Genomic DNA, 72,089 nt, shown 5'->3' with positions numbered 1-72,089 from the left:
AGGCTCTTATGCTTTAAACACATTTAGGTTCATGATAAGGCTGAGCTGTTCAAAGGACACTTACTTTTGGGGGTATTACAGAGAGTGACACCCCCTCTGCTCTCTGTGCTTATATTAGGATAGCCCAGGACTGTGCACTGGGTACAGATCTCCTGGTCTTGGCCTCTCCCAGTAATATTTTCTGCAAAGAATTACACTTGAAGTGAGTTATGAACTATTTTTCACCAAAAACTTACCATTTTTTGGTATTTACAGGCAAGGCCTATGAGGAGCAAATGAGGCTGGGAGTGAGGGAGCTGGGATTGTTTAGCCTGGAGAAAAGGAGACTCAGGGGTGACCTTATCACTCTCTACAATTGCCTGAAATGTGGTTGTAGTCAAGTGGGGTTTGGTGTCTTCTCCCAGGTGACCAGAGGCAGGACAGGACACAGTCTCAAGCTGCACCAGGCAAGGTTAGGCTACATAGAAAGAGTGGTCCAGCATTGGAATTGGCTGTCCAGAGAGGTAGTTGAGTCATTGTCCCTAGAGGTGTTTAAAAAAAGACTTGGTGAGCTGCTCAGTGCCATGGTTTAGCTGATAAGGTAATGGTAGGTCACAGGTTAGACTCAATGATCTCAAAGGTCTTTTCCTATATCGTTGATTCTGTGATTCTGTGACTGTTTAAAGGTGTCTTGGTTTGGATTGGTTTAAGTCTTCATATTATGTGCCACATTCTGGTGTGAGTTAAATTATAGCAATCCAAAATGACATATATTGCTCCACATATTAGGGTGATTTACTAAGGCTGAGGAAGATTCTGTTACATTGATTTTTTTTTTTCCTTGATTGCCAGTTAACATTCTTAAATGACTGTGAAGCAGAGGCCCTGGAAAATTCAGGGTTCATAGTCAGCAGTAATACTTTTTTCTTCTAATGCATCTAGAAATGCTGGATCAAAGACCCAAAAATGAGTCAGGGAAGGATGTAGCTGGGAGTGATGCTCAGGACAGGCAGCAGCAGTATTTTCCCCACCAAGTGATACAGATGAATCATAAACTGAAGCTATTTGCTTTGAAGACTTTTAACAGCCTTCTTTAGCTCTCAGGTGAACCCTTCTCTAATCATTCAGTTGTCTTCAGTCTAAGATGCTCCAAACTGTGGTGAAACATTTGAACCATAGTCATTTCAGTTAGAAAAGAGGCATCAAGTCCATCATTTGACCGATCACCACCTTGTCAACTAAACTACCGTGCCATGTCCAATTGTTTCTGGACACGTCTAGAGTTGATGACTCCACCGTCTCATTGGGCAGCCTGTTCCATTGCTTAAAATGGACTTCACCATTTTCATGAAGAAATTCTTCCTGAATTCCTTCTCAGCTTGAACCTTCCCTGGCTCAACTTGAGACTGAGCTTGTCCTACCTCTTGATGCCTGGAAGATAAGGGCAACCCCCCACTACCTTTCAGGCTGTTGCAGAGAGTGACAATGTCTTCCCTGGGCCCCCTTCAGGCTCTAAGCACCCCCAGCCCCCGCAGCCGCTCCTCAGATGACTCCCTCTTTAAATGTTTCAGCAGCTCCATTGCCCTTCTCTGGACACACTCTAGCACCTCAATTCCTGAACTGAGGGGCCCAAAGCTGGACACAGAATACTCAAAGTGTATTCTTCGAGCACACCAGTGCTGAGTACAGGGAGCAATCATTGACCTGGTCCTGCTGGACTCTCTATTTTTGATAGAAGCCAGGATACCAATGGCTTTCTTAGACATCTGGGCACATGCTTATGCTCATCTGCTGTCAACCATCAGGTCCTTTTCCACCAGACAGCTTTTTAGCCATTCTGTCCCAAGCCTGTAGCACTGCCTGGGGTTGTTGTGGCCAAAGTGTAGGACTCAACACCTCACCTTGTTGAACCTCATACAATTGTCCTCAGCCCATCAATCCCAAATTCCTCTGCAGAGCCTTCCTATTCTCCTGCAGATCAACACTCCCACCTAATTTAGTGTTGTCTGCAAAGTTACTGGGGTGCACTTGATGTCCTCATCCAGGTCATCAATAAATATACTAAACAGGACTGGCTCAATACTGAGCCCTGCCTAACCCTGCTAGAGACTGGCCACCAACTCTCTGGGCCCAGCCATCCAGCCAGTTTTTAACCCAACTGAGTGCACCTGTCAGTCATAGTCATATGCCAACTAGCTGTTAATTAATATTTGGTTAAAATTTATTGCACTAATTGCCCATGGTACAGGATATGTGTATGACTAGTCCTAGAAAATATTTTATGCCCTATGTCTCTGCCATAGTTTCATGCCTACAAATAGCGTCTTTGCTAAAGCAAAGGCATCACCTTGTCATTTTAGGAGGAAAATGTTCAATGCTTTCATATTCTCTAAAGAATAAGATCTTCCAATAATATTTTGGTTAATTTTTAGTCAATTGCCTTGTATGCTGTTTCCTTCATTTCTGCATCCAAATCAAGTAGTTGATGTTTGCCTATAGAACCTACCTCTTGCTGAATGTGCATTTCTTTTTTTCCTGCATTGCTACATTTTGTCTTCTCAAGGAAAATCAGCGGGACTTGAGCAGTCTCAAAAAAAAGAAGATCATCAGCTGTGGAATGTTTTAGCCTTTGTTTTGACAGACAATGAATCAGGGAACCTTAAAGGGAAGGTATGTCATTTGTTGCAGTCGTCTCTGAACATGACAGTGGGTGGAACAGCATTTTAAAGAATACAGAGCCTATATGATTCATTAAGTTTTGAAAAGTGTGCATCTGCTTAAGGTCCATACATCAAATACATTTTGTTAATAATAAAATGTCTTCTTAGGTAAGAAATTTCTTGAAGGAGTACACTGTGTGCCTTGACTTCCACATGCTTCTAGGACTATGAAACTCTAGCTAAAAATATCCCTAAAAATTACCTAAAAATATCCCCAAATGAACATTGTTTTTGGAGATAAATTTATTGAGGTTAGAAAAATTGCTAAAATAGTTTCCTTACTCCACATAAATTCAAATGAACTAAAATGCAATAAGAAAACTGTTTGTTAACTTTACCTGGGGATCGAGGAAGGGATTCTCTGTAGCTGCTTTGTAATTTTGGATTATTTTCTCCACCATTTATGTAAATGAAGCAATAAATTCTACTTCCCTGTACTAATATGGTAAAGAAAAAATTATTAATTGCCCTGTCAGAGACAATATATCTTCAAGATTCAGATAATATATTTACCTTGTGACTTTTATTGACCTCAAATTTGTTAGAAATCCATGAGCACTTTAAAATTCAGCCTACAGTGAAAACTTTGATCCTACAGGTGTGGTTTTTTGCCCACAAAACATAGCTAAGTATCACTGTCATTTCACCAAAGTAAAAATTGATCTTGTAAGATAATTATTTCAGCTAGCTGGACCTGTGAGCTCTTTCAACTAGGAGTGAAGAAAAATGCTGGTAGAGCCCACACAGAGGTTTATATTTGTACTTTGTTTGCACTAATAAATCCCAGGCAGCACTGAAAATGCCATATGGAAAGCATAGGGAGGAAGGAATAGCTAGTCTTCTGAGATGAATCTTCATGAAATTACATTTCTTGGAAGAATACCAGAGAATGCTGCAAATAAAACACAGCATATGTGTAAAGATGCTGTTGTCTAGACCACTAAGGATTAGGTGTTCCTTCTTCTTTTTTCAAAGCAATGCTGTCTTCTCTAAAAGATGAAGATCAGTTCCCAATATGTAGTTAGTGGCTGTAAAGAAAACAACTTCCTATGGTATCTATTAGTTGAGCTCTGTTTTTAAAAACAAAAAACAGATCTTAATGCTATGAGAGTTGATGCTCATTTCTGTCTGTTTGATTTCCCATGTGCCTCATGTGAATATAACCTAACACCACTCATTTGCAGCACTCTTCATTCTGCTAGCTTGATGAAGGAGTGTTTTTCCTAGTTAATTGTAATTAACTGGACAAAATAAAAATACCTTTGGAGGAAGCTCTTTTATTTTGAAGCAATGAAGGAAATTTGTGTGCTCTCTACACAAATGCACAGGCCTGCCCAATCAAGTCACTGAAGTGCAGGGACTGTATCCAAGTGTCATTCTCAAAATCACAGTCTCTACACAATACTGGTTGAGTGCAGTTTGGTCTTTTTTTTTTTCACAACTCAGATGAATATCATTATTATAGCTATACATAGCTTTGAATCTTTTTGATTCTATTCTCCCCTCTTTTTTCCCCTCCACTGGAAGAGAGTAGAGTTTTGTTGTTTTTTTTTTTACACAAATCTAAATACTGTCTCTCAAGGTGATTAAAATGCCATTGTTCTCAATGGACATGCCTGAGGTTAATCACTATAGCTTTCTTCTGGTATTTTCCTGATTTTCTATAGTAGCACTACTACAACTCACCAATCTTTATCCACAAAACATTAAGTAACTATTCCCAAAATATTCCCATAACAAACAAATTTAAAAAAAACCCTGAAAACATATCATAGGGTCTAGAGCTATTTAATGAAAGTACCTCTGAAAATTGGCATCTCAAAAGACTTGCAAACAAGAAATAACCAATTTCTAACCAAGGCTTGAAATTCTTAACTAAGAATTTTCAATAATTAATGCAGCACAGTAAACATGCTTCCAGCATTCCTTCCCAGAGCCTCCAGCTCATTGCTTTCAGTAAAATGAGTCAATTCCTCTTCTTTCCTACTGTTAACACAGAAATTCAGAACTTTTAATTCTGTCACTGCTTTGCTAAAACAGCAGTTTGTTGAAAGCAGTCATTAGGGCAGACACAAAGTTACTTTATAGCAGAAAATTATTAGTGAATTAAGTCAATCCCCTAATAAATCTCCACAGTGGGGTTTGCAAGATATGCTCTGTTTGGTTGGTGAAGCATCTAAATGCATTCTAGTTAAAAAGTACTGTTGTGCAAAGACTTGGTCTACCAGACTCAGCTTGTGTCTCCAATGTGAACAAAATGATGTTAAGAGCTGGAACAACCTTAATGAGTCAAGACTGAGATCAAATTGAGAACTTGTCACTGTTTTCCTACTAGGCATCCACATATGCAATTATACAAGATTCAGCACTTTAAACAACAGAATAATAAGGAAAAAATGATTGTACAACAGACTTGTAGCTATAGAAAGCTGTGGTTGTAAAACAGATGATTCAGTCTGTGAAATTGCATTAAAAATACTCATATGAAGCATTTTCCTTTGTGCACAGCTCATGATAGCTTCTAATTATTTTGGAGTTGAGACCTAGGTAAATTATCACATCATAAATCTACATGCCATGTTATTATTAACTGTAAATTTTTGTGAAGTACATGGAAATAAGTTGGTTGAAACTTCTAGAAGCTGAATGACACCTTCAGCTTACATGGATATTTAACACCCTGATCTCTACTGTGAGTTGGAACATGAAAGCAGAATTATTAATTTTGTTTTATGGTACTTGAAAGTAACTTACTCAATTAACTTGTAGACTTAACATTTTAAAAATGGCAAATACTCAGCTCATTCTTAGGGAATGCAGAATAGCAAACTGGCTAGATGCTTGGAGACCATGGCTTCTATAACTTTTCTATGCCATATTTTTCCCTCCCTCATGTTAGACATACCTAGACATACATCATTATACATTTTTTTCAAAGCTTCCTTTCACAGTGCATGTACATACTTGTTAGTGGGTCCATTCAACATGGTGAAAGTAAAGTTTCTGAGTAAGAGATTGCTGTGGATTTTTCAGTAGTTGTACACAGCCCCTGATTTCTCCACAATTAAATAGGTGTTCCTAGTTTAGGAATTCTTTTTGGTTTGTTTGTGGGTTTTTTTCCCCCACCTATTTTTTTTTAATGGTCTGACTAGTATCTCCTAGAAATGAACAGGGAGGCACACACATGTGTGACAAGAGATCTGTCAATGATGCTGGTAGAAAAAATTACTTCCAGAGGAGTTAATCTCTCTCCTGACTGCAGGGTAATACTTGAGAACTACCTCTGACAAGTCACCACAACTTTGGGCAGACAAGGCTGTTTAGGTTGATCCCACATGTTAAGTATCTGGTCAGAAGTTGCCCCTTGCAGCAGCCACAAGTAGGCTCTGACTATTGGTGACTTGAACATTTGAACTTCCTTCTTCAGAATATAGTCTTATGGAAATGCCAAAACAGCTCTCTGGAGTAGCAGAGAAACAAAGAGAGAAGTGCATCAGCTGTTGTGAGTACTCAGCAGTGGAAAAGAGAGCAAGGTAAAGAATGTCATCATGCTCCTGTAAGGTTACAGTGCATCCTGAACTTGGTGTGAGGTTTCGGTGCCCTCCTCAAAGTGGGTATGATAGAATGGGGAATGTTGTAATAGGGTCAAAAGGTTGCACAGAGAAACTGTGGAAACTCCACTGCTGGAGGTACTAAAGTGACAACTTGAACCTAACACTGAAGGTGACACTTGAGCAGGATTTTGGACTGAAAGACATCTAAAAGTCATCTGCAACTTGAATTATGCTTGAATTATGATGAAAGGTAAGGGATAGCATCTGTATGAGGACAAAAAGTTAAGATTAGTCTCTTCAACTCTGGCACATTTGGGAGACACTGTGATTTTAAAAACCATGAATAGTTTTATAGAGAGTAGTCCGTCTGTAGGACAGACAACTGTTTCCCTTTTCCATTCTAAAGGGGGGAGATCTGAAACTAAGGGCATGCTGCCCATCTAAAATGAAGAGGATGGGACAGGTTTTCTTCACAGAGCAGACAACAGACCTGTTAACTCTGCTAAATCACACAGTGATTGTGAAAAAGTGACCTCAGATCAAGGGGACACAGAAGACATATTTGGGAGATATATCCATTGACAGTTCTAAATATACATAATTACATTTGGTTAAAGAAGCCAATGATCTGACCCTCACTGGTGGCCTGGAAAATATTAGAGGGAGCTGGCAAATATGGTTGGTTTGTATACTCTTGCTTTCTTGCTGATGGCCATTGTTGGAGAAAGGACTGTGGGCTGAACTACCCTTGGTTTAAAGCAAAACTGTCATTGTGGCATTGTTTTGGACCAAGAGTAAGGAGTCCTTGATTTTTATCCCTTCTTGGCAAAATTACCTTCTCTTATTATGGCTGCCATTAGCCACCCAAATATGTGTTAGTCTTTAGATTCACTACCTCTTGGCTAATTGAAATGGGAATCCAGAGTAGACTTTAGTACTTAAGGGCATAAATACACCCAAAATTCTGTATATAATACATATTTAAGTCAAAAACACTTAATATGTGTAGAACTCATAATAACTCTAACTAATTTTTGTCCTTAGCTTTAGAATCTGTCACTCAGTATCACTCTTAAGTAATAGAAACCACATGAATTTTTGCTAGATTCCTTCTAAAGTAAGAGAAGTCTCAGAATAGTTTATTCACAAGTAAATTCACAATTCAGTATAAGAAAAAAATGTGGATTGATTTCTTAAGTTTTAAGTTATCCAGGGGCATTCCTCATACTTATGTACAGTTGCAGTTTGGACATAGAAGACACATGGATGCCTTTGAATATTCCATGTCTGAATTAGAGGGTTTCCCTGATGTGTCCTTTCTACGTTTTTAATTTTTTTTTTTAATATAGTGATAGAAACATGGCAGATGGTATTCAAAATACTGAGTCTAAGCATTGTAAAACATATTATGTTGATTGTCCTGGCATAAATTTTTTTTCAGGCTTAGGCTAATTCAGGAGGCCAGTTTTTTCTTCTTCATGGGAAACATTTGGGGCTAGGATATATCTTCAAGGTTGCAGCTTTCTGGCACTTCAAAAAAGCTCTGGGGAAAATAATTTTCAAAATAATCAGTCTATTATGTTGTACCTCGATAAATTATTCAAAAGATGCTACTGAAAGAGGAAAGAAATAATGTGTGATATTTTGCTTACACTGATTTAGAAAGTGAGGCAAAATACTGGAATTAATCTCAAAAGCCTTTGGAAGAGTTTGGGAATTTGGCTTTATAATTAGGTTTAACACATGTTCTGAAATGCCCTGTATCACAAGACAAAGTTTAAGGTTTAAATATAGCACTTCATGTTCATGATCCAAACACTGGCAATGGGCTTACTAGGTTAAAAAACACCTGTAGAGGAAAGCAGGTAAGATATGGCACAGAAGAGTTCTCCTGCAGGCCACATCTGGAGGAGGTGACTGTGTGAGACAAGATGATGAGAACACTGAAGAACATATGACATTTTCACCTACATTATGAAAACAACTCTTTGGAACATTGTGGGATTTCTGGACATGATTAGTAGACATCTATCAGAACATTTTGTTCAAATTACTTCTAGTCAGTAATTGTGTTTAGCAGCAGAACAGGAGATTAATGGGTTTGGAATGATCAGACAATAAAACCAAAGTTATGTAACATTTTATTTTGATGAATATTGCCATAAAATCACTCCTCTATCTCCTTGCCATTTATTGTTTTAGTATAAAAGTATTTCCAGGGTAATATATTTTCTAACTTTCATGAAACATATACCTTGGGTTTTCAGAAAATAGAAGTAAAACCATTTAACTGATATAATTCTTATAAAAGCTATAACTTCCTTGCTGTCTCCCAAACATCAGATTTTAATCTAATAAATTCTGTTTAGTTCTTAAAAGAGTGGATGGGAATAAAAGTGTTAAAGAAGCAGGGAGCCAGTCAGACAATCCAACCTCTCCCTCTGGCTCTTGCACAGCCTGTGGACACCATGGGGAAACTGCTGGTTGCTGGGATATGCAGAGAGTGTGCTATTGCTGTTTCTTGGTTCCTTGTACCCACACTGCATCTAAATCTTGCAGTTTCTTTCTGCTTTTCAAAGATATGACTCTTTTATTATCTTTCCTGCCCTCAAATTTAAACTTCATTTCCCACCTAAATTAATACATCATCTTTTTTTTGCCCATCTAGACAGTTAGAATTTTTAATTATTAATGCTGCTCCAGGGCAATTATTGCAAATCCACATTTTCTTAAACCACTGAAAGTTCTCTCTCTGTTTGAATCCCTTTACTGGTTTCTGTTTCTGTAGCTTAAGCATATTCCGTTTTCAGGCCCTTCACAGCCAATCTCCATTTTGGATGTAATTTTTGACACTGTCAAAATAACCTCTTGTCATTTTTGATTCATTGCTGGAATGTTCTATTCCAGCTTCTAACGAGTCTTGGCCATGTCACCTGTTATTTCCAACAGTATGTTAATTCTTCCTGTTTTTTCATGTTACTGCTTTTCTATGGAAGGACCTCCCTAGAAGTCAAATCACTGCTTTCCTGTAAGTTTCTACTTGGGATTCTCCTCTGTGCTAATACCTGCAGAAAATCTGACACCTCCTCAGTCAACAGGGTGATTAATGTAATTTTGTTCTCTTAAGCTCTCTTATATCTAATTCAGCTGTCTTTGCAATGTTAAATATTATTAAATATCTTTCTTTGGCATAGCATTTTTCTTATTCTATTCCTGGTTAACTGGCTATGATCAAGACTAGAATGTTAAAAGTAGAAAGAAATAAGCAATAAAATTAAAAACCAAAAGTAATTAAATAATGAAACACATTCTTTTTTCACATAAGAATTATCAGCATTTCTACAATACTTGGAAGTTTCATTTTGAACAGAGCATTAGAAAATTTCAGTTCTGAGGATATCACCATAAATATCTCCTTTTCAGATTTGAAAAGGAAGATTTGTGAAACTATGATTTAAATTATTTCCATTTGCAAGTACAAATAGTGCCACATCCTATCAAATGGAAGCAGGAAACACGCAAAAAACTAATAATCAAAGCAAAAAAAAAAAAAAAATAGTTCTATGCAGGTGTGAGAATGCCTTCATTTTAATTATATGGTTTTAATTTTTCAATTTCCTTAGCACTGAAGGAGCCAGATAAATCACCATTGTTTTTATTTACTGCTGGCACTTCTGTCATGCCTCATAACCATTTCCCAAAGAGCAGAGGGTGTGGGCAGATCAAATACTAAGCAATGCACCTGAGTGCCCTACTATTCAACTTCATAAGCATAATGTAGTCCAAGTTCCACCATGATGTAATTGATAGCATCATTAGAGAGCCAAAGAAAATAAATATCAGCTGATACTCTTAGGCCAAAATATATTCAGGAAAAATTCTTCAAAGCCAGATCAGTACTGCAAAATGCATTCATTATTAGTAACATGTCAAGTAAGTATTTTCTTTGCATCACTACGCATATTAAAAGTAGATCCACACACTATCAGCTTCCTCTCATTTTTCACTCTCAGTCATGAGATGTTACTTTATGATTACATTAATTTTACTTGGTTTTGCTGTTCCTCTTTAAAAATGATCACCTGGACTAAGTGCAGTCGTGTTTTTTTGATCAAAATGTCCATGGCTACAGCTCCTTGCTCCCAGTCCCCCATCTGTTTCTCTAGATTTCTTTGGGTCCTTGCATATTGGGTGCACAAGGTCACTTTGCCAGTGTGCCATACGTCCTGCCATGGGACAGCTGCGTCCATGCTCAGCCCAGGCAAAGAAGGCATCACTTTTGCACAGGGAAAGCAGCACTAATTGAGGTACTTAAGGAAGATCTGCGAAAAAACGTAGGCATTTGTGGCCTTTAGGCACCTCAGGAAGCTAGAGAGGGTGTTTGTTTCTTTATCTTGGAGTTAAGAACATCAATGATAATTTGTATGCTTACTTTTTTTTTTTTGGATCTTATCCTTGAACACATTACAAAGGCCTGAGATTTGTTTAATCATCTCTTATTCTTTAGTTTCATAATATCTCCAAACAATTTTCCATTACCCTTTTCTGTGAAACTCATCCCAAAAATATTTATCTTGGCTGACAGCAAAATGAAGCAGTGTAGCTGACATCTGTCACAGATTAGTGGATTGAAAAATTACAAGAAACAAATTTGGTTATCTGTACCTAGTACCATTTGAGATGTCTTTTCAGTTTTTTGTGACACCCGCTCACTTGTGTCTAAGGCTTTCCAGCTAACTAGAAACTACCAGGAGCCTTCATATATCTGTAATGTTTTCTAAAATGACCACAAGTCAAATATACAAATCAAATCTATCAACCAGTAATTGTGGAACAAAATTTCTTTCCCTTCTAACCAAAAAATAATTGAATGATACATTAATTATCTTAATTACATGGCAATCCCTGAAGAGGTTAGAGCAACTTGTACTTAGCATTAACAAAAAAACAGACAAAAGCATCCACTCCACAGTAAATGTATGGACATGCAGGGACATGCAGTATGTAAATGCAGGGACATGAATTGTTTATTGATCTCAAGGAGGGTTTGCATATTCCTAAAGACATTCAAATTCATGCCGATGTCTGAATAAGAGAAGATGTATGTACAATATTGAAGAACCCTGGTATGTTCCTTTTCCTCAGCTAGACCTAAGAGAAAAAATGCATTTCAAATTTCTATGTTATTTTTTTTAATTCATGTTTGGCTTATTTTAATTTTTATTTCATAGTTCCTAAAGAAAAAAATATTTAAAAGAACACCTTTCATACTCTCTTTTATTGAAACTCCATGGATTGCTACTGGAAAATTGGTTCAATACTCTTATAGACTTATAAAATCTTTCAGTAATCATTCCCAGAGTGGTAAAACATGTATTTTTCAGTAAAGTAAGCAAATATAATAGGGGACATACATAGGACTCAGAGTTATTGGGTTAGAAGCTAATGGACTGACTTTAACTATGATTTAAGATCCTTGAAGAGAGGAGTAGCTGAAAAGGGGGAAAACATTCAAACATGATTCAACAAGAAAGGACAGTTCAGAATGGAACATATGAAATTAAGGTACTCAGAGAGGGTAGAAGAAGTTAAGACAAAAAATTACAGGGGGAAAAATAAGAACAGCATTAAAAGCCTGAGGTAACATTTGAAAGAAATTGATCTGAGATAGGCAAAGACCTCTGAAATTACTTTGAGAAGTATTTCACTTCAGTTTTGATAAAGAAAAAAATGTGTGTGAACTAAGTATATTGAAACTTTATATAGATCCTGTTTTTATGGATACACTTGCATGATCCTAATTGATGCCAAATGATAGGATTGATTTGGGATGGGATTAGTTGAATGTAATGTTAGCCATTTGAAAAAAAAATCTACCCCAAGCTACTTGTATAGGCTGCCCATACTGTCAGTGCAGCTGACAAGTAACTCCAGCGTATGATTCATGCTGTTCTGATTTTGATGCCTAAAATACGTGAGATCAGTTATCATTTGGAGGTGTCACTCTTTATCTCCTGAATATAAGTAGTATAAGCACTCACTTTTACAGTTAAGTCAGGAGATAAATTTCACTTTCTCAGTCTACATTAACTGACATTAAAATACCTAAGTGAAAGATTTGTGTGGTTGTCAATACCTGTTGAGAATTTGTTATGGTCACAGAGAAAATAGAATGTATTTTAACTTTTATTTGGTGAATAGCTTATTAGCAGCAATAAAAAGGAATGCTGGGAAATTACTCAGCTTTCTAATGAAGTCACAAGCTTAATTAGAAAGAACTTCAACAGTATCTTCAGATCAGTTGAGCAAGTAGGATAAGAATTCAATTTTATATTTTTTTTTATTCACATACATTCTTTGAAAGAATCTTATACAAAGAAAACTATCGCCCATTTTTCCTTGAACACTGAAATACAATTCCCTGTTACATGCTGCACGAGACATTACACCTGTTTTTGTGATATGTTCTGTGAGATAGGACATAAAGCTCCCTTGCTTTCTTCCCTCTGCTTTCTGTTATTTAACATTATTTTCATTTTTTTTTAACACAAAAAATAACAGTGCCAAACATTGCTTGGTGTAGGATTTTCATCCTTATATATATTGGAAGAGAGTAAAACCACACCTACATACTATGCCTTGGCTTTTTAAATGTTTTTCATTTGTTTGCCTTTTTTTAATACCCATGGCATTATATAAAAGAGATTGGTTTAAAAAGAAAATAGCAGTCACAGTTGTGGCTATTGCAAGTGGCTTCCAGGTACTTGTGATGTGTGCAATGGAGTTGAGCCTCTATGGTTTTTAAGGTTCTTAATATTTTTAGACAAAGAAACATCTTTTACTTTAATTATGGTCACAGTGATTTAGGCACTGATGTACCTTGACGGTCTCCCACACCTCCTCAGGTGGCATACCTAGAGTTATAGAGAGAGAGTCAGCCCCTGTAGTTTGTGCAGCAGGAGCAAAGACTTTCAGGTATACAATCTTGGATTTATAACCCATGTCTGGCCTGCAAAATCCCTGAACAACATTGAAACTTGTGATACTGATGGTGTTTGCAGAGACCTGTGACATCAATTATGCTTTCCTAATTCCTTCTTCTGTCCTGTTATAGGATTCCAAGATAGTTGACCTGAATCTGTAACTGCTTTTATATCTAACAATAAATCATAAACACAAACATTGCCTGGAATGTTTTGGAAGAATCATGGGAGGACCACAAGTTGCTCAAAAGCCTGCAATTCATGTAATTTGCAGATGCTGAAAAAACTTTCCAGATATGTGTGGTTAATATTCATCATTATGTGCATTTTTTCCAATATGACTAAAAAGCTTTTAGGCTAGTCTTGCATTCCTGCTTACCTAATTTGAACGATGACCCAGTACAATCAGTCACAGTGAATGAAGTGTGCTTTGTAAGCAGTCAGCACTCTTCTGAGCCCAGTCAATATCTACTTGTCATTCACCTGCTGAGAAACATGGCATTCCTCTTCTTGATTTCTGCTGGCTGTCTCTGTTTTGCAAATCAAATCTCCAAAGTATTCTTTGGCAAACACAGCATTATCTGTGGCACTGTAGTCTGTGATAACTTTTGGGTTGTGTATCTTTGCTTACAGATATATCTATATAAAGATGAATACATAATGCTGTTGCTTTCTTTAGAACAATGGTAATGTACTATTTGATACTGCATAGCAGAATGGTAATGCTTGCAAGGAAAAATGGTCTGAAAACCGCTAGGAAGGGACTGGGCAAGTGCTGGAGCCAAAGCAGAAGCACAGCTGAGTACGAGAGGACAATCAGGGCCAGAGACTTCCCAGGGAAGGTGGGGGCTCCCCATGATGAGAACCTCTGGGGCCAGGCTTAGCAGCCAGAGCCCATCCTATCCCCCAGCCAGGAGCAGGACAGCCAGGGCATTGGTGGCTCCCTGGGAATGCTGATGGGCTGAGGATGGGCCAGGGCAGGGCCTGCGGGTGATGACTGGGATTGGGTTCAGTGAAGGAAAAGAGAGACAGACTGCAGGCTGCTGGAAAACTCAGCATGAGGATGGGAGCCACATCTGAGGCAGCCCCTAGGAAAGGGGGCCAAGCCCTGTTTTCCAGCTCTTCCTTTGCAGCAGAACAAAGGGTAGGGGTGTACTCAGGACAAATCCTGAGAAGGACTCCTTGAACAGCGACTAGCAGTGTCTCTATCAACATGTATGGTATTACTGCTTCTAGAATGCCATAGACACGTGAGGCATTTTCTTGGCAGTGGTCTGTGGCCAAGTTCCATCTGCAAGGTCTTGCCAAGTTGCCACCAAGTGGGCATGGAGGGGAAAAGGTCACCAGCCACATAAAGTTCCTGTGCTCTTGGCTCATCTAAATCTGATACTGATTTGCTGACTTTGTCTTTCTACTGTTAAGACATCATCTTCAGCCAGGCATGAAGGAAAACTGGCATCTCATTCTGAGGGACAGAGGAGCCTGGAGGTAACAAACTCATGCACCTTCCAGTTTCCTAAGTGCTGCCCAAAGCTTCTGGCCCCTGTGCAGTGCTTTGTCCTCAGCTTCTTGCTCCAGCCATTGCTAAAAGCCTTGCAGAATCAGCAACCCACTGGGACAAGGTTTCTGATGCTAAGGAGGAGATGAAAATGCAGATGAAGAAGAAACTAGAGGGACATGTCACCAGTGAAATCATCTGTGTAGAATGCAAAATTTCCTGCCTTGCTGCTGTGTCCAGTGTATAACATGTAAAAGGAAAGAAGTGAAGATATGTTTCTTTGCTCCCTAGGAGCACTCAGAATTCACAGCTCCTGATCCTATCTAATGTCTGTCAAAGTGGCACATCCTACCACATAAGAAGACAAAACCTGAGCTCCCCCAAGGGCACCTACTGCTAGATTACAAGAGTCTATGATTTGGTCAGAAATCAGAAACAGTAATCCAGCTGCTAGGGAAAAGACAGTTTGCCTATGGGTAGCACTGACTACCTCTTCTTGCTGCATTCATACCCAAAGGCAGCTGTCATTCAAGAGCTCTTGCCTACCAACAAATCTTATTTTGCAACTAAGACCAGCAATTGATATACTGAAAAACACTATTCAACCATAAATTGGAGAAGTTACTGCAATCCAGATGTCACTGTAATTTTCACATTACTCAAGTGAAAGCAAAATATCTCTTCCTTCTGCTAAGTAACAGAAACAACACAATTGAGAAAAATAACCTTAACATCCTGCATTTTTAATTACTTACAGCTGATTGACTCAACTGAATGTTTGGAAATTTAATATTTTGGTCACATGGAAGTATTTACAGCATAAAACAAAGCAATAAATGTTTTTTGATCATATGGAAATACTGTACATTTGTAACTACATAAACATGTTTGAAGAGAAATGGCTTCTGAGCAACTATGTTGGAGCTCTGGCTTGGGGCCTTGCACCTTTTTGAGAAGCAGTTGTTTTTAAAGCATCCCTTCTCTCCTCTTCTCCTGATAAGTATGTATATTGAAAATATTTGGTTATCACAATGTAGTTTGTAGTTTGCTTTATAAGTTCTGCAGAACTTAAATTGAACCACTTGAAGACCAAGAGTTAGTTGTTTTCCTAGTGTAAACACATATGTCTGTTAACAACGAGGTAGAAACTAATCCTTTTTATGATATTTCACTATGATACATCCTTGATCCTCTTTGTCCAACATCATAATGAACCATTTAAAATAAAAATTAATTAAATAGGAGCACAAAGGGTAGATCAGTGTTGGAATCCTAGGTGGTAAGCAATCACTGCTCCAAAGCTCAGATGTTCCTTGCTTCCTTTAGAATTCACAAGCTTTCTGGCCAGCAATAAGCTGCTTCTAGGGTTTCTAATTAATAAGTGCTGAGACCACAGGACACAAAGCAATAACCTGGTATGTGTTCATTTTTCTGATTCAAATTAATCAAAAAACTTCCAGTCTGTTAATTTTGTCCTTCCAAGTTTAACATTGAATCAACTGTTTCCTGTCTAAATCATTCAAGCTTTATGCCAACACAAATATCATCTGTCTCCCATAGCTGGCACACTGTTGGCTTAAAAGCATAAAGCTTGCATGCAATCTGTATCCTGTGTCCTGAATACTTGTGCTGAAATTGTGTAGCCAGAATTGATTTTTCATTGGAGATATATGTTTCAAGGAACTAGCAGTACGCAGATCTGGTGTGAGTGATGTGAAAGCCACACATACTTCTGATCTCTGGCTAGCTTTAAGTTCTAACACTTTAAGTTCAAAAGATAAACTGTAGTTTAGTTTATAGATTTAGGTTAACTGTATAGTAAGTTTAACATTGACTTCATGGGTTCACTTTCTTTTATACAAAGAAGCCCTGTGATTAGTGATTACTCTGTGATTCTGCTTGAAGTCTCAGAAACATCTGGCCTTTTACAGTTTCCTGACAGAAGGCAGGAATTTTTGCCTGTTGTACAGTAAAATAACGTGTCATTGTAATGACTTAATTACCCACAAAGCAAAGTGATGGGCTGACACAATAGTCATAAAACATTTCAAGCCCATTTGGGAAAAAAATATGTCTGGGGACAAGATCAAACAGGAGCTTTCATTTCTTTATAAATGCTCATGGTAAATAAGACTGAAAAAACCTTACAGTATGAAAAATCTTAATCTGCTATTTTGATTACTAGGTCTATAAAGTGACTGGGATTAAATTATTATGTCACCAACTGAAATATATCAGAATATATTTCAGTTCAGGAATATATCAGAAATTTTTATGCAATCTGCATATAAAAGCACAAGAAAATGTGTAATAACATCATTGCTATTAGTTAGCAGAAAATGAGAACTGAAGTTCAGGCAGTATTTAACACAATCTACAGTATGATCTAAATTAACACACTTGACCCTGAGGCTTGATAAAGCATACACATTATAGAAAGCAAATGGCAAAAGTGTTCAGTCAGATGCCTTTCATCTTCTTTTTGGTTTTAGCCATTTCTTTTTTTACACTACTGATTAAAAGCAGCAAAGAACACATGATTTGGCTTATGCCTTTTAACTTGGAACATTAGAAGTGCACTATCAACTTTAGAAGTTATTTTGCATTCACATTATGAACATTGTTTGAATTCCTTGCTGTACTAAAATGCATGGCAGCTTGGCAGTTTTATTAACTTTAGCTGGGCCAGTTTCTCCCCTTTTTATACACATAAGGAAACTTGAGGACCAACACACTGAATAGTGTCTCAGACTAAATGACATATAGAACAAGAGACTTTCTTGGAACTTTAATTTCTCGTAAACAGCAGTGACCTAAGGAATGTAGGTCACTCCTGTATCTGCTCAAAGATATCAGTCACTATATGTTCTTGGTATTTTTCATCAATATGCATTTTCTACAGACCTCCCCCTGACCTCAGTATCAGTGATCATTGCCATGCTGTATCTGACTCAGCAGATGCACATCTGATGGGACAACACATCTTAATGAATTGTTGATGGATGGATGTGTGTTGCGGTGTGATTTCATGGTTTGCCCACAATCCTGGTTTTATCCCCTGAAGTTGTCCTCCCAGGTGTGTGGCAATCACTCCTCCTTTCCCCACCCTGACCCCTACTGAGCACTGTCTGTCACTCCTGGCACTCCAGAAGTGCATCGAGTGATTGGGCAGGTTAAAAAGATGCCCTCCACCCCCAGGGTGCATTGGGCCATCCAGGTGCCCATTGTCCCCTGAGACCTCCTCTCTCCTACCTGCTTGGTGGCTCCCTATCTCTTCCTGCCCTTCCCCTCCCCCAGGTAAAAGAGAGGGGAATCACACGGTCAGGGAGTTCTGATGGAGCAGTGACAGGATTCAGAGTTATGATGGAGCAGTGACAGGATTCAGGTTTCTGCATGGAGCTGTGACTCGATTCAGAGGCCTGCGGGCCAGAATAAAAGCTCTGGATTGAACCCTCCATCAGAACAGACTCCTTTCCTTCATCATAGCCTTAAAAGCTTCTCCAGCAGTGGGAACCCTCTGCGAGAGGAAGCTCCATCCCGCCGCCACCTGAGCTTCAGCTTGCCTGGACTTGTCCCCATGTGCCCAGCTGCAACATCCAGTTAGCCAAAGGTGTCTCCGGGGTGAAACACCACAGCTGCCACCATTTGGTTCAGCAGCAGGGACCAGACAAGCCAGGGCATGTCCTGTTCTTGGTATTTATATACACCAATATATAGATGTGCTGAGCTGTCAGGGCTTTCCTACCTTGTATAGAATCAATTTGAGAGCTCAGAAGCAAAGAAAAACACACTTCACATAATTTTCTCCAATGAAATTCTTCGTTTTTATTGATAGGCAGACATGAAATGTGTTTAGAGATTACGCAGACATTTGCCCTCTTCCTTGTAAAATGCTAATCCTCAAGTAAAAGAATCACAGTTAAAATTACACCCTTTAAGTGAAACACAGGGCTTTTGACAGTAATTATGATTTTGACATTAAGGCAGCTTTACCTAAGTGCTTGGGTACATGTTAAATTTAATGCATATGGGTAAACTTGTTGAAAATAACAAATCTATTAAGTTTGTAATTTATTGGCTTATATGCTTTCCTGAAATGGAATATAGGGTGAGAAAAAAGGGGAAAAAGATAGAGATGTAGTAGAATTAAACATACAGAAACATCACTCAAAGTTATTGCAGTCTACTGTGCCATTAATACTAACTTTAAAGCCAAGATCATAAAATACTGTTCTTAGTGGGGCATCTGCACTCCATGTATTGCTAGCATGCAACTCTAGGGTGGAGCACTGTAGTCGTATTGAAGAGTGGCTCAAGAAGTGGAGAGAACAAAAGAAAAATGTCCATTACAAAACTGAAGGAGGAGGGAGACAGTTGTGTTCTCTGCTTTTGCTTTTAATAATGAAATTGTGTATACATAAGGGTACACAAATACAGCTGGTGTGTACCTCCTTTCTGTAATTAAATACTTAAAAAAAATACTGGAGAAATGTATGAGCATATTTTCACAAACAACAAGAAAAAAAGGAGCAAATTCTACTTCCCAGGCCCTGTGCTTGTTGCCATATCTTCATCTCTGGAAAACATATGGATTGGAAAGGTGTGGGATCTGAAGCTTGTCTGCCATGTATGGAAGGTGAGAATAGTTGTGATGTTCCAGAACAACAGCTATTCTGGAAGAGTAACTAAAAAAAAAAAAAACAAAAAAAAAACCAAAATAAAAAAACACCTTTAACCTGCATGCAGACAGATTTTATAGATGATGTAGAGCTATAGGAATAACAAGATTCATCAAACTTATGGGCAACACAAATATATTATTGATAACAGCGGCATGTTCCCATTTTGCAATTTATTTAAAAGCAAACTCAAAAAGGAGGTTCCTCAATGCAACTTAGAGCAAAAACCGAACTCAATCAAACAGAAAATCCAACTTGGATTTTAAAGCAATTCCACTACTTAAACCTATGTGGTTTAAGAATTTGGTTTGCTCTCTGGAGGTTCTCAGAGATTAGGTTTCTCTTGCAAACCAAGTGCTGACTGCAGGGCAGTTTGCAGAGAAGACACATTCCTTCTCTAGGAAAAGTCAGGAGATTTAATATGCAGCCAGAGCCGGATGAAGCAAAAGCAGGTGCTCTGTGCTAGAGAAACAAAGTGGGGAGAGAGGATGATTTATGTTTAGAAAGGTTAAATGTTTTTTTTCCAGACTTAGGAATGTTCTTTTTTTCATTATTATTACTTTTAGTAAAAGGTTTCTGAGAGGAAAAAACCCTGTGGTTTCAAGAGAATTTTTTCCTCAAGACATATTAAAGTTGTGCAAGAAATCTTCTTTTTTTTTTTCCAAAATTTAATTTTCAAAGTGAAAATATTTGCTTTTTATTTCTTCACTCTACACACCTCATGACACCATTCATGTTTCTGCTGGTTTTGGTAGACATATGAGGGAAGCCACAGGCATGGTACTTCAGACATTTTAACAATGTGCAGTGCCCCTGATCCATGTGGGTATTTGATCTGTGTGGCTATTGCTGTGAAAAGGTGCATTAAATTATTTTTTCCCTCAAACATAGGGAATACGCTTTTTACTACTATTTTTTTTTTAACCAATAACAAATTCCACAATTAGGTCTCAATTAATTTTTATTTATTTTATTTTATTTTTCATTCTATTTACATGCATGCATACATACACAAAAACTCTATCCCTCAAGCTCCGTCTCATTTTCAGGCTGGGCTAACATTTTTAAGAAAAAATATTTTATAGAAGACTAAGTATTTACCCTCTGTATAACTGCTACTCAGTATAATTTTGAGTAGTTGAGGGGGAGAGTCCTGCATCTCTTTAAAGCAGTTTGATTTATTCTATTGAGTTGCTTCATTCATTGACAATGTAAAGTATGGAAATATTCTCAGAGAGAACTACTACTCCCTTCTTCCCATTGATGATGCTATTTTCTGCTCCTTCAAAAACCATTGAAGAACAGAAGGAAAAGAAGAAACAAGAGTCTCTCTTCCCTCTTCCCCAGAGCCTCAGAAACAGAACTGCTTTTGGCTGGAAAAACCAAACTAGTATGTTACTTTTATCTGTGGGGAAATTTAAGGTGGCATATAAGGACTACTTAAAAAACTTTTTTAGTCCTAGTCACATTTGCTATTATGACAGTAAAGACTATGTCTATCTGTTTTCATACCTCAAAGTAGAAAACCTCTGTAAGTCCACCTTTCTAGTTCTAAGGGGAAAGATTGATTTACATTTTTCCTTTGTCATTCCACTGAAATTTATAGAAAATGCTGCTACCATATAATTATTTAAACAGCAGCCAGGTTCTTCAACTGGTAGAATGTATCTTTTGTAGCATAATAACATCACTAGCACCATGCTGAGAGACTATGTAATTGGAAACTCTGATAATTCCTCACAATATAATACAGTTACTTATTTCACTCACTTCCACTGAATCCTTTTCTCTGTTTTATCAGTGTTTGGTATTTGTGGCTTATTTGGATTGTATGTTCAGGCAGTATGGCAAATGGTCCATGAGGAGATTGGTTCTGCTCAGGTCTGTGAAATAACATGATTTCAGCTGAAAGTTTATCTGGCTGAGATGGTAAGATACAGGGAGCCTTATTCCACTCAGCAAAAATATGAGTGGAAAGAATGGGGTTTATTATTTCCTTTCCATGTCTACATAAATGAAATCTTTACTTCCTGACATGACATTTCTCAAAAAATGGGGTTATGGTACATACCAGGTTGACTGAGGTAGAACATCACTGCCATCCAAAAATGACACTGCTTTTCCAGGAGGCCAGAGAAATATTTCCTGAATAATGCACAGCAAAAGAAATCTCTTTATAGCACCTATTTTATTAATGGGTTATTTCCCCGCTTCTAGTGGCTTACTTTTTTTTTCTTCTCTATGCAATTTTCTCTCTCCAGCTTCTAAACCTTTCATTTTCTGCCTATATTCTATTTTATTTCTTATGTAGATCATCACTTTAAGGAAACAGCACATAGTCTTTGTGCTGAATTCAATCTGAAGAGATGACCTGATGGCTTTTGTGCTGCAAATTTTACAATTATAAAAAGAGAAGTTTGTAACTTACCTCTCCTTTCAGTCATCATCATTGCTATTGAGGGATACCAGTGTGAGCCTTTCCAACTGGATGCAAAGGATCCTAGCTCACAAACAGCTGAATAGCTGAATCTTAGGACTGCAGTAAACAGAACAGCTTCTTCAGGAAAGAAAGAGAAATTTCTGTTGTTAGTGAAGAATGACCAAGACTCTACCTTTCTCACGTTTGGTCTACTCATAACTTCGTTCCTTGCATCTCTCCTGCATATTCCTCCCCTTTCCAAGTTTCTGAAAACTGATGCAATTCTCAGAGTGCTTATTTAATTCCTATTCAAATAACAGCCCCAACCCATAACATTTTTTTTTTTTGTTATGTTTAGAAAAAATAGAATTTGGTTGTTAATCATGTGCAGGGCAATGTGGCAACTACAGATGGAAGAACTAAGAGCAAATGAAGGAAGGGAAATGGAGGAAAGCATTTCAATTTTTATTAGTGCATAGGCAGGGAAGGTACTTAAGGAGTTACTACTTTCTTAATGTACTTTCCACAGCTCAATATAGACTTTAAAATTATTCTGTGCATAAAACTTGGACAAACAGCTGGAAATACAGAGGTAATTGTATCCGGTATCACAGAAAGCACTACAGTTACCCCAGGCCCTGCACCTACAGCATGCTGGTTCATATATCAATAACTGCTGGTTCCTGAGGGGTCGCTGAGGGGTCTCAAGATTTACTATGCAAGTGCATGCCAACATCATGGTTTCGATCTCATTTCAGTGTCTGAACCAAAAAGCAAAATGAGTTTTGGACACATCTAAACCCCCAGACTTTTCAAAAGTCAGGAAGCCTTTTCTTAAGTGACCAAACTACTCCTGAATCTGGGCAGGAAGCAAAGAAAATCTGCCCTCTAAAGACCATGTTTGTGGGCTAACTCTCAAAATGGGCTCAAAGGGATGTGATGAACAAATATGTCATTCTAAGTGGAATATGAAGATCCAATGGTGTCAAATGAAAATGTGCACTGCTTTGTAAGAAAAATCTTTCTGTACTTTTTCCTGTAATGCACATCAGGTTCATTCCTCAATTGCAGTAAACTGACCCAGCATTGACACAGTCACTAGAAAAAAGCCAAATTAAGTTGTAGTGAAGGTTTTATTTGGGAAAATTCTTCTCCTCTTTGCAAATTTAGTGACTAGAACAAAAAGTGCTGGTTTGTGTTTACAATAACTTTTTCAGCAGAATATGGCACTTGAATATGCATTTGCCTCACTTGACATGTAAATTAGTGTATACAGCTTCAGCTGAGCTTATCCAGAACACAAGTGGAGCTTTTTACTTACAGCCTTCAGGTCATCTAGTTGATGGTACTCATATATCTTTCATTGGCTGTATCAAGGATATCGAGGACCACTTATTTATTTGCTAGATTCAGAGAGCACAGGTGTTAGTTTGGCCTTTTTTTTTTCTTTTTTGTTTTCTTCTGGGAAAGGGCATCCAGGGTTTAAATATAATCAGTTCCTCCTCAATTGATTTCAAATGTTGAGATTCAACTTAACATTAATTGAACCATTGAACTGTACTTCACCCATTAGAAATTTTCCTTTGTAGCTCTATATTTTGTTATCCCTTAAGGATATGGGATACAGAACTGATGCTGTACTGAACTCCTGGCATAGTAGTGTGCACTGAAGTGAAATATATTTTATGGGTCATGTAAACAGAAGTTCTCATTTCCCTTGGAGACATGATATCTGGAAACCGTGCCCCTCATGTTACTGTGAGAAGGATCTCATCTGGGGAGAACTAAAAAGCTGCAAGTGTCATTTCTGCATATTGTCATTTTCCCAGCAGGGAATTCCTCTTAGCATTAAACAATTCAGACTCTTCTCAGAGGTTTTTAATGAGAAGAAAATGCGGTGCAGGTCCAAAAGCATTATTTTATTTATTTTCAAAAATTTTATTAGATCTAGCACCATGACATATAGAGCTGAGAGAAGAAAAAGGAATCAGAAGTAATCAAAAAGATGGTAACAAGTTAGAGAATACAACAAACAGCATGTGAAGACTGGTTTGTTCTGGAAACCAATAAACCAACCTCAGATGAATTCTTTTGCTAGTTTTGAGTGCTAAAGGGAAGATTTTCTTTTGACAAATCAGGTACAAAGCAACTTGGCAACAGCAAGGAGCAATTCAAGGAGGGAACAAAAGAACAGAGAGGGCCATTACAGTCATCACTCATGCAGCCAGAGAAGAGAAAGTGAAGGGATTTTACTGTTGTCATGTACAGCATCAATCACTGCATGTCAGTAAAGACTTCTTTGTGCCAAATCCAAAAAGCTAGTCAATGACAAAAAGTTGCTTGTAATGTTACATCAGCCAAAGAACCCCTATATACAATGGAGAATGCTTCACACCTTTAATTCCTTCCTCAGTTGATTTTTTTCAGATATGCATCTGTATTTTTTTCTGCAGAACTGTCGAGATTTTGTCCAAGATTTCTGACACAAGCAAATGAACATTTGACTAGATGAGTCTACTCCCTGCTCAACGTATTCTCCATCACTTTCTTGGACTGATGAAATAGTCCTAATGGGATATTCAAAAAAGTAATTTCATATTTCTTGTCTAAAATATTCCAGAAGACTTTTTGCACACCATGACAGAGAAAGGAAATAGCTGATGGAGATATTTTTCACAGTTGGCTAACCACAATGTATAAACATACAGTTAGTTATGATAAAAATCAGTATCATTTTTTCTCAATTAAAATGTGCATTACATAAAAACCGGGGACTAATGTACTCACACTATTTGCAGACTTTTGACTTTCCATGGTTTGTAATTTTTAAATTACATGGACTGGAAAGAACCATGGGAGTTCCTCAGTGGCTGTCTGACTGGTTAGAACTGAGAGACAAATGACATGTATTCTTAGAATATCAAATCTCCTTCAAGATACTTCTAAAAACACTTGGAACAGACAGAATGTCAACATTTGATGGTCTTAACTATATTTAAATAAAAATTATCTAAACTTTGTTATTACAGAGCTTAGGATGCAAAAGCTGCTACTCAATGTAATATGAACTTCAACTTTTGAAAACAAATAAATGAAATTAATGTACCTACTCTCTTCTCTTCTTTTGCTGTAGCACCCTTTTTCACTGTACATCCCAAGAAAACATCTGAGGAGCATTTGGAAGAGTTATGAAGAGCTTTTTCTGCAGGATCTGTATGATGGATCCCTTGACCACACAACCTAGTGACTTGTGCCTTGTTTATATTCAGCTCTGCTTGTCAGGAAGTATGCCAGGATAATCCTAGCTAGTACACCAGTGTTAATTTCCTTGGAAAGCAATTCTAAAACTAGAATCTATATAGAGATCTTCAAACACATTGAAAAAGTCTTTTGTGCCCGGAAATGCAAAACTGATTTTATATGCATTGGGTTATAGCTACATTATGACATCTTTGTATGCTCCGACCTTTCAGCTCTGCATGCACATACCAGATGTATACATTTTAACAGAGGAAGTGATGATTCTGCATCTGGAATGGGCAATCCTGGCTCTATGTGCAGACTGGGGAATGAGAGGTTGGAGAGCAACCCTGCAGAATCCTGAAGGGTACCTTGCAGACCCTGGGGGTCCTGGTCAATGGCAAGTTGAGCATGAGCCAGCAGTGCCCTGGCAGCCAGGAGGGCCAACCCTGTCTGGGAGGCATCAGGCACAGCATCACCAGCCAGGCAAGGGAGCTGGGGCAGCTGCACCTTGAATATTTCATGCAGTTTTGGGCACCACAATATAAGAAAGACATTTAACTATTACAGTGTCTCAAAGAGGGCAATGAAGATGGTGAAGGGCCTTGAGGAGCAGCTGTATGAGGAGTGGCTGACATCACTTGGTCTGTTCAGCATGGAGAAGAGGAGACTGAGGGGAGACCTCATTGCAGAACTTCATCGTGAGAGGAAGAGGAGGAGCAGACACCGATCTCTTCTCTGTGGTGACAAGTGACAGAACCCAAAGGAATGGCCTGAAGTTATTTCAGGGAAGGTTTAGGTTGGATATTAGGAAAACGTTCTTCACTCAGAGGTTGGCTGGGCACTGGAACACCTCCCCAGGGAAGTGGTCACAACACCAGCTTGACAGAGCTCAAGAATTGTTTGGGCAGTGCTCTCAAGGACATGGAGTGATTCTTGGGGCTGTCCTGTGCAAAGCCAGGAGTTAAACTTTGATGATCTGAGTGGGTCCCTTCAAATTCAAAATATGATACGATTCTATATAATTCATGTTTCAAACAGCAGCAGAATGACATCCTTACAAATTCTAGGCCCTTCCTTATGACCTCATGTATTCTCATTTTTTTCATTTTCTTGGAAAAGAAATCCAGCCTGCAGGCCAGAAAGTAGGCATAACCCATTTCTGTCATTGCCTACACTGGACAACCCATGGCTCAGTACAAAGATGTACAGATGCACATTCTGTACAGTTGTACGTGACCATGGGAAACTTCCCAGAACACACCTATTGGCAGGTGGCAAGAATCCTGCAGGTTCTCTAGAGGCACCAAACCTGAAGTTCAGGTTACCTGTCTCTGAGTCTCATAGACACAGAGTCAGTCCATGTGTAGAGCTCCTTTGCTACTCAAGACAAACAAAGCCTCAACATGAATGTATTGCTTCTTTCAGCTCATTTTCCTGGCTGGCTTTGAAGATACAGCTTAAACCTTGAGAAAGTTTTTATGTGAACCCCTTTTCACTACCTCTTTGCCTAAAAGGCCATGGTTATTATGTGCTTGTCATATATCCAGAAGGTCTTGGTTCATTTTTGAGAAAGGCTGAGCCAAGGTTTGAGGCTTAGTTGTACATAGAAAATGAAGGATCAAGTGTGTGCTGTTCCATGGGTACAGAAGGGGGCACTTTGGAATCAATTGCTTAAATAACCTTGGACCTGGGACACAAACCCTACCTTCAGCCTCAGGAGTCCAACAATTTTTCAAACAGCAGGCTTATATGTGAATTTTGGAGTACATTGGAATAGTCATCTTTGAAACAGTAAACCACTGTCAATCCCAACTGTAACTCAGTCTTTATTCTGGCACTGTTCCTGTTTCATTCTGTGACATTTTTGACTAAAGAATGATTAAAACTGAGTAGGGACATCAGAATTTGCTCCATACACCATAATGCTGAGACACTGCACACTGCTGTGTCAACTACAGAAATGTATGTTTTCCTGGCACGACTTCCCAGTTTAATGTATAGCTTAGTGACCTCCTCCCATTCCCTGCCAAATTCAGCTGTAATGAGGAGTTACTTATGGCTGCCCATTTAAGTTGAGAAGTTTTTTTCATGTCGGTCTCTAGGATGCAATTTAGTAGTAACCATTTGAGACTTCCAAAGTCTCATGGGTGAAAGAACCAACAAAATGAAATCTTCTATGTCTGTGGTGCAAGAAACATCAGACCTTGCACCACAGACACCACACACCAACATCTGCAGATTTTACTTTTAGCCAAGCATTTTTATGTAAACTGAATACATAGAACTGACAATAAAAAAATGTCAGGCACGAAAAATTTTCCTGAAAAATATAAAGGATCAGCTTCACTTTATGGGCAGATTTTAACAGCTCTGTGAGATGTGCATGCCACTTTTCTGGGATATGTAAGTTTTCCTGCAAGACTCCTTCTACTTCTGGAGGTTTGTACAGTGAGTATCATATTTTCTCTTCATGAAAAGAGAAATGCCTGCTTTAAATATGAATTGTATATTTACTGTGGATTTTCTTTCATGTTTTAAGGTTTGTATTGATGCCAGTCCAGTCTATGTATAAAATAAGTCCAAATTAATTTTTTATCACAATTCAAGGATGTTCTTGTCAGTTTTTGGGTTGGTTTTGTCAGGTTTTTTTTTCCCTCCAGCCATTCTTAACTTCAACCTTTTGGACTAGGCAAAGATTTAGAGATAAATTTCTTATTACAATATTCACTCAACAGATCATGGTCTGCTAGGAAAAATTCCTTGATCCTCCCTTCTGAGGAACATTCCTACACAGTGAGGGTCAACTTCTATTTCCTACTGACATAAATCTCTTCTGTTTGCTTAATATTTGATTGTGTAGATAATCTGATACTTGTGGATTATCCTAAGGATCCAGTAAGTACTGCTATATACATGATAGAAATGTCACAGGCAGTGTAGATGTCAACATTTCAACATTAAGGCTAATTGATTCCCTTTCTGTTAGCTTTTAAGTTTTTTCCTATGCTAATACTCTCAATTAAAATTTTCTGGTTTTGAGGCTGTCCCAAAGATACTGTTTCAGAAATGTTCTGGAAAAAAAGCTTGGGAAGGTTGTTTATAAAGTTGGAATGAGCACATCTTACACCTGATATCTTCAACTCTTACAAAAACCATCATTTAGAAGCAGCTTTGCATCCCCATTTTTGGAATAAAATATCAAAATTCAATTACAAGAGCAAGAAGTTTTCCTTGGAAATGCTGAGAAAATAGTTTGGGAGTTACTTTGGGATCAGATATAGGGAGTCAGGAGTCAGTAGAAGTAGTGCTGGTCAGGAGATAAGAGGACATTTGGACTAGAAAAGAAAGATGAAGGCAGGAAGGACATCATGCGATTGATGTCACTCATGGGGGACAGATAATGGCACTTCTTTAAGAGAAATACATTGGAGTATAGTAGCAAGAGAATAACAAATGGCATCCAAGAGAGACACTGACTTGATAGAAAATTCTTATAGATAGTTTTAGCACTCTCACTACAGAATTGAAATTTTAGGAGTTTGAGTTCATGACTCCCAAGAGATATTTGTGTGAAACCTGCAGGAAAGGCTAGGATCATCCTTGTCCAAAGCTTACATCATTACTCAGCCACTGCTTTTCCCACTCTTTAGTATCTGCAGTTTTTGTCAGAAGTCTGTATTGATCATCTAACCTGTGGGCAAGTGTTTGAAATGAAGGAATTCCTGTGTGTTTTCATTGGGTCTTGTATAATTTTTAGAACTTCTAAATAGTGAGGTGTGGTACAAGAGCTGGAATAATTTTCACTTTTTACCCTTCTGGCCTGACTGTCTTGGTTTATCTTGCTATATCTTGCTCTCTAAGGAGAGCTTAGAAGGTCAATGGGAAATTAACCATCCTTCAGAATCTGACTGCAGCATTGACTTAAACATCCAAATCTCTACCTGAATTTAGCACACCCTGTGCTTCTGTGTTATGGACTTAGTGTCCTTATTCATTCACTTGGGTACTTTAGACATTGCTTCTTTGTTCTTCATTGTTAGTTTTCATTATCTGCATTTTTCACATTTGTTCTTTTGGCCATATGTTGAATTGTGAGAGGACGTAACAACTTGGTAGTCAAAGAACAAATTATTAAGTCAGAGATTAAGCAGGAAAGGCCCAAAGGGCCTTCAAATGTTGGATACATGTCAACACTAAATAAAAATTGTGTTCAGGTTTATCAGAACAATGTGTGAACTCTGACAATTCAGTCATTTACCATCACTGCAACTATTAAAGTCATATTTTGTTAATTTTTTGGTCTTTGGTAAGCATTTTGAATCTTGTTCATTTCAGACTAGCTTTTAAGAGGGAGAGAGTCATCCTCTGGAAATGCCTGTCTCTCTCTGTTGACCACAAAAAGACTACAAGTTGTATAGCTAAGAGTTGTATAATCAGCTTCTGAGTTAACTGAGGAAAAAAAATATATATAGTTAGGGCAGCTCTCAATACATCACAATTGGAATTTTCCAAAATCTCAGTTTCCTATTTGACATTTTTTCTTTCTCAGCAAGCATAGTCCAATTAGTTTTAAAATCCTCCTTCCATGGTGCTGTGCCATGACCTGCTTACCACTTTTACAATGCACAGACGTACACCAAATGTGCTTTCTATCATGAAGACAGATGACTAAATGCAGTTGTGAAATAGGTTGCCTATAAAGCAATCCAGTAAAGATCAAAGAAGATCTCAGGCTAGCCTTCTGTTATGAAAGTTCTAAAACACATTTCCTTTTGGCTGCGTGTTCAACCTAACGCAGACCTCAGTGATGCAGAAGTCTGATGACATTTTAATTATATCTGGGATTGAATTTCTAAGAAAATCAGCATTCTAACCTGCCAAACCTCAGAAAACTGCTTTCATTGTCTTTTTTTCAACAATAATTTCAGATAATTTTCTTTTGCGTTCTTCCATAGATTTGACTTTTGGAGACCATATATATAAGGCAGTTGGAAGATACTGATTTTTCTGTTCAAACTAATTATTACAGATTTATAAGACAAAGTCAGACTCTGCCCTACCAGGACAAGAAATCACAATTGTATGCTTGAAAGATAATGGACACCCTATTAACTGATATAGTAGCAATGGTCAATGAGCAACTTGTACACCTATGGCTACACCACTCACAATTAGCCAGATGTCTTTCAAGCTTGTTTGAACTAAAAATCTGAATTTAACTGTTACTGTCTCTCTGTGATGCGTTGAAGCAATCAATGTACTGATAGTATAATGGCAGTCTTAAGCAACACATAACAATAGAGACATAACTCAAACTTGCATCCTATTTACACTGGAGTGCTGCCTGAGGACAAAGGAGAGTAGAAAGACAAATTTACACTTCAGCATAAAAAAGCAGCCCTGTGAAAGCCACTTAGGACATGTGGTGCAAATAACCTCATCCTCTGGTTATGTGTCATCCATCAGCTCTCTTCAGAAGATGGTTTAAGAGACTGGAAGCAGTATTTGGCTGAATATATCCTACTCCATATAACAAACCTACTCCATATAAGGCTGGATAAAGAGATTGCACTACTTCCGTTTACAGAGTGAAATGCATTCTTTTAGAGGTGGTGTCTAGTTTTGGAGGCTAAATTACTAATTCTAAACAAAGGTAAGGCAGCTAGATTTTTATTAATTACTAACAACTTGATTTACAACAAACAAAGAAACTTAATCTAATTTTGGATCAAAAAATGACACAACTAGTATTCCACTAACTTACTTACACTGGAAATTAATACAACAAAATCACAAGAGTACTGAGAAATTAAGGACACCAAATAGGACTTAGTTAATCATCTCTGATGGTGAAAAAACCCAAACTTTTAAATATCTCATAATCTTCAACTGAATTTGAAATCATAAACTTTATTGCATTGAAAATTATTCCTCTTTACACATAAGAATATGGCCTCAAGGGGACAATATTAGTTATTGAAAATTGTAGCTGCAGTTCTTAGTGAAAAAGTTTGATGCCCGGAATATGCCTTAGTGCACACTTTATGCCTGAAGAGAAATGCATAACAGTTGTCCAGGAATGTTTCTTCAAGACCAAACCTGAACAGGACTATAGACTATCTAGTAACATCTTCTTAGCACAAGTCATATGTTGCAAGCCATAGAGAAAACTGAAATGTTAAGCGAAGTCTAAAAGTCCTTAACAGGAGGTACTCCAAACAGCCATGTTGTTTTTCACTTAGTATCCACAATTCAGTGGAAAGAATATCACTTTCTCTGCAAACTTTTATAAAAAAGTTGAAAAACAACCCCTCATAAAAGCCTATTTCTAATGAATTATAGAATTACGTTTCCAAAGACTTACACTACAGAAACTAGTCACTCTGAAGCTGTGTTGAGTTGCTTAAAAAACAGAGGCTCAGTTACTTGTTTATTTGAATGTGGGAGCCAAAGGCATTTTAGTATGATTTTGAGTGTCTGAAACAATAAATAAAGATACACAACCAGCTTTATGTAAAAAGCACTTCAATACTTCTAGGAGGCAGAGGGTGATAGTTGGGTACCTCCTTCTGCCACCCTTGAGTACATTAAAGTGCCACAGTAATTCTGGGGCCCAAAGGAAGGATAGCTCATTTGCATAATTTAACAAAATGATCAAAATTACATTATTTACTTTGGAAGAAAAATATGCTTGACTTTTTCTATCTCAGTTCTAAGACAGCATTTATTAAGAAATTTAGTAGGAAAGCTGGTACAAAAATATGTTCTCAAGACAGGAATTTAGTTTTCCTTGAGAGCAGGATTAAGAAAATAATTAAAGGCTTTTCTGAGCAAAATTTAAATTCTTCTGCTGACATGTATATTAAGAGTTTGTCAGTTATTGTCTCAAGAATCTTTTCACCACAAATCCATCATAAATTAAAAGCAGTAGTAAATAGAGCATAGTAACTCTTTTGATTGCAGTAATAGTTGCAAGTGAAAGATTTCACTGTGGGTGGCTGAAGAGAGTACTGCAGAGAGGTCCTACAAGGGGCTCTTCCCATTGCAGCCACGTTCACTAGTTGCATATAGCTGAAACAAAATGCCAAAACTGCTGAGGTCTTCAGATTACATATATATTTGACGTGATGTCCCTTAAGAACACAATTTAATTCAATGAAATATGAGAACATAGGAAGCAGCGACTCTAATCTTTGTAAAGGGATATAATGCAATAATTAATTGAACAATCCATCAAGCTCTACAACAGGATTATGAAAAAACATTCACATCATAGACACACATACGCACACAAATACTAAGTAGAACAGGGAAAATATTTTTATCACATATATCACAGGAAGGCTATATCTGCTTCTGGTGTTCATATTTCAAATATATATATGGATTTTGAATACAAGGAGGGAAAAGAAAAGGAAAAAAAAGGGAAAAAATTAAATTAATAAAGGGTAATGAAAAAAAATATAACATTTGAGGTGGAAGAAAAGGCCAAACTCCCAGAGTCAGACATTCCCAAAATTTACATCATCAAACAATTTCTGCATCAAGACTTTGAAGGAACTGGCACCAGTGGTTCCAAACTCAGAAGTAATTTGAATCAGTCTTATCTGGGACAGTCTCACAGGACTTGGGTAAAATTAAAAAATAAAGGAGGAGAGCAAATCAGGTCTCAGTAAAGCATAATGACTTTTAAAATACTGAAACCAGGAGCAAATGAAGATAGGGGAAAAACTGCATAAAAGAAAGATCTGTCTAAAGGATGTTCATGGTGGCTTTTATGCTAAGCTAGACCTTGTCGAGAAGGAAAATGCAAAATATCTAATTCTGCAGTTGTTAGCAATATATTAAGGCCCAGTGGCAAATAAAGAATTATCAGTTAAATTGCAGGAAATCAAGACTGCTACAAAAGCTGGAATTTTAAATGAAGAGTCATCTAGGCTGGCAGATAAGTAGGTAAGAAACTGCCTCAGGCATAACTTTTTCTGATGGCTGTTATTGAGCTGATAGTTTTTGGGTAGAGTTTTATAAACATATAAAGGATAGGCCTTTAAGTGGTCACAGAAGAATGAGGAATAACAGTAAGAACCATTAAAATTAAGTGAATAATTACTTGTTTGCTATTTCATTTTTGAGAAAAAAATTATTAAATTGAAATAAAAAGCATATGAAAGGCATTCTGTGGTATTTGAACAAGGGGCATCTAATGAAAGAATTAACATGTAGTATATATTTAACCAAAACAAAAAGAAGCAAAGCTACATATTTACACCCAAGTTGAGTCTGAAATTCAGTGTCTTCAACACAGGGTAACACAGGAAGTTTACACGTTAATGCAATGAAGGACATACCTTTGAACAGTTATACACTTGTGCTCACACAAATGTATTAACAGAACTCCACACAAACCTCAACAACATGAAGGATTCCACCACCAGTGACATGTGACACAGGATCACCCCAACATCTGCAAATCATTCATGCAATTGCAAAAGTGCCACAGTCATCAGCTCTACTTCTTCCCCTTATTGCTGTGAACCATGCAAATTGCCATGCAAATTTAAGATGCATTATGTGGTTAGCTGAGAGAAAAATGAGAAACCTTTTGCTAACCAGAACTTTTCTTGAAGTAGAGCCAGCTTTTTTTCATGGGGCTTCATAGAAGCAAACCTTAAGAAACATAAAATAACTAACTAAATAAATGCAAGAGAATAATAAATATTAATGTGCCTCTTCATCTGACCAAGTACCATTCTATTGCTGTGCCCCCATTTCCAACACCTCATTGTAAGCATTCATAGAAAGGAAAGTGAAGCAATGCTAAGAAAGCAGTATCACTTGGGAAAAATACAGTTAATTTCTGTAAGGTAAGTAAACAAGTAAAAATATTAATATCAGTAAACCATGTGTAGGTTGAATTGCATCACAGTTGTTTAGCTTATAATTTTCTTATTGTCAGAGAACAAGTGTAGAAATAGCAAGAGAATGTTTCATAGCAAGTGGAACAAATTGCAGCTTCCTTGTAGTCTATCACTGATGTGAAGGCAGTTAGTCCTTGTATAGAGAGAAACCCAAAGTAATCACAACAAATAAATAAATAAAAGGCTAGTAACTTGCAAGAAATCGCAGGTCAGCAATGAATGTGTGTGAAGATACATGGCTTTGTTCCTGGTGTACGCTGTAAGGAATATTTTTTCAGCATTCCATTATATGACTAAACCAGATTGAGTAGTCTATGGTAATTGTCAGAGTAAATTTCTCCCTGTTCCCTTTTTAAGAGTACCAGAGACAACCACAGTGGAACATGGACTTTAACAGCAAAATTTACTTTCTTCACCTTCAAACTCTTTCAGAGGAGGGTTGAATTTATTTAATTCTATGTGGATGATGGCTTTCAGAGATATTTCAGAGCAAAATGGATGTTTGTAAGCATAAGTACTGCAAAAGGTCCCACTTTTAACATGTATAACCAAGTATTTGTTTGGGAAGTGATGGTGTGCTAACTGGGGAGCATGAACCCTTCCATCTGACTCCTCTAATTGTTTACTGCTAAGCAAGATGAGTTGGATTTTAAGTATTTATCAACAATGTAAGTAATGGCTATATGAGCACATCCAGATAATTAATGTGCTGGGGGAAAATGTGGTTTAAGTGTGAATGTTCTTATGAGCGGAAAAAGAGGCAAAAACATATTAGAGTAAAAAAAAATATGGGAATTATTTGTTCAGCTTTAATCTTCATAATCATTATCAGGCTACAGCTTAATGACGTTCATTCTCTCAGTTAGAGACACAGCCAGCAGTAGTAGTTTCATGACTTGCCTTCTTTCATCTCTTCACTTCATCCTGTGGGACTCATGACTCCATCTGTGGGAGTTTTGAACATATGGAGAGATATCAAATCTCTAGACTCTTCTCTGTGGCCTTTCAAAATTTTTGCAATCAATTTAAACCCTTTTCGGTATGGTTGTTTATTTTTTTTTTTTTTTCTTGGCCTGTTGGAGCTTTCTTCTATTCACTTTCTCTGCCCAGTTGTGCCTCCCAATCTCTCCAGATTCTGTGAATTCCATGTTTCAGGGACACACTTTACCTGGTAAGGCCATATTTTGCTGTCAGCCAGCCAACCTGCTGTACTTATAGAAAAATGGGGGCCAAGAAGAAGAGTCCCTTTCTGGAAGGAGAGAGAAAGCATAGCACAGGCAGCACCCTTGGTGATGGGACTGCATGTCTGCCAAGAAAAGGGGTCCTCTCCTGTGTTTGCACCTAAAGACCCTTCAGGATGGGTCCCCCAACAGTCAACACATGCAGCAGTGGGAATAATCCACATTTCACAGTGCAGTCATGTAGGTAAGGCAAGGACCCATCATAATTCTGGTGAAACAAAAGTGTGGGTCTCACTTCAATAAAAAATTCTTTTTAAACTAAGATCATTCAAACATTTGCTATAGATTATTGAGCTCTCAGTAAGCATTTGGCATTTTGTTTCACCAAACTAAATGAAAAGAAACTAGGTCCAAGCCTTCAAAAATAGTTTGGCACTACATCCTCCTAAAATGAATGGCATCTGTTCCCCCAAACAACTTTTAAAATCCAACTGGACCCTTGAAGTCATAATTTTAGTTGTATTCACTTACCCCTCAGCTAAAGCTACTGTCAACTTCAGAATGTTTTACTTCTGAATACGGATTTAATCCAAATCGTTTAAAAGCTTTGAGACTGAGTTGGCTTTGAACATATGTAGATACATCAGACCAAATCCCATTCAGAAAGCATGGTATTGGAAATACAATAAAAATTATAATATTACCCCCTGTAAGGATAATCTTAGTTGTTTAAAGGTCAGTGCTTTAGTATGAAAACATCAATACTTCTGTGATAGAATAGGAAAGAAACTATGTAATGAAGTTGATAAAAGCACGTCTTTGGTAATAAATCTGTTCTAATCTGGCAACAAGTTTGGGTTTTTTTTAACCCAGAGTAGCAACATGGGATTTACAGACCATTTTCAGTGCTCATTTGCACTGCACTTGGTAGGGGGAATCTTCCTTTTTGGAGGTTGAAAATACTTGGCCATCTTAATATGTTCAGCAGCTCATGTGGGGATAGAATACAAAAATTCTGTAAAATGGTTAAGGACACAGTTTACTGTTTGTAGATGGATATTTGTTTTGTCATATGTACTGCAAGAACAGGGAATAAAAAGGGTTTCCAGATCCAAGTTTCTGACCATGAGTTAAGAGTCTTGGATTCCACTTATGTATGGCTCTTTCCATAACTTACTGTGTGACACCAGTAAAATCATGTAGGAACCAATGAAGCAAAACACTTAAACATGGACTTAGCTTTAAACTCAAAGTCTTCCTGCTGAAAGCACAAGTTTTTGTGTACAGCCCTTTTTTAAGTATAGATGAAGTTTGCAAACAGATGGTAGCAGTATTTCCCTCTTTGACAAGTTTATTGTAAAGGCATACCAATTGGTGCTTGTGTAGTCTATGGCCATTTCCTCTGACAGAATGCATTATCATTTGTATCTGGATATAATTTATACCTGGAAATTACTTAGGGAAGGTTTAAAACAAGCCCAAAACACTTCTTCCTCTGAAACAAAGAGCAGAAGATTAAGTACCTGATTATGATACCTGTTTTCATCTGGCATCAGAACTTAAACTAAAGCATACATAAAACTTTGTCAAAACTACCTCATTCCCTCATCATAGATGAATTCACTCTCCCTTCTGTATTCTATCCCAGGACTAAAAATCTGCATTTAGCTGGAGTACTTACAACATGTTGTCAGAGGAAGCACTCAGGTGTCCCTCCCTCTGCCGACTAGCTCATTGAAAAAACTCAAAGTCTGAGTCACATGCTAATCTGAATTTACCTGTTTCAGTTTTGGAACCTCAATATAGTGAATTATGAGAATCAAATTCTACCATAGGAATAAAAAAAAAAAAGAAAAATCCTTCATGGCTTTTTGACAGCTTTTCTGTAAGAATGTTTGTCAGCATCAGGTGATATCCAGGACTGCAGGATAAAACCTGAAGGAACTTATCATGCTCATGCAACTAGATCTATTGCAACTAGTGGGGATGATTTTGTCAGAAGAGAAAAAAAAGGATCAGAATTTCACCCAGGAAAAGTCACAGAATTTGTCTTTTGGATCATGTCAAAACCACAAAGTTTCAATTTTATCAGAAAAGAAGTAAAAAAATATATATATAGCATATTCCACTTTATTGGGATTTCTTCTAATGTAGGAGAGTTCCAGTCTTCCCCAAAGTCAAGCTAAGTCAGAATGTCTGTGATAAAGTCCTAGGCAAAACCATGGAAGATTTGGTGGAGATCCATCAAATCACTGTTCTTTCTGAGACAATGCTGTACCAGAATCCTGACATTCACCAGTGATTTTCAGTAATGTATGTTATCTTGTGAGATGTTTACATATCCAAAATGGAAAGTCCATAGGGCTGGTACAGAAGGAAAACAGTAGACAGAAAAAGGCAAAGGGAAGTGCATAAAGAGATGAGAAGTTAAGGACCTGTGCTCATGTCTGATGTGCTGATCTGAAGCAGTGAAAGGTGAAATAGTACAGAAAACCATCAGTAGTATGAGATCTAGTGGTACTTCAGTTGTGTTCCTATATGTTAGCAAATATGACTTCACAATCTCTCTAATTACCATTGTTCACTTATCCTTTGTAGCAAAAAATCAGGTAAATTGAGAAACGTGAATGTCATTCCAATGTTTGCATGTGTACATTGGCTCACTGTGCAAAGCAGAGTGTGTATTTGTTTCTTTGACACTTTCTATCAGGAATCTTGGAAAGAAGATGTTTACCTCTTCCAAGGTGGCCAGGGGAAAAAGTGAGCAAGTAAACATTTTCATGATTGTGGAAAGACTACAATCAAAACTGTCTTCTCAAAGGTCATCATCCTATATATAAACCACTCAGCTCGAAACAATATGCTATCGATCCTTCATTCCTATAACACTCACAGAGGTGGAAAGGTTTGTTTTGAGGCAGCTGGTTAAAAGCTGACACAAAATTTGTCTCTAATTTATTGTTACTTTATTGACTTAAAAATTTCTGTTGTAAAAAGGCTTTCCATATAAATGTACAAATAACTCATGAAACTATCTCAAAGATGGTTTCTTCTTGGTCTCTTAAACACTTTGCTGCATTCTCTTCTCCAGCTGTAATCTCAGACCAGCTTCCTGATGAGAATTATCCCAGTACAGTTCGATCTAGTGAAAAACACACCACACAGCTACATATATAGATATAAAGACTAAGTCTTAATATAGCAGGGGAATGAGTAAACCCACTAGAATTTGAGGTTTTGTGAACATCATTAGCTATTTTTTTAAATTCTTGAGGTTTTGCAAAACTAAAAACCAAATGTCCTAGGAAGACAAAAAAGCCCTCTCCCTCCTATCTTGGCTCAGTCCCCTGGATCCTGTGAGAAAGGGGAAGGCTCCTTGGCTTCTGCTACCCTGCAAGGCCAAGGCCAGCCAAATTGGAAGGAGTTTCCATGGCAAAAGGAAAGGGAGCAGTGCTTGCATTGGCATTTTTCTGCTGTAGTGACAGATTGAGCCTTTTGAAGTCTTCTGAGCTCTGAAATATCAGCACCTTTTTCTACTGGAATTTCAAATTGTCATGGGCAAAGTTAATGACTTCCTGTGCTGCTGTTTTGTTTTGTTTTTTGAGGCGGGAAGGAGGGATTTCTTTTGGTTTTGTTTGGGGATTTTTAGCTTTTTTTTGTGTTAAGATTCATGAAGTTTGTCTACCATTTAACAGGGCTACATTTCTTGGATTCTGTGGGCAACTGAGCCAAATTCATGCCTCTTCACACCAGCTGCAGGACTATTTCAGAGATATTTTATAACCCCATGGTTGCAGATCATGGTCTTCTCATTTGATGTCTGAAATGTCATGGCAGGTTCTGTGTGTAGACCTACTACAGGGATCCATCCTCCTGTGGAGTGTGATGCCAGAAGCTGCGCTGGCTGCTCCTCAGCATGTTGACCTTTAAAATTCAATGGTTGTGACCGAAGTCTTTGCTTGTGGAGCTAGTTCCCAGTTTTCCTAACGTGTCTAGGATCAGCCTAAGAGTGAGGTTTCTTTCACCAGCCCCGGGCCAAGGCTCTTTCCTCAAGGAGCACCCCTCAGTAAGCCCTCAACGCCTTCCATGGAATGAAAAGGGCACGGCGCTTCTCGCGCAGAAGAGCGACACCGAGGCGCTTGGGCTCACTTGAGGAGCAGCTGGCTGACATCCAGCGAGCACTCTGCCAGCTGACCGGGGGACGGGGCAAGTCTCGGCTTTGGGCTGTTTTACGATTTAAAAGTAAAAAGGATAAAAATGAGCCCTCGAGAAGGCCGGATTTTGCCGCGGTGGCGGCAGGAGCACGGAGCACTCAAGCGGCAAGTGCCGCCGGGAGAGCCGGGCCTGCCGGAGGGACCGAGGACGCACATCCCGCCGCGGAACCGGGCTCGGCTCGCCCGCCGGCGGGTCCCGGCCCCGCCGCGCCCCGCCGCGGGCCCTGGCGCCGCCTCCCGGGGGCTCCGCCGCGCTCGGCCCCGCCGCGCCGGTCCCTCCCCGGGGGCGGCCGCCGCCGTCCTGCCCGGCCCCCGCTCCGCCCCTGCACCGCCCGCCGGGGGCGGGCCGGGCCGGCGGTGGACCCGCAGGTAGGCGAGGTGGGGAGGGGGCGGCGGGGCTTGTGTCAGCGCCGCGGAGGGGCGAGCCGGGGGCGCACCCCGGCGCCGTTGATTGACAGCGGGGCCCGGCCCGCAGCCCATAAAGGCGCGGGGCGCGGGGCCGCGGAGGCACTTGAGACGGCGTCGGCAGCAGCGCGGCTCGCCACGCTCCCTCCCGACCCGCAGAGCCCCGCAGAGCCCCAGCGCGCCGTCGGCTCCCCGATGCCAGGTGAGGCGCCAGGCGGGCGGTGCCGTGCCCGCCAAGCCCGCTCTGGGCGGAGGGGGCTGTCAGCCCGCTCGGAGCTCGCCCTGGGCAGTCGCCCCGCTGCCCACCCCGCGGGATCTCGGGGTGCGGGGTGAGGGGAGCAGCCGCGGGGCGGGCGGGTCTGGGGCACCAGGCAGGCTCTGTCCCGCTGGGAGCCGCTGGGTTCCAGAGGTGAGAGAGGCATCCTGGCTGCTGCCGGTAGTTGGCCGTCGCGGTGGTACCCTGGGGATGCCAGGTAATAGGAATTCCGTGTAGAATAAAGAAAATGTAGACAGGAAGCGCTGGCGGCATCCCTGAATCCTTGCAATAATGTGTGGAGTTGGCAGTGCTGAAGTTATTTGGCTGTATCCAGAGAACTGGATTGCTACGCATTCCGGGGAATGCTTCTGCTCCATTCATTGTGAGCTGAGACACATATGGAGATGCAATTATGTGGTTTATAAGTGCACAGTGCTACAGGGCAAACCCGGCATCACGTTAAGAGTCACTTTATCCAGTTTTGGTTTGGTACAGACGATTGTGTATATTTATATATATATCTATGAAAGAGAGTGTTCTTACAGTGGTACTGAAAAGTGCCCCTATTACTCAGAATCATCCAGTTTAGATCCCATTATCCTACAAGGATTTTTGTCTGAATATTATGCTCCAAAGTAAAGATATGCTAGCAATATGCTGTATATCCTGTACTGTCATATGGCCAGCTACTGAAATTTCATTAAGAAAATAATAATGTATATTTTCTGTATGCATTTCCTTTTTATTAAGGACATTTGCATTTTCATAATTCCTCTTCCCTTCACCTGATGTCACATTTTACTTCTGCCATCAAGAATAGACCCAGAATAAGCGTTACAAGAATAAGTCAAAATTAAAATTCTGATTTTATATATATAGTTGCTGTTTATGGCATTTCATGAAGAAAATTGCACTCTTTATAGTTATAGAAAGTTATTATAGAAATATGATTTCCCTAAAACTTACTACTTTTTGGTTTATTCATAGGAGTTATGCTGAAGAGGAGAGGGTTGTTGTGGCTTACTGTCTTAATAACCCTGTGGGTTTTCTCAAATGCTCAGGGTAAGTTCAGACACTTCTTAACTGAATATAGACTAACTGCCAAAGTTAAATGTTGTAGTGTTGGCTTACCTGAACTGCAGTGGGCAAAGTAATTATAAAGAATTGTTTCAGAAGTGCCTGGGGTATTTTTGGTCGATATACCTTGCCACTGCTAAATGATGATTTCTCATGTTATACTTTTCTATGTGGTGGAAATGTATGGTGAAAGTAACATAAACAGAATCACTGGGTGAGATGAACATTAAAATACAGAGGTAGAGAAATAGACATCTACAGACCAAATATAACTAGAATACAAATTGGCACAGTGCCAGACCCTCATTTACATTAGATTTCTTGGTTACAGTCTTTAAAAAGCAATTATCTTTTTATTTGGTCATTGTGTAAGCTCATGGATTCTCATAATTTGATTTTCCGTTATCTGGTAATCAAAATATAGAAGTTGCCTCAAATTCCTTATCCATTCACTTATAAAAAATATTTAATGAATAAATTGCTACATGCATACATGCGTAGGCATATATGTGGCCTGCAGAATACACATATATGCAAAAGTATGTACTATATAGTGCTGTAAAATATGAAGCCATACGTATAAACGTATAATGAAAAGTATTTGTGCAGAGAAGGAGAGAATTGTTATGTATATTAAAATGTCAGGTAGAAAATAAGATTCACTCTTCTTCTTGTAATAACAGTTCCATTTGTGCAGGTCTGAAAGCACTGGGTTTACTCTGCTGGTCCCTAATGTCTGTCACACAATTGCAGTTACTAAGTGTGCTGTACAGTGCTGTTTCTTGTGAGACTTTTTGTAGACACATTGTCACACGCTGTTAACTTTTTCAGATGGTAACAAGGAAGAAGAGACTACCTTTGATTTACTTCAAGTCAGTAATATAAACCGAAAGACAATTGGAGCAAAGGTGTTCCGGGGCCCAGACCCCACTATGCCAGCATATCGTTTCATTCGGTTTGACCATATACCTCCATGTAAACCGGAGAAACTAAAAAAGATCCTAAAACTAATCCGACAGAATGAGGGCTTTATCCTCTCAGCCACCCTGAGGCAAGACAGGCAATCTAGAGGCACAATCCTTGCTTTAGAGGGTCCCGGCATCAGTGAGAGGCAGTTTGAGATCATTTCCAATGGCCGGGCCAACACCCTGGACCTTATCTATTGGGTGGATGGCTTCCAGAACGTGATTTCCCTGGAAGATGTGGACCTTGCTGACTCCCAGTGGAAGAACCTCACCGTGCAGATAACAGGGGAGAACTACAACCTCTATGTTGGCTGTGACCTTATTGACAGCTTCATCCTGGAGGAGCCTTTCTATGAGCAGCTGAAGGCAGAGAGCAGCAGGCTGTACGTGGCAAAAGGGTCTACTCGGGAGAATCATTTCAGGGTAGGTGACCTGCAGAAGCTTGGATCTCTGGTGTGGTAAGAAGGTAACTGCAAGTAGTTTGGGAAGGTGCAGTAGACACAGTTTCGTTGTCCAAGTGCCTCTGGGATTTGATGGGGTCACAGGTGTTCTCAAGCAGACTTTCTTCAGAGTGTGCTTTTATTAATTGCTGGATCTGTGTTGTGTGATTTTGGGGTTCCTGAAAGCAAGGGCAAAGCAAAATCCAGAAAAAGTGTGCAAAACCAATTTTTTGCTTTCCTGTGCAACCATCCCTTTTCTCTTCCAGATGTAAGACTTCTAGAGATGTTGGGTTTTTGTGGTGATTTGTAGAATTTTTTGCAAATTTTCTGAAGTACTGTTTTTACAATGAATTAGTCTATTGAAATCATGAAAACATGTCAATATTTTTATTTTTCTATTTGAAAAAAGAAGAAAAAGAATTCTTAATGGAGCTGAAGCATGTGGTGTTGGGCCATCCTGTAACAGAACATCCTGTTTTGCCATTTTGAATGTTTCTTTTCAGTTTATATTTTAAAAGGAAAAAAATTGAGAAAAGAAATGCAACAAAAAGTTTTGATCAGTCCTGTAAATGAGATTATTTTTATTTTTGTGAAAAACATTTGAGATGAAGCAATTATAAGCTTTTTGGTTTTTCTATCAAATGAAAGCGACCTTCCACCTCATAATTTAGTGAAATTATCTGGCCCAACTGCTTTAAGGCTGGCTTCTTTTCAATCACAGCTGAAGACAAACTTGAACTCATGGCTCCAAAAATTTCAAAAAGCCCTTTCTTTCTCATCATGTTGTACCATCTAGTTTTCAGCCAGAGCCTGACATGCTGGAGTTTGGCTCCATGGGATGACCAGTTTTGGCAGGGACTTGAGAAGTTCTTGCCTACAGCCTCCTCTATTCCTGCCTCCAGGATTATGATTGTTATTCCATCAGGAGTGCTCATACAACTGGTTCTGAAGCTGTACTGTTAAGTGGCTCACTGAAACAATCTAATTTTTAATTTATTATTTTCTTGGAGAGTTTTTTTTCCCAAATTAAATAGATGCCAGTCTGGTTATAGAGGTTGTCTCAGAGTAGGGTCAGTACAATTGAGGAGGCTGTGAACTATGGTGCATGGGAATGACTGGCCAAGGATGGAAGTGTGATGGGGCAGAGAAGTTGCCTTTGACTCTATGACAAATATAAAATTCACTATGAAAATGGAGATTTCAGCTTGTAGCAGATTAATATCTTTTATTATTACATGTTTCAGAACATACCTAGTTTTGCAGCTTATAATACTAAAATTGTATATAACAAAGCTATAACCACTTTTTTTTATTTTTGTGTCAGGTTTAATGCCTTGTAGGTTGTTTTTTATGTATTTGCTTATGTCTGAATCCAGCCAGTAGCATGGAATTGAGACAGATCAGTTATTAGTTACTCAAAATTTGATCTTACTGCTTTTAATTGCTTTTTAAAATTATTATTACAGGGTCTTTTGCAAAATATTCAGTTAATCTTTGATACTTCAATAGAGGATGTTCTGCGTAAGAAAGGATGCCAGAGAAGCCAGTCAAGTAAGGTTTTTGTTATCTTGTTAATACTGTTCAGTTGAATCTGAAAATTAGAAATATCAGTTGTGAAATATTATCCTAAAACCAGGCAACAGATCCCTTTGAAATGAAAAGGAGCATAAGTTGCTTTTTGGTGGTAGTGGGAACTTTTATGTTTTTATGATGTCATTTCTATTCTCTATCCTATTATTTTAGTTCAGTTATTTAGGTTTAAAATTCTGAACCTGTTTTTAAGTTGGGGAAAAAAGTGCAATAAATTAGTAGAAATTAAAGGGGAAAAAGCATAGGTAGGAAAATGCATATTTTCTTACATGAGTTTTCTGCAATTCTTTGCACACAAGGCAAGTAGTGTTGCTTCTGAATTCTGCTGCTAACTGTCAATGGGCCCACAAATTAGTCTACAATTCTTAATGACACTGAATTCCTTCCTTGGCAGTACCTTTGACTGAAAGTGGCTTTTGGTTTGACTCCCAAAGTAATGTTAATCAAAACAGCCTCGGGAAAGTAAGAAATCAAAGGAAGATACATGGAAAGCATGTATGTTATGAGCTGACGTGTTCTTGTTATTCCAGTTAGTGCTTACCCTGCCAGGAGGGAAGCACTCTGTGTGAAGTGGTTTCCCCGTAAAAGAATTAGGATTATTTGTCAAATATGTGCTAAGGTTTTGTACTCAAGCTTATAGGAGGTGCTGACTGTTTTACTTCCCAGTGCTTGTAGATGACAAGAGCTCAGACAAGAGTCAAAACCAGCTCAATCTGTCAGAGCAATGTTGTAGGTGCACAAGACAGGACTTCAGGGTTTTGTTTGAAACTTCTGTCACCTGAAATGCCATTATTTCCATAACTTTGCTAAAATATGTGGTATATAGAAAATCAGTTAAGCAGATTGAACTCAATTTTTTCCTTGTTTATGCAAAACCCAGAAATTAAACAATAGCACATCTTGACTTCTTCAAATGTTTTGAAATATCACCAAGTAGAAATGGAATGTTACTGTACCTCTACTGTGAAGAGGAAACAAATGGCAGCCTACAGGAATAATTTAATTCTTCATGCTAATACATACCTTAGGAGGAATTCTTGTACAGCTGTAAGCTGCTGATAACCAACAGATAATATTTTCTTAATGTATTTTTATCACATCTGTCAATTGCCAAATATTGCCAAATTTTCAGTTCTATAAATTATACAGTTTTGGGGTTTTTGATTTATCCTTACTGGGAATTTTTCAGCAAATAATTCAATTCACAGTATTTCTGCTTTTACTTTACAACACCAAGAGAACACTACAAGATGGAAATTTCTTGTGCAGTAACAGAAAAGAACTAATAGCACAGTGAGGCCATCAAAATTACTTGAGAGGTTTTTATGTGCATGTCAGAGTCTGACATTGCCTATCCAGATTTATTACATGCTCATGGAATGAGTCAGGTTGAAAAGGACCACAGGGCGTCATCAGTGTAACCTCCCTGCTCAAGGAGGGTCATCCAAGAGCATGTGGCACAGGGTTGTGTCCAGATGATTCTTGAAACTGTCCAGTGAGGGAGACTCCACAACCTCTCTGGACAATCTGTTCCAGTGCTTGGTCTCCCACACAGTAAAGAAGTTCTTCCTCATATCCAGGTGGAACTTCCTGTGCATCAGTATCTGCTCATTGCCTCTTGTCCTATTGCTTGGCACCACTGAACAGAGCCTGGCTCCCTCCTCTTTAGGTATTTATACACCTTGATGAGGTCCCCTTTCAGTTGTCTCTCCTTGAGGCTGAACAGGCCCAGCTCCACCTTTCCTCATAAGAGGGAGGCTCCAGTCCCTTAACTTTGTGGTCTATGGTTGAGGCTAGTCCAGGAGCTCCATATCTTTCTTGTACTGAGGAGCCTAGAATTGGACACAGCACCCTAGATATGGCTGAGGATGAGGAGAGGGGTGGAATGGTTCATCTCTGCCCATTTCTCCAGCCTGCTAAGGTCCTTCTGAAGGTCTGCACAGCCCTCTGGGGTATTGGTCATTCCTCCCAGCTTTGTCTCATCTGTGAACTTGCTGAGGAGGCGTCTGCCTGTCTATCCAAGTCACTGATGGACGGTATAAACAATACTGGGCCCAGTATTGAAACTTGGGTGATGCTGCTAATGGCAATTACCACAGTTGAAAAGCCATGAATGATGCTATGGTCCAGAAGATATTGTCCCGTTTTGATGGCAGACTCGTTGAGCTGAAGTACAGGCACTGAAATGACATCTTTATGTGTTGATGTCCCATGACAGCAAAGCTGATGTTACCAGTGAAGTTCCTTCAGCCCTAAGGACACAAAAAGAGACAGGACTATATTTTTCCAATGTATTTTTAAGCCTAATATGGGAATGTGACATATGGTGAAATGGTGGCTGGGGATTGCTGTTTGGTTGAGAGTAGGAAAGTATGTCTGTAGTTTGATGGCTGCTAATCCTTTAGGCGGGATTTATATACTGCACTGGATAGGAAAGATGACAAAAACACACCTAAATAGGAACATCAATAAAATCCCTTCTTGAGTTATATCAACAGAATTATATTTGCATATGTGAGAGGATGCACATTTTGCTCTTCTGGTTTCTCATTTTAATCATCTGGTCCTTAGGAAATTAGCAGGAAGCCAGCAGCAGAGAACTGATTTCCCAGTGATCCCCAGGCATCTTTTTTCAGTCACTGCCAAGTACCAGTAGGAAGTGAGGATTTAGTTCTTCTAACATAGTTTTGGTTTACGTTTCCTGCTGAGATTGCAACTTTATTAATGTCCTCAGAATGTTCCAGTCAAGGCACACTCCATGTTGGCTTGAAAAATATGAAGTTAATGATCTGAGAAGTGCTGTGGGGGGATCTGAGAAATCTAGTGTTCCAATGTGGTAGGAAAATTGCATTCTTTCCAGGGAATCAAAAAGCAGCTGAAATAAATTGTTATGACACAGAGTTCTGATTTGCTATGTGGTTTTTGTCCATACTGTAAATGAAACTGGACAATTGCTTCAACTTTGGAAAACTGAGAACAATTTTTTGTAGACCTTGGCTAGTGGCAGATGTTTCATAGCTAATTTAAAAGCACATCAAGCCAATAATTTTAAGTTTGGTTAAGAAGTAGTCACTTAATGTCATACTGTGGGTTGGTTCTTTGTTCTTCTGTTTTTAGCCTTCCAAATGAATAAAGAATACTTTGCTCCTGTTTTCATTTCCTTTTTTATTTATATGTAACACTTCAGTATAGTAAAGCATCAAATCAAGCCCTTAAATTTTCTGAAGATTTGCCACCTTTGGTGATTTGTCGAAATTGAGTGATATTGGGGTTTTAACATAAATGTTTTATCGCACATGTTCCTGTGCTGATTTCTTCTTTTATATTGCTATATCCTTTGCTTGTCTTCTCTCTTAGGTAACCTTGAGCTATTCTAACATCACAAAATCTGTTAAAGGAGTCTTTATTAAGAGAGGGAAGTGTGGATTGCTGTATAGCTGTTACCAACTTTGAGTTTCTCATGGAGTCATTAGAGAAAGTGTCCATGGAATCCATAAGACATTTACCTGATGGAGATTCAAATGCTTAACAGAACACAGACTGTTTTATTTGTTTATCTATGTAGTTTTTTATTAATTAAAATCATGCATTCTGTTATTTTTCAGGAATTTACTGTAGACAGGGATGTCTTTTAAAATTATATTAAAACATGTCCAGTTCTCTTTGTCTAATGCATACAAAGTTCTATTTTAATTACAATCTGCCTTTTGGAGGCATGTTTGGAGTGATATATAAATAATCTGTCTGATCTTCACTTGACCTCCATTTCATTTCAGAATGAAACTGTTTTTATAACAGCTCTTCTGAGCTTAACACTGGCAGTGCAATACAGAGCAGCCCAATCTGGTATACGTTGAATAATGGTCCAAATTTGACCCAACCATGGCATTTATGGAAGAGCAAGGACAGTTACTTTCTGCAAGGAAACTTTCTCCTGCCTTTTTCTCTGCCTAGAGGAAATGTGATAGGTCATAAAAAAATCTGAAACCTTTTATGTCTGAGTGGATAAAATAGGTTTGCTTTTTTGATACTGTGTCCTTTTGTTAGCCTTCTTCATAAATGAATGTGTTGCAGTGCCAGCAATTTTAAAGTGAGGGCCGTCAGACACAGCTTGGATCTTAATTTTGAAAAGGGAAAGCCTATAACTGGAACCAGCTGACATCTAACCCCTTTTTTATTCATGGGTATAATAAGCATGAAGCTGTGCCAAAATAGATGTGTTTAAACCCTACCTATGGGTGCCAGTCTGTGATTTCAGCAGAATCTGTAATCTGTGGAAGAGCTTTGTATATGCTGCTCTTCTCTTTCATTCTCTTGCTACCAGCTGAAGTGAACACCATCAATGAGAGCACTGAAATCCTTCACTTGAGCCCCGCAGTCACAACCGAGTACGTGGGTGAGAAACCGGAGAAGGCCGAGTTCTGTGACCGCTCCTGTGAAGAGCTGGGATCGATGTTCACAGAGCTCACTGGCCTGCGCATCGTGGTGAACAACCTGGCTGACAACCTCCAAAAAGTGGTAGGTACCTGCAAGTCTGGAGAACTGACAGGGGTCTGCTGTGCAGTGCTCTTTCCTTCCTTATTTTATGCTGGGGTATTTAACAGATTTCTGTATTGCATATGAACACCTGTTAGTGTATCTACATAATGTAAAGATGTCCTCTTTTCATTGACACTAGTTTGGTAGTTCTTGAGTACAACACTTTAGTCAAGGCTTGGTTTAAAAAAACACACAGACATATGCATTCATACACAGGGGAAATCCTTCTGAAGGCTTGGAAATTGAAAGCTAGTAATCTCAACCTTGCTTGCATGCTGTTAAAGTATGGGCTTTTTACTATGTTTACACCATTTATGAATACCTCAATAAGTGTCTACATGGGGTACCTAAACTGCAAGTAAATGTATGGGATTTTTATAGTTGAAGTATGATGGTAATGTTTTGCTGAAGTCTGGCCCTCTTCTTATTCCGAATCAGCTAATTATTTCTAAAAGCATTTTCTTCGTATGCCATATGTGTCAGGACTAAAGTCTTCTCACCTGAAGTGAAGCTGTAGCAGAGGAAAGCAAAAAGACTAAGAGCAGATTTTCCTTAGTATTGTCATTGTGTTTGTACCATTGCTAGAATTGCTATGCAGGACTGCAATACTTAAGATTCCTTATGAACAAAAAAATAAAATTTTTGATGGAAGAATTTTGTCAGGTTGTAGCTCGGTTTTGTCTATTTAAAACAGTTTGCTTATGAAATACACAGTTTGTTTTCATTAAATTCATCTTTTAGTCTGAAGAGAACCAAATTATGTGGGAACTGATTGGGCCTAACAAAACAATGAAGAACCAACCGGTTTGCTGGCAGGATGGCCGTGTCTTTGCAGATAATGAAAGCTGGATTGTGGATAGCTGCACCAAGTGCATTTGCCAGGTAAGGTTTTGGAAGTACTCTTCTCTGCAGAAATGAAGTTACAGTTCAACTGTCCACATCAGGTCATATTTACTTATAGTGTGGCTGGACTTAATGACATTTATAAAAAGGAAGTCCCTATGTCCATGATAGAACAAATCAAAGCATTTCAACAAAAACCTTCCCCAGATGCCTACCTTCATTTACCTCTCTGTGAGCATAAATTAGTAAATTGATTTCTTTGCCTTTAGGATTCCAAAATTGTATGCAATCAAATCACCTGCCCAGCAGTTTCCTGTGCCGATCCAGTTTTTGTTGAAGGTGAATGCTGTCCAGTCTGCTCTCATTGTGAGTATTTAGCTGAGGAGAAAGATGACTTTGAATAATGCCAAAGACTAAGATGTCAAGGCAGGTAAGATCAAATATAGAACTGTATGTATACAAAGATCATACAAAATAACTTGGGTGCTTGAAGTTACCCTCTGAAGGATCTGGTCTGTCTTCATTGATTATATTGGTTACTTAGAATTAAGGTGATAAACTGCTTAGCTATCTTGGGCATAAAATATTAAATGCATGTTTCTCCCCAGTCACGTTTCACATTTTTTTAGTCATTCAGAGCATAGGGTATAATTCTTATAATGTACTCTTGATCATGTTCACCATTATGCAGCTTTCAAAGGTGGGGCCACATATCACACTGACCTCTATTCTGAAACCAAAGGCAGTTTGGACTCAGAGTTTGGCTCAGTTCATTCTAGAGACAAGATGTTTTTCCTTCAAAGATCAGTGCTTCTTGCTTCAAAGATCAGTGTGCAAACACACTGCACACAAATTCATGAAGATCCAGGATTCTTATCTCAAGTAACCCCTCATTATATTACACCATAGTTCTGCACCATCAGTGGCAGCTTGGTAAAGCAAAATTAGAAAAGGAGAGTTCTCCATGTTAAAGTACATATTCTGCAGAAAAAGAAAAGGTAATATCTTCTAAGTAGGATAGTAGAGCAACTTTCAAAGCTAAGCACTTTTTCTTACCTCTTGCTCTGCAGCTGATGACAGTGAGGAGGGCTGGTCACCATGGTCCGACTGGACAAAGTGCTCAGTTACCTGTGGCTCTGGGACACAGATGCGAGGAAGGTCATGTGATGTCACCAGGAGTGCTTGTACAGGCCCCCACATCCAAACAAGGATGTGCAGTTTTAAGAAATGTGATCATCGCAGTAAGTAATGTATTTCTTCCTTTTTAAAAGCTTCTTTTGACATCTCAAAGCAAAACCAAGTTTAGTCAGGACAGTATGCACCTGAGAAATCCTATATGCACAATTAAAGTAGCTGTCATTAGATTCTTTGCCAATTTTCCCCTTTCAAATGTTTCTCCCTTTCCTGACAATTTAATAGGTATGTACATTCTGGGCTTAGCTATGTTAAAAAAAAAGATGGGTGATCCTTTCTTTAACATTATGACTGGAGTATTTTGTTTGAACTCTGTTTGGATATTACACTTAGTTTGTAAACATGATATTCAAGGCTGTGTTTACGTCTGCCATTCAATCATTGTTGGGCCATTCCATTAACTTAGCTGTGCTCAGGAATACAGTAATAATTGAAGATTTCTGATAAATATCAAACTACTTTATTATTTAAGGCACTTACAAGGATGATATTCCAGAAATACAGTAGTTAATGCTATTGGAAGTACCTGTGATATCCAGGCTGATATAATACCTAAGGCAATATCTAGCAGCTGAGGCTGCTAGATGTCCAAATGTACGTTTTGAACAAGTATTTGTTTCATTGGAAAAATTTATTTTTAAGTAAAATATCTGACATAATTGTTAGTCTTATATTGGTTACTGAAATTCCTAAGAAAGCTGTTCTTGAGTACCTGAGCTGGCATGCTGGGCTTTGTAAGTGAAATGGTGGGAAAGAGATGGGATGTTAATCAGATGCAGTGAGAGGCTCATTAGAAGGCTAACCTCATAAGTGAGTTTGTGTTACTGCTGCAGGTGGGCTGTTTGCTTGATGTGTCCTCTTTTCTCTGGCAGTACGTCAAGATGGTGGCTGGAGTCACTGGTCTCCCTGGTCTTCCTGTTCAGTTACCTGTGGAGTGGGAAATATCACCCGCATCCGCCTCTGCAATTCTCCTATTCCCCAGATGGGTGGGAAAAACTGTGTGGGAAATGGGCGTGAAACGGAGAAGTGTGAGAAGGTTCCATGTCCAGGTATGTCTGTGGTCTTGAATCAAAAGTAATACAATATTCCAGCTGGATTTCTTCTCTTTATTCAGATCTAAATGACAGTGAATTTCAATGATGGAAAACAAAATTTTATCTTATGAGTGAAATAACACACAAAGGTGTTTTGACAATGAAGACAAGAATGCAGTCAGAGGTTTTGTAAACCTTGCAAATTATAATTTGGCTTTAAATATTAAGAGTTTGAGAAATTTCCATTTTAGTGATGTGTCTCTGCATATCAAAAATAAACACTTCCTTTCTAAAAGGAAGCTCTCTGTACTTGTTAGGAATAGATATACAATCCCCCAATAGCCAGATTTCTTTGATATTTGTGCACACATTTTTTACACATTCAACACAATTGCTGTTATAATTCTTTCTTATTTGTCTACACTTTTAAACCTTTTTTAGACCTTTCATTCCATACACTTTCACTTTCCTTTTATATAATTTTTCCTCCTTTTTTTCTCTTTGCATATCTAATGGGCATGGCTTGGTCTTCTGAATTATTGGCCAAAAAATGCCTAGGAAACAGTTGGGTATTTTTCATTAGTTTCTGAAATATTGCTATCTCAGTGCAAACGTCTGCTAGCATCTTTCCACATACATAGTGAGGAACTGTCTCTAGTCAGCGATCTGATGAAGGGTTGTCATTGGCACCAGATATCCCCACTTTATTGCCTGTGATTCTCTGTTCTTTTACATATCTTAGTGAATGGCCAGTGGGGTCCTTGGTCTCCGTGGTCTGCCTGCACTGTCACCTGTGGAGGAGGAATTCGTGAGAGGTCTCGGCTCTGTAACAGTCCAGAGCCACAGTATGGAGGAAAGCCATGTGTGGGAGATACCAAGCAACATGATATGTGCAATAAGAAGGATTGCCCAATTGGTTGGTGTTCATTCTTTACTCAGTCTGAGTCACTATTATTGCTGTTATCTCTTTAATGGGTCATTATCAAGTCACACTACAGGAATCTGCTAATTATACCTTTGTTTCAGTAGAGGACATTTAACTATTTTGAGTGCTATTTAGTGGGGTTTTTTATATATTTGCAATACCAACTTTCTTGAAGAAGTATGCCTTTCTTAAATAGGGATTGAATATGCTCTAATGTATTCAACTGGGTGTAGCAATCTAATTTTTTCATATCAAATCAATAGTAATTTTTCTTAAATGCACTTAACCCTAACTTCAGGGGTTTCATAAGAGTCCATTGCAGCAAGTGTGATTTAAGCTACTGACCAGAGAATACCTGTTTCTTAAATGAAGTTTTACATGCCTTTTATGCTCCTTATTTAATTTTCAGTTTTGTGTGTCTTTGCCAGATGGGTGTTTGTCAAATCCTTGCTTTCCTGGAGCAGAATGCAACAGTTACCCAGATGGGTCTTGGTCCTGTGGGGCATGTCCAGCAGGATACCTTGGCAATGGTACCTTCTGCGAGGATCTTGATGAGGTATTGGCTTTGTTTCCATTAACATCAGGAAATCACCATGACAAATTCATTATTTGGGAATTACAGAGCCATCTAATTGATTGCTCCTTTTTTTTTTCTTTCTTAACCTGCAGTGTATAGCTGTGTCAGATGTTTGCTTTAAAGTGAATCAGGTCCATCGCTGTGTGAACACAAATCCGGGTTTCCACTGCTTGCCGTGTCCTCCACGCTATAAAGGAAGTCAGCCCTATGGAGTAGGGCTTGAAGTTGCCAAGACAGAGAAGCAAGTAAGTGATATCAAAGGGAATTTGATGGCTTTGAGTAATTCTCATCTGAAATATCTTTGAATGATGGCATAAGATAAACTTGGGTACCAAACAAAAATAGCTTGAAATAACTGTTGTTTCAGTGTATTTTTGGTTTCAGTAACAAAATACTGAATTTGGGATTGGGTTTTCTAAGGGTTTGATTTTTTTAGGTGTCTTCACAGTTGTATCAAATGAGCCTAAAATTCCAGGAGCAAACATTTCCCTGCTTTGCATTCCTTTCTCTGAGGTTAACATACCTGTTATGGAGAGTGGAAACTGAAGAATTAGGATTTTTTTTTTTTTCATAAATATGATTCTGTTAATAGCAGTGGTATCAGACACATGTCTGAAGTTCTCACTCCCTAAATTCCACTGGGCCAAAGCTTATCAGTGGTGAAGGACAGCAGGAAGTAGAAGTGAGGTTGAAGACTAGTCTTTCCTAGAAAAGACAAAAATGTTAAATTGGAAGTCATGGTTGGCCTTCTTCTCTTTGTTGCTGTTGATTCAATCTGTGGTTAGCTCAGCTTGTGAACTCTACGTGTCAATCATCTGTGTAAGATTCTCAAATACTGTCAATGACAAATATAGTGATAAGGAAGAGGTAACAAAACCGTTTGTGAGGTGAATACAAGAATTCCTTAGGGTCTCTTTGATTTAAGAAAATTGTCCTTTTATACTGTCAAGCAAAGCACTAAAGAAAAGAGGCGAGTACAATCGCCTTTCTGTTGCAATGAATTTCTGGGGTTTAATGACATCTGGAAGCATGCTAGATACAGTTTGAAATTGCTAACCACTTTAATTGCTTTTTAAATAATGTCCAATTTTTTCTGTGGTTTGTTTTAATTATTTTTATTGTACATATTTGTTGGAGTTGTGAACTGAGAGAGCAGTATAATTTATTAACCACAATCTCAAAACAAAGTTCCTGTCTTCAGACCTCTAACTGGTCTGATTTTGAAGAAGCTGAGGCACACACAGCTGGCTGTGATTATCAGGTTTCAGTGAATATGCTCCATCATTTCTAGGTCTGTGAACCTGAGAATCCGTGCAAGGACAAGACACACAGCTGCCACAAGTCTGCAGAGTGCATCTATCTGGGCCATTTCAGTGATCCAATGTACAAATGTGAATGTAGAACAGGTTATGCTGGTGATGGACGCATTTGTGGCGAGGATTCAGATTTGGATGGTTGGCCTAATAATAACTTGGTCTGTGCTGCTAATGCAACATACCACTGTGTGAAGGTAGGTAAAAAAAGGTTGATAAAATGCTATGTGTTAACAACATTTTCACTTTTTCCTAAGAAGTTGTGATTAACCCTTTTAATTCATGAAGCTGGTGGTTTCTTTCAGTAAGTTTTGACTGTTACAACATGCTCATTTTCTAGGAGATGCCATGAAATGTGTATTCACTTAATCTGGTAGGATACAATAAGGGATTCTCCAAATTAAATACAGAGTCCTCTGCTTTGGATTTTTTCCTACTCAGAACACATGGCCAATTGGGATGCTTGTAAATGGAGTTAGGACACTGAGCAGGAGTTGCCTAAAGCATGGGTGTGAAGCACAGAGCTAGTGAGAACCAAGCAGGGATCTCAGGGCCCAGGAGAGTGTGAAATCCTATGTACAGGGCTTGTAAAAAGACTCTGACAGCCATATAAGGGCTAGAGTTCAAAATGCTGTCTTGAACTACCCTTGTTTTTAAAGAGTTAAGCAGACCACACTCTGTGACAACTGGATTCAGAGCCCAAGATAATTTTTAACAGTAGGAGCCTAATGAATATGACTAATTAATGTACTCCTTATTGCAAAGGCTCACAGGACCAGGATGAGAGATTCAGCCTCTCTCACCCTTCAGAGATGTGAAATCCCAGCTCTCACCCTCGCAAGGGGAGTCACCTGAACTGCCTGCCAACATTGGCTCTGCATGTGGCAAATGGGACCTATCCAATCTTGCTGTGCAGCTGTGCTGTTGCAGTGAACAATGAAACATTACTACACCCATAAGAAAAATTAGCATCAGGATTCCTAAAAATGGTGGCATGTCAGTTTAATAGGGTATGTCCATGTGGTATATTCCCTGAGACCTGGTTCTGTGCTCATCTGAAGGGCACAGTAAGTCTTGATTTCATGGCCTGAGCTTCCTTCCAGTGGGAATTACTCAAAAATGGTGAGCTTCCTTGTAGGTCTTACCCTGATGCTGTACGAAACCAGGCTGAAAGTTGCTCTGCCAGTTTAACAATGGCTTAAATAGCTAAAGGAGCAAGGGCACCCCTGACAGGCAATCCCCTGGATCCTAGTTCTGAGTGGTAGCCTTGCTGATGGCTGAATTACAGGCACAATACAGAGGGGCATACACTGATTGCAGCAACAAGTTAAGCAACTGGGATGGAGGAGTTTTGTCAGAGTAGAAGGCATGTGCAGGTGTTCAGTTTTAAACACCTACCTGTGGGGCCACTGACAGAACTGGATTACCTGTGTATGTTCACTAAGAAGACACTCAAGTATTTTGCTAATCAGTAATGGCTCTAAGGGCAAGATTTTCTCTTCTGAGGTCTTTGAGGGTTTCTTTTCCCAGATCTGAAACATTTTTGCTGCTCCATGTTAAAGTGATATGCCTATAAATCTTCTAGAAGTTCTAGCAAAAAAATTCTGCTTAAAAAGAAAAAAGAAGAAAGAAATAAAAAAATGACTGATCTCTAGACTACTATAGTGGTTAAAACACAGACCAAGAGGCTAGGAAAGTTTGAAATCAGGCTTTTTGAGAGACTAAGTCACTTGTGTGCATCTGGGCTCTGTCAGCCCAGATATGAATGGGAATTTCAGATATGAATGGAAATTTGCGCCTCAAATGTTGGTCTTCCTCACTGTAATTGATGTTTGTTCATTGTAGATTCAGCCAACTTAGCTGTTGCACTTCATATATATTTCTTTCAGTTCCTGTCATCAGAATTTGCACGTGTTCACTCTTGATGTAACACAAAGCATTTGTTTTGGTTAGATACAACATGCTGAACCCATTCAGAAAAAACTGTTTCCAAAGTTTGTTTAATATTTTGTGTAATATGTGTTGATCTAATAGACACAAGTACTTCATTTAAGTACACTCCACCTGCCAAAAAAGAACCCTTAAAAATACCACAAATTTGCAGGCCCTTGTATTCTTTATAAAATCTCCTAGCTGAGTAATTTGATTTAAAAAAAACTTCTTTCCTTGAGCTGATAATGATTGAACATTAACTTACTCTTGTGACTATTTTCTTTCATTATTTCAAAACATTTTTTGTATTACTGGAAAGCAGTGTTAAGGTGGACAGTCAAGACTCTTCACAGGTATTTGATAAAAATGTTGGGGATTTGATATTTATCACAATATTTCCAGTACTCTTTTTCTTAAATTGTCTGTACTATTAGAACTGAGATTGAAAACATCTGACTATAATTCTAATTTTTTAGAGTATGTGTTACAAAAGAGGTATTTGTGCACTCTTTTGTCAGATTCAGTTTTGTGTGAGGTAGATCTGGAATGTGAGTGAAAATGAGAATAACAGTGTGTTTTCATAGATGTACTTATTCATAGCAAGTGGTAGAGTTGCAATCAATTTTAGCTGATTTTAGTATTTAAAAAAGGGGGATATTAAAAGGTTGGCAAGCTATTTTACTTATTTTTCAGTGTAACTTAAGATGTGTTTATACAAAATAATTCTTTACAAAGTTGTGGTGCAAAACAAAGAGGTCTGTTTGACTCCTATTTTTAAAGCCACATGAGTGCAAAGGTACTCTTTTGCAGAACAGTATAAGACACTTTTTTCAAAATCCTTTCTTAGAATGTTCCCCTTCATTGATGTGTAGTACTTTCCATTGCTGTGTAGTAAGTTTCCATATGAACAGCTGTTTCTGAAGACCTTCTCTTGGCTTGGTTTTTTATTTTTCTGGCAACAAAACCTGGTGATTTTTTTATGTGATCTTCAAATATATCTCATGAATTGTCTACAAAAAGTTATTGTAAGAGTGCGTGTCTGTGCGTGTGGTGTGTTTGTTCTTTGCTAGTTCCCTCTAAAATTTACTAGAAATGTCACACTAATAGCAACTGGGAAACAGAGTCATTTGCAGCTGCATTTCTCTTACTTTACAATATGAAAGCAGCAAATGAATACTACCTTTGCCAACAAAAAAACAGGCACTTTAAAAAGTACTTTGCTGATTGCTCTTGTTTTATAGTCTCTGGTGTACCATATCTACTCTTCTGCACAGGCAAGTTATCCTGACATAATGTAAACATAATGTATTGATTATTTCTTTTGGCCAGGATAACTGTCCCCTTCTGCCTAACTCTGGCCAAGAAGACTTTGACAAAGATGGCAAAGGAGATGCCTGTGATGAGGATGATGACAATGATGGTGTTGAAGATGACAAAGTAAGATGTGTATCTCTCTGCCGTATGTTTGACCTAATAATCTGATTTTAAGGAAAACCATTACAATAGATGTGAACTTTATTATTCAGATCTTCAATTGAGTTATTCTGCACTTCCTTCCCTGAATGATGTGTAGTGCAGAGTAAAGCTGTATTCAGTCAAAGGAGAGTAGTACTGTGCAGAGCAAAGCAGACTGGGGAGCCCCTGGAATTATGTTCTCTGTATCGGTTTTGAGTTCAGTTATGTACATTAAAACAGTTTAATGGAAAGTGGTAATGGATTTTTTTATATTGTAATGGAAGAATGGCAAGTCTACTGTGTTTGAAAAGCTGGTAAATATTATATATATATGATGTTATTTTTATTCATGGTAACTTGTTTCCAAAACAAGTTCCAAAACTTGTTTCCAAAACAAGTTCCAAAACAAGATCCTTTAGATCTGCCCAGAAGACAAATTAATTTACCTGCAGAGCCTAAAAGATAGCCATGTAGTCTAAAACCGTTGCCTTGTACAATCAACAGAAAGAGGCACTTTGAGAGTTTGCCTTACCCTGGCTTTTTAGAACATATTTAGGATAAGGGAACTGGTATTAGAATTTTACTGTTCCTCTTTGTTCCCTTCAGAGGCAACCTAGATGCTCTAGAGCTTCAGATGGTTAAAGTTGGGTAAGAGCTGTGTTCATTTGGTCTCTATTTGGAAAACTTAAAAAAAAAACAACAACCCAAATAATAATTTGATAAAGAAATATCATTTAGTAGGTGTATTTTTTAAATTGTAGCTAGAAATTGTTTTACGAACAGCGTAAGATTTTTACTTGCCTCTAATTGTATGAGTGAGCCAGGCTGTCCAGATGCCATCCTGTTACTACCATGACCTTCAGTATACGTACAGCTTGTCCACTGAAAAATAATGGATCAATATTTGATTTTTGAATTCTGTCCAAGCTGAACAGGAGTTACCACTTCATAATATGCTCTCATGAATTGTGATTTATATTGTGAAATCTTTTTTTTTTTTCTTACTAGGACAATTGCCCTCTTCTGTTCAACCCTCGCCAGTTTGATTATGACAAAGATGAAGTTGGTGACCGCTGTGACAATTGCCCCTATGTGCACAACCCTGCTCAGATTGACACAGACAACAATGGGGAGGGTGACTCCTGTGCTGTGGACATTGATGGAGATGGTATGATTTACCAATTTTGAGAATTAGGTGCTGTTCCACAAGTGCACTTTGGTTTATGTCCAGTAAGACGGGCTACTTGGTTTTATACGTGGAATAAAATTTGGTCTAGCAGTTCAAAAATACAGAAGACAGAAGGCTGAATTTTATTTGCCCTGTGTAGTGTGGTTGTCCATACAGTCCCTAAATGACTACAATTAATATTACTAAAGAATAAATCAGTGAGTCTTTATCAGTGTAATCTTTAAAAAAAAAAAACAAAAACAACTTTCTTTCATCTGTGTTCCAAAGTAATCAGGGTCTAATATAACACTTGTTGACTTTTCCTTTTCCTTTTAGGGAGGGAAAAGAACATCAAAATATTCACATAGTAAAGACAATATCCATAGTAATATGATCTGCTTTTCTATGAATGTATAAGTATGCAAAACTCACAGTAATCTAAATATGCATTTTTTGCATGTCTTAAAATATTGTTAGAAAGTGCTTATTTCCTCCACCAGTACATTCCTTTATAATCCCCATTTGATCAGAATTAAGATGGGAGAAAAACACTTAAATATTGTTTAAAAATCATATCCCTTTGTCATTTCAAATGTATGAGGATACAGAAATACTAAAAGTTGAAGAAATGTAGCTTTGGATTTTAAACATTTGGATGTTTTTGACTTTAGCTTCTGAACATTTGGAAGTTCTCTCATCCTCCTTCTGATCATCAGGTTCATACTAGTACTCGTGGTAGTTCTGCATTTGAAGAAAAATTCAATCATATGTTATTGGCTGAAAGATTATGCAAATCTACAGGGACAACGTAATACAGGGAAGGGTCCTTTTATCTTTCCCAGACAGATATACCAACATGTGTTTGTTTCTTTTCATCTTACAATTTTGAAGTAGACTGTTGGTTTTATAATGAAGTTTCCTGAGGAGGAGCAGTTTCTTTTGAAAATTTGGCATACTATACAACTAATGATGAACATGTTCTGGTAAAATTATTTAATGCTGAGGCAGCTGAATATTAATACAGTTGTTTCTATATAAAAGTTCAGAAGTTTGAACCTGATATAGCTGTGCATTCCATGCCATTTCTTAGAGTGGGGGACTAAAATCCAAAACAAATTATTTAAAAAAATTCCCCACCCCTTTATCTGTTATACAATGAAAAGGACTACATTCTAAGACATAATCAAGCCTTATTCTTCCATAGGAAAATACATACAGAAAACTTTGTCATAATAAGAAAAATTGATACCATAATTTTTTTTCTAATATTAGTTTTAACTATTTGTAGCAATGTTGTAATCAGAAAGATTGAGCCCCTTGCTTCTTCACTGGTGATTCCTGCAGTCTGTGGCTGTCTGTGTTGTATGTTGTATTATTTTGATTTTTTTTTTTAATATTTTGTTGGGTTTTTTTCCCCTAGACATTTTTAATGAACGGGATAATTGCCCTTATGTCTACAACACAGACCAGAGCGATACAGATGGTGATGGAGTTGGTGATCAGTGTGATAATTGTCCATTGATGCATAATCCAGACCAGGTAAATGACGAATATAGTCTCCTTAATGGTAACATCAAAACAAGGGCAGAGAAAAGACCACAGGAATAGGATAGGAATTGCTATCAGTCCCTGTACTGAACAGCTGAAAAGGTGAATCTATATTGCTCACTTTCACATCTCATATTGTGAGATTCCTTTGTATCAGATGAAAGGGAAGTACAGTGATGATTGCTTTAATCCATCTGCAAGTAAAGCCATGTCCTGCAAGTATTCTGGGGACCAGATCTTACCCACTGATAGAAGAATAAGTTGCCATACTAGCTTGAAGTTATGCTTGTACTTTTAGCACTGTTGTCATTGTGATATTTGTCACTACAGAAGCCCTTGAAGAGAAGTGTTGAACAATTAAGTACCATGCTGTACTTTTGTATTGAGTAAAAATAATAAAATTATTCTGTACAATTCTTTTTTGGGGTAGACTGATGCAGATAATGACCTTGTTGGTGACCAGTGTGACAATAATGAGGACATAGATGAAGATGGCCACCAGAACAACCAGGATAACTGCCCTTACATCCCCAACGCTAACCAGGCTGACCATGATCAGGATGGTAAAGGAGATGCCTGTGATTCTGATGATGACAATGATGGTGTCCCAGATGACAGGGACAACTGCCGCCTCAGATACAACCCTGAGCAGGAAGACTCAGATGGTAAGAGCAAGGTCATATGAATTTCATCTACTTCTTAGTATCTGATTTTGATTTTGTAGTATTAACATTTGGTGAAGAGAGACTTCGCATCAAACCAAGCTTCTTTTGACATTTGAGACACCATGGAATTCAATGGAACTAAACTGGTCAGTTTGATCAAGGGTTAGAGCATTAGGAAACATCTTTGACAGGAGCTCAAACATGCACATACTTAATTATAGGAGAAAATCTTTAACAGTTTTTTTTTTAAACAGAAAAATCCATGTTTTTGTTAAGATTCTTATTTTCACATTTAATTGAAATATTAAAAGCGTCAGAAAGTATTTAAAATATCTTGAATTACAAATACTTTAAAAAATGAAAAGTGAGCTGTTTCATTTTCCATCTGAAAATTAAAATGGAAAAAAAATGGTTTACTACTGTATTTTATTTTGAAAAATAGACTATTTCTTCAGGATATTTTAAGTCTATCTTTTTGTTTAATTGACTCCTGAGCAACTTTTCTCAAATTGTCTTTACAGACTGCTTTAAATATGTCTTGATGATATACATGTCACAGTTTAAAAAAATGGATATGTAATTGCCCTTTTTTCCTTTTTTTTTTGTAAAATGTTGTTGGTCACCTCAGACAGTACTTCTCTGTGCTTGGTATTATTTAAATAATTAAATAGCAATAGTTTTGCAATTTTAATTTTGAAAATGTTTATGACCCTTTAAAAATCACCAAATATGTTTGCAATAATGACCCTCGCAACAAATGCAGGTAAGCAGTTTCTGTTCCAAGTTATACAGCTTGATGGAGCCGTTCCATGGCTGTGCTGTAGAAATTGAAAGCAGAATTTATTACCTACACAATATGTTTTTATGTACATTTAGAAAGATAAAATGCTGAGCCTTGTCTGATTGCCTGCTAAGACAACTGCTGTCAGTAGGAAGTTTCTGGTTGGTAGTCAGTAGTAGCTCTTAATTTTAATAACCTTTCAGTCCTGTATGTTTCCAGAATATCTTTGTATTTTCCAGTCCCTGGAATAGCCCCTTAATTTCATAAATCCAGAATAAGGGTGACCACAAGCTGATATAGCTTGTCATCTATCACCTGGTTTTTGTAAAGGAAACTACATTGATGTATGGATTATCGATTCAGAAAAAGCAGATATTTAATCAGTTTAGCCAGCTCATCACTGTCATTAGCAGCAGGTCCAACAGAAATCTTGGAAAAAGGGTAGATAGAGCAAAAAATTGTTCCCATGCTCTTGAAGATGTTAGTTTTAGCATATAAAGATGAGGCCCTGGAGAGAGCTGTTGGATGTGACTGGATAAACAAACACTTTCTAACTTTCCTTGACAGGGAATGAATGTTGTCAGCAGCAACTCACTACCAAATGAGCATCAGCTGGACTTTTAATGAATAATTAGATTCTTCTGTGAATTATCTCTTTGATTTGGCAAAGGAAACAAAATGGGAAATTAATTCCCTTTTCTCCAATGAGTGCTAAGACAAACAGGTGGAGGAACAGACAGCTGGTCAGGATTTGGAGTTGTCTATGGCAGATAGCCAGCATGGAAAATGGGAGCATTTCACCACATATTTGAGCTGCACAGAGCCCTGAGATACTAGATGTTTCAATTTTCTCTAATTACTCTTTTCATTTTTGGCTATTGCCTAAAACTTGTTCTGCTTTTTTGTCTGAAAGCTCCATACTTGGGTAATGCTGCGTTGGTTAGTCATGGTAACGTTGCTTTCCGTTTTTCTGTGAAGTATCTAGTAGTAGGTCAGTATTGACTGAGTTGGGTCATTGCTGTTTCCCACTGTGTTAATTCCCATGTTCTTAGGGCAGTCATAAACACTGGGGAAAAAAGCCCAAAAATCAGATGCTCTGCTATGTGAGGATAGAAACAAATTAGTGGGCAGCACTGGGTTTGCATTAGTACCCAATGTAATATCCAGTGGTTTCTGTTGTAAAAATTGGAGCCATTTGGGAATTTGTTTCTATGCTTGTCTAGCCAAGCTTTTCTACAATATTTTCAGGTCTTTGTGCTATTGTATGGCATAGAATAATAGTCATTGGCAATGAGCTTTTTTTATAAATGCCTCCTTTCACTTCTTGCTTGTTGAGGCAAGTCATGTCTCCTTGTGTCCATTAATATTATAGGTAAACTAAGAAAGGAAATAATTTTTAGTTTTTCTAAAGTATTTCATGTAGTAAAAGTGTTGAGCAGAAGCATAACTATAGATGAGCTGTACATTTTGTTCTCTAAAAACTTCCTGCAATCCATATAACAAAACTTAATTTTTTCATTCTTCTGAGGCTAACCCTGTTGAATGAAGTGCTGCCTTCTTTTCTCATACATTTTTTTGAAGCACTATGTTATTTATAAGTCATATTGTTCTACCTACAAGTGGAAGAGTGGCTAAGCATGTATTCTCCCTGCTTTCTTTTGACATAGAGGTGACGCATCTGCAATCTGGAACATCTTAGATGGATTGTTGCAGAAAGAATATTAAGACAGTGATAAGAGTCTGAAAAATAGTTTAATATGATCAACAGTATATAAATATTTAGTAATGTAATGTGTGGAAGATTAAGATTTTAATGCTATTCTTTGAATTGATTTGCGCATCACATATTTAAATGTGGTGTTATATCCACATCTGGAACAAATTAAACTGAAAATGTAATGCAAGCATTAGTGAATTACATTGACACAGCAAACTTCCAACTTTTCCCACCCTGATTCCAAAGTGATGTATAAAGTGGGGCTGGATAAATTGCTAACAATTGCCTCTGCTTATTCACATTGCTTACAGGTGATGGGAGAGGTGATATTTGCAAAGATGACTTTGACAATGACAATGTTCCAGATATCTATGATGTGTGCCCTGAAAACAATGCCATTAGTGAAACTGATTTCAGAAAGTTCCAGATGGTCCCTCTGGACCCCAAGGGAACGGCTCAGATTGATCCCAACTGGGTTATTCGCCACCAAGGCAAGGAACTGGTACAGACTGCTAACTCTGATCCTGGAATAGCTGTAGGTGAGTATCATTTTGTCACCTCTGGAAAAGTAGCAAGTGATTCTGTGATAAGGAAAGGGAAAAAAAGGTTGATAAAATGGTAGAAAAGGTAGGAAAAAAGGTACACAAATGCATGTTTTTAGTGCTGCAAATGTTGGACTTACAATGGAGGCAGTGTATATGCCCGAAGTATAAACAGCGCAATGCTGCCTGCATTTTTTGTCCATTCATCTCATCAGTGACTGTAACATACATAAAATATACAATTGAAAAAATTTTGTAAGTATAGTGTCTGCTGTCTTCAATGCCCCTTGTAAGCCACTTATTTCTCTCCAGAAGTCTTCATGCAGGCAAGTGTAATTACCTCCACTTCTACAGGTGGGGGAACTGAGAAATACCACTTATGTCTCCTACCAAAATTCAGGATGTAGCTGGGACTCTTGGGTGTGTGTAACTGGATCCAGCATTGTAATGCAGTGATTTGTCTCTCTTGTCTTCTTCCAGGCTACGATGAGTTCAGCTCTGTTGACTTCAGCGGGACATTCTATGTTAACACAGACCGTGATGATGACTACGCTGGCTTTGTCTTTGGCTACCAGTCCAGCAGTCGGTTTTACGTTCTGATGTGGAAGCAGGTCACTCAGACCTACTGGGAGGACAAACCCACCAGGGCTTATGGCTATTCTGGTGTGTCGCTCAAAGTAGTGAATTCAACAACTGGTACTGGTGAGCACTTACGAAATGCTCTCTGGCACACAGGAAACACCCCTGGACAGGTGAGAGATGCACTTTTAGGCAAACAATATTTTAAAGATAAGGGACATGTTTAAAAAATTTCCTTTCACACCTCAATTTTTGCAGATGTTTATCAGTGTTTTTTAATTCCCTTATTAGTAGTGTCAATAGTAAAACATTCATTGTATTTCAAAGACAGTCACATAAAAGGGAAGATGAGGTGTGATCAAAAGGAACATGAGAGCGATGTCTCAGTTATGCACAAATCCTTTGTTGCTTCTGTATTGGCACTTGCTTCTTTGGTGTTCCAGCTTGTTTGAATTGCACGTGGTTTAGAGTACAGTGACAGAAAAAGAGAAAAGACATTGAAAAAAGAGAGAAAAACTGCTGCTGTTCCAGATAGGGTTGAACCATGGAAAAAACTTGTTCATTTTGGAAATTAGGTTAGTAGGGCTTCACATGTGGATATGAATTCACAGGACTGTTACTGAATGGGAATTTTTAAGGAGCAGCCACAGGCAGTAACATCTGTGCAAGCTGCAGTTCCTCTCCCTCACTGGAGGCACTCATTCAGCATCAACTCTGTCAGCCTGGTTGTGTGTATGTGCAAACCTGAAGAGTTCCAGAAGCATTTGGACAATACTCTTGGACACATGTGACCCCTGGGGATGGTCCTTTGCATGGCCAGGAGTTGGATTTGATGATCCTTGTGGGTCTCTTCCAATTCAGCTGATTCTTTGATGTCATAAGGGAAGTCAAGGTTCAATGCTTTAACAGTCTTCAGTGACTCTAGCTATGAAACAGCAGGAGAATAATTGATCGACAGTTTAAGGCAGAAATTTCCATTACTTTCACCCCATAAAAGTAGTATTTTGATGATACAGTCAAATGTTAAGCTATTTTCAGTTTCATACTCCTCAGAAAGTAAGCTTTGGCAGTTGCTGTGGTGGATGTAGAGTTACTGGGGCATGGTGTGTTTCTAATAAGGCATTTGTATTCCTACTGCAGGTGCGTACTTTGTGGCATGATCCCAAGAACATTGGCTGGAAAGATTATACTGCTTACAGGTGGCACTTGATTCATAGGCCTAAAACAGGATTGATAAAGTAAGAAATATTTCTGTACTTCTACATTTTCTAGTAGCAATGCTTTGTCTCTATTGATTTAAAAGCTGTTACCAGTTTCATAGTTGTTTCTGATAAATATGTTACTTCTGTGACTGTCCAACATTTTGGGAACACTTTATAATCTTCAGAATAATTTATTTTCCTTTTCAGATATATGTAATTTAATCTGGATGGTTCAATATTTATATCAGATAAATACCCTTAAAAAAAATTGGCCTCTTTCTCAGTAGCTTTTCTGTAAGGAGACCAAAAATTCGTGAGCAAAACTCAAAGCAAGATTAGAACATGAGATTGCTCCCCAGCATGAGGGATTTCAGTGAATGAAAATAATTATAAACATGAGCATTGCCTCAGGGAAGTAGGCCAAGGGCTTGTCTCCTTCAGCATCCTGTCTCCTGTAGTGTCTTATACAAGACAGTGCAGAAGTGGCCATGAGCACATCTGTAAGGCACACAAGGAGCTGTGGCAAATGACTTTCTGTAGAGCCCAGCTGTTTTTAGCTGATGTTTCAAAGACTGAGCATTAACTGCTCATGTCAGTTTTATCTTCTACTAACTACTGGAACTGTAAAGGATATTTTTCATGGGGTAGAGTCAAGCCTTACCGCCAAAGGTCTTGCTTGTGCTTACATGAAGGAGGTTTTCATTTGTCTGTGAAAGACAAAGTGTAGACAAATTAGGATAGACTAAGTTACGTGGTTTTGTAAAGAAAGAAGTTTATTTTTCCTTCAGTGTATTGCAGTGCAAATAATTGACTGATATAGGTCAAAAAGAAACTTTTTTTTTTCATTCATGTTGCTGTTTACCTGTAAAGTCCTTTATACAATCTACATAGTGTCAAACAAAAGATGTTACCACCGGTATCACATTAGATTAATCTAACATAGCAAATTCTGTGGTTTGGGGCACTAAATTTCTCCATACTTAAGGGTGTTCTGATAGAAAATGAATTAATTATTTTTTTCACTAATGAAGTCATGAAACAACTTATTTGTACAGAAATATCAATTCCATATGAACATAAGAGCTATGTAATTTTTCTGGTGGGTTCAATGAATTATTAAACTCTTTCCCATATGTTTCGGGTTCTTGATATTTTGAGAATTCTATTAAATAGGATTACATTAACATGAAAATCTATAATTTTTTTACTCTTCTTTTCATTGTCCATAAAATACTGATCTGAGGGAGCTGTTTCATACTTATCTTTGTGCACTTTTCAGGAAACAGAACACTTTATTACAAGTGCTGGACATGCATTTCTGTCTAAACAGAAGTCTGCCCCTACCTAACCACTGAGTTCTAGAAGCTGCTCAGGGGTTGTGATCCTCATGTGAAGCCATCTTGCTGTGTATAACTAATGCATTGTCAATTGAAGCAGGACAATAATCCCTGACTCCAAAGACTAGTCTAATTAACCAACTATAGAGTAATTTCTCATTTGGCCAAGGAGACTGAGAGCCTAACAATCTCAAAGTCTCCCAGGAGAAGCAGAGGATCCAAGTTTGTGGAAATGTAGTCTCTCTGATAAAGAAAGAAAATGAAGTGCTGACTTTAGAGGTCTTTTGTCTCCAGGGTTGATACCTGCAATACTAAAAAAGACCCCCAAGAACCAAAGAAACCAAGTTCTCCTTTTCCAATATATTATTAGTCTAGCTCTTTGTGTCCAAATCCTTCCAGCTTTCACTAAGCTCTTAAAATGTCTGAAATTGAGATTCAGCATGTCTCCAATTAATGCTTTGTTTGACTAAAGCGATGGTTCTTACAATTTCTGATGTTGGCCCTTGCACCTAAAGATAAGTAAATCAACTGTTCACACAGCTGCAAAGACAGCTTTGTTCAGTGATGTGACAAGGTTGTGTGCTAACCCCTGAGTTCACTGGGACAAGGGCTTATCAGTGAATGCTAGTACATGACATAGTTCATTCCAGGAGACATGACTGTTCTAAATAAAGAACTGGGAAATCTTTTGCAGATGGTGTGCATGAAAACACTAAAGGAGCAGCCCTACTGCTTTTGATTAATGTGTTATGGCTGCCAGCCACATGGGTGTGAGATAGAGATGAGAAGTGATCCCTGCAATGAGGTTGGGTTTTCTGGTGCCTTGTTAAAATTAATTCTGTTCCAGTTTTTAGAGACTGTTACCAGCTCTTACACTGGATGCTGTATTATCCTCCTTGTTTAATTTATGTTCTTCTTTACAGAGTGTTGGTTTATGAAGGGAAACAAGTCATGGTGGATTCTGGACCAATCTATGATACAACTTTTGCTGGTGGACGATTAGGTCTTTTTGTCTTCTCTCAAGAGATGGTCTATTTCTCTGACCTCAAATATGAATGCAGAGGTTAGTTACAAAAAAATGTTTGGAAGATGCTTAAGCCTTTCATAACTTGTGGAACAAGCACAAAGTGTCTAAATGTAAAGTATCCTCTAAATGAAAAGCAATCTGTAGTATCATAGCATGGCATAAACCTTTGGTGAAATGCTTGCCCCTAGAATAATCTCAATTTGAATAATAAACCCCAGATGTTTAATACTATCCACCTGGAAAAAATAAGGTAGAAATTTCTGAGAGAGACTTGCTTAGAATTCTCTCTGTATATCCACTGTCCTCTGTAGGCTATTTCAGTATGTCCTCCTGTTTGTAGAAAAATGAAGAACAGAAGGTGTTGTGCTACATCTCCTAAGTGTATCATGGTGGAGTTCTTGTTTGATTGACTTCCTAAACAAAAAAAACCCAATCACAATTAATATACTTTTCCCTTTTCTTTCAGATGCTTGAGCAGTGGTTGCTGCATTACCAGCAAAGTACTGTAGATGCTATGCAACCCAGACACCTCAGTGTACCCTGGTACTCCCAGTTTCTATTTTTGTGTACCTCCTGTCCTATTTCCTCATGCTCCACTCTCCAGGATCCTCCCAGCTGCCAGGAGTGTTTCAGCCACCCTTCCACCCAAGTGCCTTCTCACAGCCAGGACTAACGAAACCTAAACGTGAACGTCGGACCCACCACTGAAGCAAAAGCAGATTGATACGTTAGAACATTTTTGTAGAGTGAAAACTTAGCAAAATGTGTTTGTTTACTTGTCTTTTTTAAAGAATGACGTTTACATATAAAAAAATGTAATTACTTAATGTATTTATATATATGGAGAAAAAGAGGGGGGATGATGATTATCAGTTGTTATGTTTAAGTGAGGAAAAATATCTCTTAATTTTTTTGGGTGTACGGTTGACACTTCCTAGCTCTGATCAAGACTGGACTTGTAACACAGAGCTTCTGGGTCTAATTTTAGCAAAGTAATGGAGGGTCACACCAACAGTAAAAATTACTTTGGATATTAAAGATCAGTTATAAACATTTCTTGATTCAAAAAGGTGCTTAGTTGTTAAGGATGCTCTTAGTAATACTCTTTAAAATTATTACTGGTAGAACTGTCAAATTTGCAACCTAAAACATTCTTTAGTAGGGGCTTTATTTAGGCCAAACAGAATTGAACTAGAAACTCTCATGTGAAAGGGAAGAGTGATTTATTTAAACATCTGAAGCTATCACTATTGTCTGACTTTCAAAAAATTATGTCCAGTTGCCGTGTTTTCATCATATTCTGCATTGCCTTGTAATAAAGAATATACCATGACTATGTGGAGCAAAATGAACCTGAACCACTTTTCCACCTCTGCTGCAAAAAGCACTTTGACATCCTGAAACCTGATGTGGGTTTTTGAAAAGGCGGCAATGCTTGCCATTACTTAATTTGGTAACATATGAATTTAAGGTTCCATTTATAAATATTTTGTTAGTATTTATTGTGATTATAATGCCAAGCTACCTTCTCTGATAATTGATTTTAAAGCATATAATCCATCAATACACAAATAATAATAATGATCCATCAATAAATTCACAAATAATGGTATTTTAAACCAATTTTTGAAAGCAGATCACAATATGTAGATATTGTCAAAGCATGGCCTACACTTAAGTATAGTTCCATGGGTTATAGTCATGTATACTTTAAAATTAAATGAATAATAATAAGGAATTTACAAATGGAACCTTAATATATATATCCAGTTACCCTTATTTTAATATTTTTGTATTGTTACCTATGTCTGCTGTATATAGAACTTCTTAAATAATGCTGAAGGGGTACCAGTGTTTATTCTAAACAGATACAACAGTTACTCAGATAAACAATCATATAGACATGTTTAACATTTTTGTTTTGTTTAAGATTTATGAGCGTTGTTCATAAAAATAACACAGGCTGGTGTAATTTTATTCATAGATGGGATACCTGATGGAAGAATACAGTACCTCTGCCTTCTTCTAGGGCACAGTGAGCTAAATGTCCAATCAACTTTTTCTCCTTTGAAATAGATTTTGTGGCTGTATTCATTAGAAAGGAATCAACAGTTGCTGGCTTTATTGCACATTTTATAGTATTCATATTATCAATTTTTAAAAAATTTTTAGCTTGTTTTGTTGCTGGTTTTTCTTTTGTTTTGGATTATTTTGTTGTTTTCACAAGTCCTCTTCATGAGGTTTTTAAATATTTCAGTTTCTTTTCATGTTTCAAGTGGCATCCCCAATTTCCAAGTGGAAGGGAGGATGACTTCATGAAATATAATGAGTAATGGCTGTGTAGGGTTTTTTGTTTTGTCAGACAGAAACATCAGTTTAGGGATGAAGATGTTAATATTTGGACTGTATCATAATTTTCCTATTCTATGTAAATTATTTATGATGGGTTTTTAAATTTCATTTTCTTTTTTTTTCCTTGCAAGTGTGTGTGAGAGAGTGAGACTAATGAAATTTCATTTTGTTTTGCCAAAGATTGTAAATAATTATTTATTTGTTTACAAGGACAGACATTTATCAGTTGTTGTCCTGATTCATTTAGTCAGATCCTCATTTATATATATATATATATATTTAGAAATTAATAATAGGAAATAAACTGTAAAAAGGTTTTATAATCCAAAATCTGTTTACCTTTTTTATAGTTACAGTTTTTCTTTAAAGAAAATATTCCATTTTGCTAAGCCCTTAGCTAAGCCTATTGTCTTGCTGTAAACCAGGTTATTTCAAGCAAACCAAGAAATCTGTTGCTTTGTTAAAACATCACTGACTGTCTTCTAAGTTTGTAAACAGCAGGTTTCCTAGTATCTCTGACAAGACATCGTTCCCCATGAAGTCTTTATCTGGCAAACAATCACAAATTTTATTTATAGCGTTGTGAATGAGAAATTTCTGTCCTGCTTCTCTGTATTTGGCCCATGTGTTTGAACAAATATATCTTATTTTGCAACTGCTGCTTCTGAGTCCCATCTGAGTCATTGGGATTCACTGGTGTGAGTCGGGATTGCCTGCCTGCTGGAGAATTTCAGGAACCAGTGAATCATCACAAACCAAAGAGAATAAAATACAATAAAATAATTCTTAGCATGAGATATCTTTCCTATGAATATAAACAACTCACAGGGAGGGGAATTTGAATTGCATTAGGAAAAATCATGCCAAGCATGTCAAAATGCCAGTTTTGAGCTGTGGACACAAGGTCTAACTTTTCTTGGCCTTACAAATACCCCAGCTATTTGGTTTCCTAGGCTTTTTATTCCCATGAGTGTACTTGAAACACTACACAAGAAAGCCATGTAGCTTTCAGAACATTTATTGGTGAGTCCTTTAAACAATACAAATGTTCAGTCTTGTAGACAGCTGCAAGGACATCAATGACTGACCTTATTCAGCTAATGGAGTGTGGTCAAGAACTTATTGTCCACTTTCTCAAGAGTTTTGTAAACTCTTTGGTATGGATCTTCATGAGAGTTTTGAACATGAGCACTTATTTATGGTTCTATGGGGAAAAAAATCTCTTCATGGCACCAAAC

At 38.0% G+C, this 72,089-nt stretch overlaps 1 protein-coding gene across 1 annotated transcript; it reads left to right on the top strand.

Moving 5' to 3' along the window:
* Nucleotides 1–39,831: 39,831 nt before the first annotated feature.
* On the top strand, nt 39,832–71,506 carry LOC110477384 (thrombospondin-2). Its single transcript, XM_077782099.1, has 22 exons — nt 39,832–39,995; nt 41,037–41,111; nt 41,958–42,514; nt 43,998–44,082; nt 48,446–48,639; nt 49,402–49,542; nt 49,773–49,869; nt 50,574–50,744; nt 51,570–51,746; nt 52,474–52,647; nt 53,085–53,212; nt 53,326–53,478; nt 54,525–54,743; nt 57,808–57,915; nt 58,942–59,101; nt 60,522–60,640; nt 61,080–61,314; nt 64,124–64,351; nt 64,835–65,106; nt 66,074–66,171; nt 68,396–68,535; nt 68,966–71,506. The coding sequence occupies exons 1-22, from the start codon at nt 39,989–39,991 to the stop codon at nt 68,971–68,973; spliced, it is 3,546 nt and encodes a 1,181-aa protein (XP_077638225.1). The 5' UTR covers nt 39,832–39,988; the 3' UTR covers nt 68,974–71,506.
* Nucleotides 71,507–72,089: the final 583 nt, after the last annotated feature.

The sequence above is a fragment of the Lonchura striata genome, chromosome 3 (genome assembly GCF_046129695.1).
Source record: "Lonchura striata isolate bLonStr1 chromosome 3, bLonStr1.mat, whole genome shotgun sequence".
In the NCBI taxonomy this organism is placed as follows: Eukaryota; Metazoa; Chordata; class Aves; order Passeriformes; family Estrildidae; genus Lonchura; species Lonchura striata.
The sequence above is the reverse complement of the archived record's forward strand: the minus strand, read 5'-3'. Positions and strand labels throughout refer to the sequence as shown.

Coding starts and splice junctions, on each gene's coding strand:
- LOC110477384 (XM_077782099.1), top strand. Junction 50,745..51,569: donor TAAGAAATGTGATCATCGCA/GTAAGTAATGTA, acceptor TTTCTCTGGCAG/TACGTCAAGATGGTGGCTGG. Junction 64,352..64,834: donor TGATCCTGGAATAGCTGTAG/GTGAGTATCATT, acceptor GTCTTCTTCCAG/GCTACGATGAGTTCAGCTCT.